The sequence below is a fragment of the Rosa chinensis genome, chromosome 4, assembly GCF_002994745.2.
Source record: "Rosa chinensis cultivar Old Blush chromosome 4, RchiOBHm-V2, whole genome shotgun sequence".
Lineage (NCBI taxonomy): Eukaryota > Viridiplantae > Streptophyta > Magnoliopsida > Rosales > Rosaceae > Rosa > Rosa chinensis.
Genome location: NC_037091.1, coordinates 51,283,307 through 51,355,395, shown reverse-complemented (window position 1 = coordinate 51,355,395; position 72,089 = coordinate 51,283,307). Strand labels below are relative to the sequence as shown.

Genomic DNA, 72,089 nt, shown 5'->3' with positions numbered 1-72,089 from the left:
TAAGGTTCTTGGTAATCATGCAGTTTTGGACCTGAATTGGAGCTTATCATGTAGCTAGGAATGGAACTGGGCATCCCTATCTTGATGTCTATACTCCCATGCATGATTTTCAGCTTAATATGTTTGCGCCGACAATCATTAGTAAAAAGATGACAAATGAGTAGATAAATACAACAGCAACATGGTACCAAGATGGATTATAATGGCAGCGAAATAGAAGTAATTCAACACATCCTCATCTCACAGCACATTTGCAAAGGTTCCTACACTCTCCTGAGTTCATAGTCCACACCAAATGAGAGGCCAGCTTGCTATTCTTTTGAGTTTTTCTATAGAAACCTCCAAATTTACTCACTTGACCTCTATGCTTTTTACACGTCTTATTAAATTTTCAAATACTAAGTTTACTCACTAAACCACACTAAACTTCCTCAAATAACCTCACTCATATAATTTGCAAACAAATTATGATCTTCAAAATAAAAAATGATTTCAATGATTTAATCACTCTATAAATCTTAACTAAATATACATTTCTTAATCAAACTTGAGTTTCAAAAATATGTCTAATCAATGAGAAAATGCCATGAACTATTATGTTTATATATATATATATATATATATTTTCTATTTTGGCTGTGCAAAAAAAAAATGAAGAAATAATTTGTTTTTATTCTCAAAAAAAAAATCATTCGTTTTTTAATGTTTATTTTTTTTTGTATTTTTTTTTCTTGAAATGGGGCTAGTGCGCCTGTTCTGTATTTTTTGTACCACATGATTAATTATTATTATTTTTTTTGTGCAAATATAATGGATTGACTTAAATTTAGGTCATAAATCATAAAATGATTTATTTTGTTTTTCCTCACCAATATGCGTTCAACATATATATCATACATTTTTATGTCACATGATCTTAATCATATTTTTAATTCTGATTAAATATATATGAATGCTTTAATGAGTATGTAGTGAAATTGGAAAATGAAAATAGATAAGTAACACAATCTAATATTATTGAATTGGAAAGTCTACATAAAATAAATGTAATATTTTTTTGGTATAATTATTGTCCTTAATAGTCATTTTATAGTAGGTTATATATGTCATTTAATAATTCATAATAGAGTGAGGTCAAGTGAGCAGATTTGGAGGTCCCAATAGAAACTCTCCTTGCTATTTTGTGTAATAGTAAAACATAATATGCATATTGAAGGGTTTAAAGTAAATCTTTTAATCGATCCAAGCAAGGGTATAACTTATACCGTTGCTTGGATCGTAGGGGTCGTCAACGGGCCGGGCCGGGCCGGGCCTTGCTATATTTTTAAATAATTGCGGGCCGGGCCTTGCGGGCTTTATTCATAAATAAATATTTAAAGACACAAGTATTTTTTTTTTTAATCAAGCTTTGGAAATTCAATGGATAATGATCAAATACAACCAAAGATAACAATCTATATAACTATATTGTACCAAAAAAAATCTATATTTATATATAGATACTAATTTGTTGATAAATAAATTTTTAAAGACACTAATTTTTTATAAATCTATATTTATACATCATACACTCCAAAGAGCTACATATAGCAATTCAAAGAAAATGAGAAACCCACCGTTGGATGAGTTTATTACAATAAATTATGAGTGTGGTAAAAAATTTAGCCAATTTCACCATATTTTTGAATCCGATCGGATTGGTCAACCGTAGTCACTTATATGTTTTATTGGTTGACCGATGGCGTGGCAACCGCGAAACATGCTTATTTTTTCACATCACGTTTGTATATATTCCATCGATGGATGTGCGTGGATATAAGATAAAAAAAAATTAATTTTAATTACAAACATATTGGACTATACCAATTTTATTCCTAAAGTTATATGACTTATACATTGCATTTAAATTGTTTAGGTTCATTCTAAAGCAACCATGAAGTGGAAAATGAATTCGGAGAAACCAACCGCTTGATGGAGGGATTGTAATGTTTTATGGTGGTTGTAGAAAATCCAGCCAATTTGGTTCACGTTTCGAATTCGATCAACTAGGTCAAACGTAGTTACTCTTATAAATCTATATTTATATATCATACACTCCAAAGAGCAACCCCTATCAATTCAAAGAAAATGGAAAAACCAACCGTTGGATAAGTTTATTACAATAAATTATGAGTGTGGTAAACAATTTAGCCAATTTCACCATATTTTCGAATCCGATCGGATTGGTCAACCGTAGTCACTTATATTTTTATTGGTTGACCGATGCCGTGACAAACGCGAAACGTGCTTATTTTTTCACATCACTTTTGTATATATTCCATCAATGGATGTGCGTGGACATAAGATAAAAAAAATTAATTTTAATTACAAACACATTGGTTTGTACCAATTTTATTCCTAAAGTTGTATGACTTATACATTGCATTTAAATTGTTTACGTTCATTTTAAAGCAACCATGAAGTAGAAAATGAATTTGGAGAAACCAACCGCTCGATGGAGAGATTGTAATGTTTTATGGTGATTGTAGAAAATCCAGCCAATTTGGTTATCGTTTCGAATTCGATCAACTAGATTAAACGTAGTTACTCATATAAATCTATATTTATATATCATACACTCCAAAGAGCAACCTATCAATTCAAAGAAAATGGAAAAACCGACTGTTGGATGAGTTTATTACAATAAATTATGAGTGTGGTAAAAAATTTAGCCAATTTCACCATATTTTCGAATCCGATCGGATTGGTCAACCGTAGTCACTTATATGTTTTATTGGTTGACCGATGCCGTGACAACTGCGAAACGTGCTTATTTTTTCACATCACGTTTGTATATATTCCATCAATGGATGTGCGTGGACATAAGATAAAAAAAATTAATTTTAATTACAAACACATTGGTCTATACCAATTTTATTCCTATAGTTGTATGACTTATACATTGCATTTAAATTGTTTACGTTCATTCTAAAGCAACCATGAAGTAGAAAATGAATTCGGAGAAACCAACCGCTCGATGGAGAGATTGTAATGTTTTATGGTGGTTGTAGAAAATCCAGCCAATTTGGTTCTCGTTTCGAATTCGATCAACTAGGTTAAACGTAGTTACTCTTATAAACCTATATTTATATATCATACACTCTAAAGAGCAACCCCTATCAATTCAAAGAAAATGGAAAAACCGACCGTTGGATGAGTTTATTACAATAGATTATGAGTGTGGTAAAAAATTTAGCCAATTTCACCATATTTTCGAATCCGATCGGATTGGTCAACCGATATGTAGGATATATATATATGCACATATTTTATATAGAAGTATAATAGTATAAGAACTTCCACACACACACACACACACACACACACACACACACACACACACACACACACATATATATATATATATATATATCTCTCTCTCTATACACACACACACACACATATATATTTATATATATATATATATATATATAAACACACACACACACACACACATATATATATATATATATATATCTCTATATATATATATATATAAACACACACACATATATGATATATTGATATATCTATATATATATATATATCTATATCTCTCTCTCTCTCTCTCTCTCTATATATATATATATATATATATATATATAAACACACACACACACATATATGATATATTGATATATATATATATATATATATATCTATATAAACACACACACAAATATATATCTATATGTGTCTATATATATATATTTATAAATAAACACACACACATATAGATATATCTATATGTATAACACACACACACACACACATATATATATATATTAATATATATATATATATATATATATAAACACACACACACACACACACACACACATATATATAATATTTTGCGGGCTTTTACGGGCCGGGCCGGGTTTTTGCGGGCCTCCATCGGCCCACCAAGGCGGGCTTTTGCAGGTTTTTGACGGGTCGGGCCGGGCCAAAAGCCCTGCGGGCCGGCGGGCCTCCATCGGCCCACTTGATCCGCGGGTTTTTTGATGAGGCCTAGGTATAAGGATAATACATGAGAAATTTTTTTATTTGGTATGGTTACATAATCAAAAAACAAAATTATGTATTTTAGTAGCATATCTTAGCATGTATGACCATTTTGGTAATTATACCCAGGCAAAACACTTTTGCCTTGCAACTTACCAAACACCTAGAAATTGCTTTTTGTTCTCACAGTACTTTTAAAAATAGTTTACCAAACACCTTAGCTGCTTCTTCTCACAGCAAGTTTGGAAGTGCTTCCTCTTACAGCAAGTTCGGAAGTGCTTCTTCTCACAGCACATCAATCTCAAACTAAGCCTAAGCTTAATTACGCGCGAGTGAAATAAAGGGAAAGAGAAATGGGCCTGGGTTGTCCACATGATGGCTGCCATCATCGTTAACCAATGTTAATTGGTTTAATTAAACCAATGCTTAATTGGTAATTAATCAATGCATAATTAAGGCATCAATAATTTTGTCTTCTTCTCAGAGGGTCTTGATTTACTCTAAATTCATGCTATTTTTTCTCAATTCCCCGCATTTTATTATTCCCTACAAAATAAATAAAATTCAATTAATTTGTAATTAATTGACTTGAGAATTAACTTGTTTCTAGTGTTTTAGATACAATTACATGCATAAAAATACGTGTAATCATAGTCCTTGCTTTGCTTAGAGACTTGGTGCGTCACCTTGCTCTGAGAAGCCTCATCTCAGGCAACAAGCAGACCTTTCTTTCAGGTTTGATTTGCTTTGAGGGTTAGTAGTCAAACTTTTAACCATTTTGGAGGAAATTTTGGAAGAAACTGAAGCAGGGGCATTCTCGTCACTTTACATAATCGGTGTCTTATATGGCGCTGACCTAGCAAGTACATAACCGACACGTCATCGAGCAACTAGAGGAAATGGACGGAATGGACCGGTTGGATTGAAAATTGTGAGTTCAGGGACTTTTGGAATGAAATTAGAAAGAGAGGGACTAAAACGAGGGTGAAGGCATACTTCAGGGACTAAACAGTAGTTTGCCCTTATCCTAATTAACAGTGTTAATTAAGGTCAAACAAGATTTCATCAATTAATGATTCTTTTTTTATACACCTTTCCTAAAATGACTAATTTTTAATGAAAGTATTCAAGTAACAACCCTAATTTGTGTTTGGCCCAAACTCTAGGTTACTTGACCTAGTGGTAATAGGGTTTAATTAGAGGGAAAACCTTACAAATAGTACCTGAACTACGGGCCACTAATAACTTTCGTACCTCAACTTCAAAAAATATCATTTTGGTACCTGGACTTTTCACCTCGACCCAAGATTCATACCTGGGAACAGTAAAACCGTTAACGGGGTTAACTTTTCAAGGGTATAGTCGTCCTTTCATGTCCTCCCTCTAACTACCACAAAACCATCTCTTTTCTCCTTTACACAACCCTTCTCTATAATCCCTCATCTCTCCTTCCTACACCCTCCTCCTCTCTCAGACTTCCGATTGTTCCCCTTTCCCCACCACCATCCCTAATGACGTCATCAGCGTCAAGGCATCGATGCTGCCGACAGGGAAGGCCGGTCTGGAGGATCTCTGTTGTCTATTCGCGAGACCAGGGCTGCGCATTTTTCGGATCTCCACCATACCCATCTCATTTGTGGGCCCATACGTGGTGGAGTTTCTCATTTCTCAGCGGAGTCGGATCTCTGGGTTTGATTTCTTCTTCAATAAAGCAGTTTCCGGGTACTCTGGATTGGAGTTGACGGCGCTGCTCAGACCCGCCATAGTTTCCATAATACGAACTTGATCGACGCCAAATTGCATGGAGACCTCAATCTTTGGCATCTTATCCAACCTGCAGACTTTGGGAGCTGGGGCATCTTCGCTTGGAGGAGCTAGTTGACCCTCTTTGATTTCATGATTGGGTTTTGTTAATTATGCAAATTCATGATTGGGATTCTGTGATTGCATATGTGTTTGATCCATTTTATGATGAATCTCAGAGATAGAAGGAAAGGAAGGCAACTCGCCGATGAGCTAGAGGGGAGGAAAATCTTCTATCCCAGAAAGAAAAAATTACAAAAATGAATTGGGGTTTCTTGTCTAGAGGAGGCTATAGATTTTGGGGAGGTTGTCTGGGGGCTTATACTGTTGCTGTGTTGATGTACAGGTTTCATAGGTTGAGTTGCTTGAAAAGTCAAAAGGATAATGGGGCGCTTTAGCCAAGAGGAATTTGGGTTTTTTGATGCCCATGAGGATATTGCATGAGTGTCTGATGCAAGTTGTGAGTACATTGAGGTGTTGGATTTTTCTTCTGCTATGAGTTTCTGGTGTTGCAAATAGTTTGAAAATTGGGGAAGAACTAATACAAATGATGAAATAGAAACATACCCAAGAATCTAAGTGAATTTTGGAACAACCATTAAAGCAAACAAATTGATGCTCATTTTCACTGAGGTATGAAGAAGAAGATGAAAAATATGGAATTGTAGAGAGACAAGAGAGAGGTTTGGAGAAAATGAACAGTGAAAGGACGACTATACCCTTGAAAAGTTAACCCCGTTAACGGTTTTACTGTTTCCAGGTATGAATCTTGGGTCGGGGTGAAAAGTCCAGGTACCAAAATGATATTTTTTAAAGTTGAGGTACGAAAGTTATTAGTGGCTTGTAGTTCAAGTACTGTTTGTGAGTTTTTCCCTTAATTAGAAGAATATAGAGATTATCTTTTCTTGTATGATTCAGTCTTTATGCATTGTAATCCTCTATATAAAGAGGCCCCTATTATCAATGAGAATAGATAGCAAATTCCTCTCAATTTCAGTTTCTCTACAACACGTTATCAGCACGACGCCCTAACCTTGAAACCCTAAATTCGTAGCCTCCAAATCACAGAAACCCCCGCAGCCCACCTTGAAGCTCTCAGTTCCAGAAATCTAGAACCGGCAGCGGCCACCACCAGAACCGGCCGGAAAACCACCGAACCAGCCCCCGGAAGTGACGAAAATCCCTTTGCCCGGTTCAAAGGCTTTATCACCGCCTCCTGCATGACTGCAACTATACTCCACTAGCAGCCTCCACCTGATCCCAGATTTCCGGAACCGGAAACTTTAATCCCGGAACCGGCCACCAGAAAAGATTGCAACAGAACAGGCAAAAAAAAAAAAAAAAAGGAGGCAGAAGTAGAGCCCAGATCAGCCATAGGCCCAGAAGCAGGCCTGAGGCCAACAGTCGCTGCCCTCGGCCTGTACAGGTCAGCCCAGAGCCTATCCACATCAGCACGGCCACGTCATCGCCCTGTCAGCACCAGTCTCAGCATCAGTAGCCAAGTCAGCAAGCCACGTCAGCTCCCCCGGTCAACGTCAGTCAACCCTCAGGTCAACGACTTTTCCGGCAAACTTCCGGCGATTTTTCTTGCAGTTTTCTGGCGACCTATTTTCGAGGTATCTTTTTCTAAAAGTTCCCGTTTTTTTTAGAGTTTTTAAATCCATTTTCTCTTCTTTTTATCGGGGACTTGCAACCTCCCTTTCTACCCCCCTTTCTTCTTCATAGGGGAGACCAAAAGCCGAACTGTGGGGGTTCATGCTCACTCCAAGCTTAGAGCTTTTGAGATCTCCAAACTTAGAGTTTGTAGAGAATTTATGATCGACCACTTACGTCATTATTTCGATCTAATCCAATACCTCTTGGAATTTAATTTCTTGGAAGCGATTACGCTCAGAAATTCCTAATTTCTTGGAAGCAATTACGCTCAGGAATCTTATATGTTTTCGTGATAGCCTTTTTATGCTCCGAAACTAACCCTTTTTCTTGTTCTCTTTCAGGATGAGTAACCTGAATAAATTGGATTTTGCTCCATTGGGAACAACTGGCTCTGGATATCAAAGGTGGGTTCATGATGTCCGCCAGCATCTCAAGGCCGATGGAATCCTGGATACGATTTTCGAGCCTAGCCAGAACGTGCTAACTGTTGAGTAAGCTCAAGCTTTGGAAGTAAATAGAGCAGCCTTAGAGGCAAATAAGGTGAAAGCCATCATCCTAATGACTCGTCATATGGATGATTCGCTCCAGTACGAGTGCATGATTGAAGAATACCCCAGAAGGCTGTGGGTCTCACTAGAAGAAAGATTTGGCAATGTCCGTGACTCCCTACTTCTTGACCTAGAAGTGAGATGGCATAGCCTCCGCTTATGTGATTTCAAGTCAATTCTTAACTACAACTCAGAAGCACTTCGCATTAAATCCTTAATGGAATTCTGTGGTAAAGAGATTAAAAATGCGATGTTGATTGAGAAGACTCTCTCCACCTTCCTCATCTCTGCATTGATGGTTGCTAAGAACTATCGAATCGATGTTACTGCAAGATGGATCACAAGGTTTCATGAGCTCATTGGAGCTATGAATGTCGCTGAAAAGCATGACAACATCCTTGTGAAGAACTATAATTCGAGATCTGTGGAAACAGAGCATATTCCGGAATCCAATTATAGTCGCGCCCCAAAGAGAAGGCGCCAAGAGCGAAACCCTTATCTTAGGGATACATTTGGATGTTCTGGTCCATATAATCGCTCTACTTGGGAAGGTAACCCCCAAAATAGGCGAATAAGGAACCGAAGAGGTCAACATGGAAAGAGAGAGGGAGGCAACGCCTCTGGCCATGTTGGTGACGCCACCAACACTAAGAGCCATCTAAATGATGCTTTCAAAGCGCCACAATCAATGGAGTTTGAGCAAAGAGATGTATGTTCTCGATGTGGAGTGTTTGATCATTGGGCACACATTTGTACAGCTCGTGAAGAACTTGTCACCGGCTATAAAGCATATTATGAAGCAAGAGAAGCTCACTATGTGGAATAAGAAGATCAAGAAGATGATCTAGAGTAAAGAGTTGAATACTACAAATCTGGCTGGGATCAATAGATCGCCAATTCTGTTTAAGTCTTTATTTTTTCAAGAGATGTAATAGGCAATTGCCATATACTTTGTAGTAAATTCCAATGATTTAGTCTTTCTTCAAAGTAGACTCACCCAAAGTAAGTGTGATGTCTAGGAAGGTTATGAGATTAGTGGTATTTAAGCGAGCCTTGCTCCGTCGACATCTCTCTACTCACCTGGTCACATTTATTTTGGAATTACCGAAAGAAGTTAGACGACTACCATTGTTTTGCATTAGCTAGCATTTGGATTAGATTCTCCTAATGGTTAAGAGACAATGATGTACTTTGTTGGCTCATGAATAAAATTTCGAGTTCTTTTCATTATGAATCCATTTTAATTATGAGCATATGACTTTGTGACTACGATGGTTGGGCCATCAGTATTGATTCAAGGACATGGAATAGTCCAAGTTCCCTTTGCCAAAAGGCACCTTGATTACTATCGCAAAACTCTCTACCCTCCAAGGGAAAATCGCACCTATGATAGCCAACGAATTACATGCGAAAACGCATGTAGAGAACGGAAATGATTTCCTTTACAATACCTCTAATAATTGCGAACAAAGGCGCATCTTAGAGAAGTTTATGTGTCTCTCTAGTGGACTCTATGTCACTATTCGAGCTATTAAATCCAATAAAGTTATGAGAGAAGATCTCTTGGATTTAGACACATATTGGCTTTGTCATGACAGGATAGGTCATCCTGATCATGATATGATGATCCGTCTACTAAAGACATCACACGGACATCTATTTTCTTGAGTGAAACGAAGCATGGATCAAAAGTTGATTCTTGGACAAAGTGTGATCGCCACCGCCGTCCACCACCAGCCTAGGGCTGGCATAGTCCTTATCCATGACGCCATGGATAGCGTACATCATGGTGATGACGCCCCAAGTGATGTTGTAATCACTAACTTGCTTCAAATGGCGTTTCAGACTCTCAGGCTTAACCAAAATCCTCATTGGTTGCTTCTAAAGCCTCTCACTAGTTTTACAAAGCCTGTTCCTTAGGAAAATTAGGACTGAGATCGTCCTATGCAAAGGATATGAAAATACTCATTCTGTTCCTACATAGAATCCATGAGGATTCTGTGAACTGATTCAACCAACCTGCGGACGTTTAAATATCTCATGATGTTGGTTGACACGCAAACACGCTGGTCACGTGTTCTGCCATTGTTCACTTGTAATGCTGCTTATGCTACACTCCTAGCACATATCATACAACAATGGGTTCACTCCCCAAATCTTCCTATTCAGTCAATTGGATTTGACTATGCTAGAGAGTTTACATCGAAAGACTTTCGATGGTTATTACAACGGGACTGATGTTGGACATCACATTCTCATGTACACACCCAAATGGTCTCGCGGAAATGACTATGATGATAGTCCGAACATTGGAAATGCACACCAATCTCCTTATATCCGCTTGGGGTGATGCAATATCGCATGCAGCTATGCTAATTCGTCTACGACCCACCGCTACTCAATCTACCTCTGCGTGACAGCTAGTGACTGGGTGTAAGTATCGTACTTACACATCTTTGAGTGTGCCATTTATGTGCCAATTGCGCCGCCATAGTGCCTTATGATGGGTCCGTACAGACGAATGAGAAACTCTGTTGGATTTGAGACTCCAACAATTGTCTGCCACTTAATACTCTTGCAAGGCGATCTCCTTACCGCTAGATTTGCGGATGTCACTTTGATGAGACAGTCTTCCAGTCGTTAGGGGGAGATAAGAACACAGATGTTCAGCAGGAACGACATGAATTGTCGTAGTCTGTCCCCACTATGTCTCATCTGGATCCCTGTTAAAGTGACGAGATCACACAAATATGCTGCAAACATGCCTGCAAGGAAGTACGTCCCTACGAGAGAACGTAGCGCCACCCTACATGGAGGTAGGCATGGCGCCAATGCCAAAGAGAGTGACACTCTGGCGTTAGAGGCCATGACCCCAACTAGGATGCGTGGGAGGCCCGTGGGTTCGAAGGATACTTTGGCACATTCCAATCCTTTGATCATCCAGACTCAAAATCCGTCTCATGAGAATCTTCTGGGTTATGGTTATCGTTGGGGGACGCCTCAACGTTAGAACCTATTCATGAGATATAGAGCTCTATGAAAATTACACTAGTGTACATGAGACGTGGGATAGAAACTCCATCATAATTGATGTAGTTGCGCATTTTGTTGCACATGAGTTTGTTGAGTCCGATGATATCGAACCACGCTCAGTTGATGAATGAATGCCAATGTAGAGAAATCTGGCCTAAATGGAAAGATACGATCCAGGTTAAGTTGGATTCTCTAACGAAGAGGAAGGTTTTTGAGCCAGTGATGCCAACACCTCCTAACATAAAACCTATTGACTAATGGGTCTTCGTTAGAAAACGTGATGAGAAAAGGAGATGGCAATCTCGCCTTATGGTGCAAGGCTTCTCACAAAACACTCTGGAATCGACTACGATGAGACATATTCTCTCGTAATGGATGTCATTGCACTCCACTACCCTGTCAATTTGGTAGTTTTCGAATAACTGATTATGCAGCTTACAAATGTGGTCACTACGTATCTCTATGGGGATCTAGATACAGAATATACATGAAGGTTCATGGTGAACTTCATTTACCTAAGTCAAGTGGACCTAGACCACGGAGTGCGTTTACAAAGAGGTTGAAACGCTCACTAAAATGACTACTTGATTGGGAAGGGATATGCCCACGCGTTTCCATAACAAGTTTCGGATTCCATCACGGTTCATGTTGGACATGATCTTCATTAGAAGCCCTTAAAGAGTTAAGGGAAACCGCTAAACACTTCAAATCCGAGTTTGAGATGAAAGATTTTGGGAGAACACGATTATGCCTCGGTTTGGAACTTGAGCATCGTGTTGATAGATGCTTAGACATTTTGACGAGGTCAAACCTTCAAGCACTCCCATGATCGTCCTTAGTCTTGATCCTGAAAAGGATCCTCTTTGTCTGAAGGATGATGACGAAGATGTGCTAGAGGCAGAAGTGTCTTACTTGAGTACAATAAGGGCATTATTGTACTTAGCTAAATGCACAAGACCGGCCAACGCGACGCCATTGGATTGGTGTAAAAGATATATTTTGGTACTTGAGATGTACAATTGATATGAGGTTGTTCTATCCCTACAGAGAGATGATGGATTCGGACCCATCACACACTAGGAACGCCGCCAACATTGGCCTGCGTCCACTATCCCCATCCCAAAACGACATAAGTGTTTTGGAAGGTTTTGCTGATGTTGGGTATCTCTCTCACCCATACAAAGGTCATTCCCAAACTGGTTAAGTGTTCACCATGGGAAAAGACCGTGATATCTTGGAGGTCTACAGAACAGACCTTAGTCGCTATATCTTCGAATAATGCAGAGATTCTTGCTCTTCACGAAGTGGTTTGTGAATGTATATGGATTGGATCCATAATTACGCACGTTTAAATAATTGTGGTTTGAAGTCTACCACAGATGAGCCTACGAGCATTTAGGATAATGCTGCATGCTTTGAGAAAATGAAGCAAAGGTTACATCAAAAGCGACAATACCAAGGATAATCAGCAACAACAGACTCTCCTCAAGATCAAAGTGAACTAGGTTCAATCTGAGGACAATATGGCAGGCTTGCTCACTAAGTTATTGCCTAAATTCCACTTTCGAGAAACATGTTTGTAGCATCGTTTGCGGAATTTATCCGAACTCCAATGACCGTTGTCATCAGGGGCAGATGCAGACATCAAGGGGAAGTGTCTACATGTATGGTCTCGAAACGTGAAGGGTGTGTTGTGCTCTTTTTCCCCTTCGACCTAGGTTATTTTTGTCCCACTGGATTTTTTTATTCGGCAAGGTTTTTAACGAGGCAACGAGAGAAGTACCGTGTTTGGGCAACACAAGGGGGAGTGTTCAAGTAAAAACCCTAATTTTTGTTTGGCCCAAACTCTAGGTTACTTGACCTAGTTGTAATGGGGTTTAATTAGAAGAATCTAGAGATTATCTTTCCTTGTATGATTCAGTCTCTATGCATTGTAATCCTCTATATAAAGAGAGCCCTATTATCAATGAGAATAGACAGCAAATTCCTCTCAATTTCAGTTTCTCTACAACAGAAAGTAAATTATTAGTCCATTAACTTTTATAAATTCTTTATATATATATATATATATATATAAATACTCTCCTAACAGTCCTTTCTACCGAATCATCTCTTTCTTCTCCAACACATTTTTATCAATTTTTCTTTTTATTTCTTCATTTCTTCTTTTTTCTCCTATACCTATGCATTTGGTGTGGCTTCTCTCACTTCTGAATTCTTTGCTCTTACTAATGTGAGTTGATTCGGTTACGGTGTTAGTCAATTTTTGTCAATGGATTTCTAGATTGGAGATTTTATTTCATTCATATGCCTTATTTGTAGGTAAATTCAAATTTCTATATATCTCTATATATAAGGTCACATTATATATATATATATATATATATATCTCTCTCTCTCTCATTTTTTTTTTCTCATGCGTTTTACCTTTTAATTTGGTATCTGTTCACTATGTACATATTTGTTGGTGATATGACCTATGTTTTTTTTCCCTCTGTTTTACATGTTTAGGCCTAAGTCTGTGTCAATCAGTATCTATTTTATTTTTCATTTATTTAGGAATAATTATTTATTTATTTTAATAATTTTGGTGGGATAAGTTATTTTTATTTCTCAAACTACAAGTGCAATCAAGAGGAATTGCAACTCCCACATTTTGTTCTGTGTTTTATTTATTTATTTTTTATTTATAATATTTTACAATTTGCCAGCTTAACCTTTATATATAAGATTTTTTTCGAATCAAACCTAAATCAGGCGGCAATATCATTCATCTCAAGCTAGAATGACCGTTGCATACGCTTCCGTTGCCGTCAGGAAGAACAAGAAGATGTGTTAATACATATTGGTAATTTGGTACATAGAAATAGGTCACTCATTGAACAATGTTCATAGAAAATAGCTTGAATGCTCATTCGGTACTACTTCGGAAGATTCACTAAAAGTGCGTAGCTCCCTAAAAAACTTAAGGAATTACTGAAACTCTCACATTGGTACATAGAAATAAGTCACTCATTGAACTATGCTCACAGAAAATAGTTTGAATCATTCTTCGTACTATTCCAGAAGCACAAAAAGTGCAAAATTCCCTAAAAAGCTTTGGGAATTATTGAAAGTAAACTAAGCTACTAACATAATGCAAGCCTAAAAACAAATACCCAGGCCCAAAAGAGAGCAGCACAAGACCCATAAGACAACTGATTACACGTATTTTTATGCATGTAATTGCATTTTAAACACTAGAATTAAGTTAATCTCCAAATCAAATATTATATTTATTTATTTTGTAGAAAATAAGTAGAGTTGCCGAAACGAGATAAAATGATGCGATATTAGAGCAAAATTGTAGATGCCGTTGACCACGGTCAAAACTAGGCAAGAAGCATAATGCAATCATGTATAGTTGTGGACATGCACTTTTTTTTTTTTATCGAGATCACACGGTTCCTCAAATGCTTCCTAGGCCCAGAGACTAATCCATGCCGGGGGATCATGTCAGAACGTTTCCTCTCCCCTGGCCACCAAGAATATGTTGAGATTTAACTAGAAAGAGAGTAAAGAAAGAAGAAATAGAAAAAGACAAAGAAAAAAAAAATGAAATGAAAGAAAGGAAGCTGCATGCACGTTGGGTTTAATTAAGCTAAGGGAATAGCTTTTAGTCTTTCTTTTACCCCAGGAGACCACCACGTGCCATCCATGACCCATTCCCTCATTAAGCTTTAAGGATTTGGGTCTGATTATGGCATTTGTTTTGTTTTGATTAGGATCTCAGCTTTAAGGATTTGGGTCTGATTATGGTATTTGTTTTGTTTTGATTAGGTTCTCAGCATATAGTAGTGATCGGGAGCTATCAGTGTTGCAAGTTCTCCACCAAAGCCTAGGGTCTAACAGGTTAAATTGGTCGGGTCTGACTACTGTAATTGGTTGAAAATATCTTGCAACGAGGACGGAATGGTGGAATTGATTAATTTAAGCAGCCAAAACCTGACCGGAACACTGCCTGCCTCAAATGGAAGCTTGAAATATTTGAAGACACTGGATGTTTCTCACAACCAGCTATGTGGACCTTCCCAGCCTTATATGATTTGCAATTGCTCAGAATTATTTGAGCCTAAAACAACTTCTCCTCTTCATTTCCTAAAGAGTTCTCAGTTCTCAGCTCATAGCCCTCAGTGACATAGATATCAGTAATAATTCATTTGCACCATGGAAAATTACTGGTCACTAGTGGGGAGCTTCAGTATTTTCATGCTTCGAATGCCAATATTAATTAGGGGAGCAATAGATGTTTTCACCGGCTTCAATTTTCCAAGGTTGGTTAGATTGAACTTGTCTGGTAACCAGCTCAATGTTGAGAATATATTTACATCCCACATGGGAAAAATGGGACATTGCCTATGAGTTTATAAGAGTTTGGGCCACTCCATCCATTGCCAATTGATTTTGGATGTGAACCCTAAATTACTTTATCATTCAATGGTGATATACCATATACCATTGAAGATTACAATATTACCATATCTAGCTACTAGGGTTGGACCTTTCCAATAACAAACAGTGTGGTCAGGTACTTGAATTTGTGAAAAAGATTCAGGTTTAGATGGAAACCTGGATCTAAAGTGGGACACTGGCCATTCCCATCACCCTGTACTCCTTGTAGTGAATAGTGATTGGTTGTTTTGGTGGGCTACTTATTAAAGTATTACAGTGATCGGGATTGTTTTCTAATATTTTATCTTAAGAAAAAACTGTAAGCTATAATATAGCTCATATATAGAATTGGACATTGTCTAGAGTTTATGTATTGATATGCAAACACACACACACACATCCTATCCAGAATGAGACCTCGCTCTGAAATTAAAGTGCGAGGTTAGAGTTTATGGTCACTTTTCGGTCTCATATCCACATCTCGACCGTTCAATTTTTAGGTATTAATGTATATATTATCTCTACAAAATTTCAGCCAAATTGATGATTTTTAAGGTATCTAACTCGCTCAAACCAATGGATGAACTTAATCTGTCCAACTTGAACCGTACTAGCTTTAAGGCAGTTATCAATGCCTTAACGACCATCAATTTGGCTGAAATTTTGTATCTATATATTAGTACCTAAAAACTGAGTGGTCGAGATGTGGATATGCGACCGAAAAGTAACCCTAAACTCTATAAGCGCACTTTAATTTTAGAGCGAGGCCTCGCTCTGAATAGGATCTGTACACACACACACACACACACACACACACACACACACATATATATATGAACATGTAATTTGATTAGAGTTTAAATCACATATACACAAGCTGTCAAATTAATTTTGTTTATGGATAAGCTTGTGTACCATTCAAATTCAAAACGAGTTGCAGTTGATAAGCAGTTAAAAGTTTGATAAAACTGTTAAGCAAAATAACAGTTTATATATAGATATAACTGTTATGAAGGGCTACTATATAAAGGTCAAACAGTCCCTTCTGAAACACGAGTTCTTTCTCAAAATTAGTCCTATTACTGAGAGAAAATCTAGGTAGATTCAGGAGAAGGCTGTCATGGACAATATAAGTGCATCAAGTAAGTTTTTATGTTTAAGTTCTTTTGTTCTTGAAATTCTGTAGATACAGGATTGATACAGCTCCTTCAATCCTAAGCATAAATTCTTCTTCTGGTTATGTATAGTAATCTTTAATTACATGTTTTGATCTAGTCTAGGTTCTTGTTAATGTGTAATGTGTTTATGATCCATATATTTGCAGTATCTATGATTCCGTATACATTATGTTTCTAACAATTGGTATCAGAGCAGCCATATATAGATCAATTACACGTTGAACAAACTAACTGTATTAGAATTTGAATTATGGGAAAATTGATTGTTTTAATCCGCATTTGGTTGTTCATATAGTTTTGATAGTACATTCATGATCACAACATCTTGATTTGAAAGTATACATTGATTTTATGAAATTTAAATATTCTTATGCATTGACTCATCAAATATATATATATATATATATATATATATCATTCATCTGTTATTATAATTTTATGATAATTGATGTATGAACATGGTGATATTATGATTGGTATGAAAACATATACATCATGTGCTGCCAAAGTGGTCTAAGTATGTATTAAATGGAGTAATTTACATCATTCTGTTGATCTTTTAGAACATATATGCTGTTAAAATGGCTTTATGTCAAGAGAGAAAAGGATATCAATGTTCTGTTACTGAAGATTGCAGGTTTTGAAACTTATAATAAATTTGTACTGTTTTCCAAAGAAATGCAGTTTCAAACATTTGGGTTTTAAATTTGGTATATATATTGAGTGAATAAACATTAATAAATCAATAGAGATCAGTACACCAAAAGGTTGTCAAAGTCTTGAAATTGATAAGTTTCATATTGCTGCATATATACATTACAATATATCACTACAACAAAACTGCATATTCATAGCACTTAATGATAGCGTTTTTTAAATAAGTGCTATAGATTGCATATATCGTGTTCTTTGATAGCGTTTGATAAATTTTAAACGCTGTTAAAAAATGGAGCGGGAGTAAGCGGGTAATGAAAACTCAAAAATAAATCATAGGCGGGCTTAATTTTAAGTGGGCGACACTTTAAATGAAAAGCAATGACTAAGACCCCAAAAGCCTCTCCTCTTCCGGTGGCCGCCCTCTCTCTTCATCCCCACCGAGCTTCTCTCTCTCTCTTAATCCTCATGGCTTCTTCAATTCACTACGATATTCGCTTCATGCTTCTTCTTCACTTGGCCACGTCATCGTTATCGTCATCATCGTCACCTTCGACGTCGTTCCGCGTCAGAGCTTTCTCCAATGATGAAGCGAAAGAGGCCGTGAAGCTTCCGGAGAAGCCGTCGATATGCACAGCCGACAAGCTCCACTACGTCTCCGTGCCCAACTCCTATTGGAGGCTCGTCCTCTGATACCGCCTTTGCCCCACGGTATTAGATTTCATATGATTTTGATTCATTTTATAAATGAGTATATCTAATTATGTATGAGTAAAATTGAGTTGTACGAAATGGGTTTGAATGTTGAAAAATTGAATAGGCCCCTCAGAGGAATCACCCATTGCTGCTATTGTCTGGGTATAGGCTGCTGCATTCCTTTCGTTGGGTATAACTGCTGCAAGGTGCTGCGTTCTTTTCTCTTCCTCTCTCAGAGTCTCAGAGATCGAAGGCTTCTACTCTTCGTCTTCAATTTGGGGTAATCAACTAAATGTAATTTTGTTATGTTTATTCAATTCAATTTGGGGAAATTTTTAGGGTTTAGAATTGATGTTGATTTCAATTTCGTGGGTTTTTATTTAAGCATTTAGCAATGGTTTCGGATGTGAGGAACTGAGGACTGAGGAACAATGGTTTCGGAATTATTGGTATAATTGTGGTGGTTTCAGATTTGTTTTTGTATAATTGTGAAATTGTCAAAGAACACTTCTTCTGGCTTAGCAGCAAGTTCTCTTATTTTATCTCTCTTTGTGTCTGTAAATGTTCTTGTTTTTCAGTTTAACCCAGAAATCAGAAACTGTTCGTCAGTTTTTTTTATTGTTTTAGGCTCAAAGCTTGTTCTCTGGTTTTCTGATATGATTGGGTGATTGTTTTGATAAATGAAATGCTTTACTTTAGTAGCTTTTTCAATGAGGTGGGTTCGTTTATTTCTGGCATGAAGGGTTATTAAGGTGGAAAGTTGGAAGCTGCTTGTTCTGGTTTTGTATTTTAGTATAAGGAATAAAATGGATTGAACCGTTGGTTATGACATTAACGCATTAAGGCTATGTTGAAATGACAGCTTTGTATGGTTGTCAGGTTGTGTACTTGTGTGGTTGTTTATATCATGCAATGGTGAAAAGTTGCAGCTTTTTAATGAGGTGGGGTTTTGGAGGGTTATTAAGCTACAGAATTGGAAACTTTTTTGATAAAGTCATAAAGGGTCCAAATTCCAGTATTAGGGATGAAATGGATTGGATCATTCATTTATGGCATGTTTAATATTGATCTTCTTTGAATTTATGCATATCAATTATCAATTGAGACGAAGCTAGTAATATTGATTTTTAAGAATTGTGCTTGTTGCTGCTTATCAAAGCTATCCACTCAAAATAAAATTTCAGGTTATGGAAGGGACATCTGAGACTCCCAATTCCACTCCCATGCATACTCTAACTAACGGTTCCAGCACTGGAACCACTCCAACACCCACACCCACTCCTACTCAGATGGTGGATCAAGGTCATCAACAAAGGAGCTGCAGCACTGACTAGTTGGTAAGATTATCCAATGAGTTTTTTTTTTCCTGGTCAGAGGCAGAGAGCTATAGCTATATTGATGATGCTGTCGAAGCCTATTTGGAGAGAATTGTCTTGCACGTTGAGATTTTTCACAATTTTTTTTTTCTATTAAGAAACTCAAGCTGCTCAGGGAAGACATTGTTGTTGACTACTATTCTTACTTGTTAATTGCTTACATTGCTGATAGACCAATATATTTCATTCTCTTGTTGCTTGTCACCTTTCTCCTAGTATTGATTTTTTTTTTTTGGGTAATTGCAGGTTTATATTTTTTATTTGGTTCTTCGAGCTGTAGACACTGTGGGTATGTATCTATTTTCTTGGGTCTTATGCTTTCTAAATGCTTTATTGTTGATTATGTTTGAAAGATTCAATTTGGCTTGTTTGAGCTTAAGATTCAATCAGCCTTGGGCATGTGCTGTTGTTTGTTGGGCGTCTTTCTTTCTCATTCACTACTCATGCATTATGAGTTACCATTTGATAATCATACAATCAACTTCGATTATGATGTCTAACACTTGATTAGAGTTTTGTCCTACTTTCAAATCTGGAATAATATTCTTTGAGTTGCTAGATAGGAAAGAGAAACTACACTATCGCTGGACTCTCATGTCCTGCATCTATTGTTTAGCTTAATCTTATCTGCCAATGTGTTGCTTATGCTTCTTTTCTTTGGTTTCTTTGAGCTTTGTTTGTTTTCTTCCTCTTGCATTGTACTTGTTGCCTATTGGCTTTGATGAAGTTTATTCATTAATCCCGAAAAAAAAAAAGTACACTATTACTAATGAGGAACCATTTGCTAGCTCCAAAGTTACCAGCACTTGACAAGAAAAAGGGACATCATGTTTTCAATGCTGCATTTGCAACCATGTCTACTTGCTCATGTTTTTGGTCATTCTCACAAAAAGTATGTCATACTCGCTTTCATTATTCTGTGCTATTTCTTTTACCAAATTTTACAATAATAAGACTTATTTTCTTATGCACAATGTTCCGTTTTGGTGATTAATGAGTTAAATGACATGCTAGACCAAGACGTAGAGCTAATTTCTACAAGGATGTACGTATTTTCTATCTCATACACCTGGGCATCCCCCATTTCTTTATTCACAAGTGGCAGGTAATATGTCACACATGCATTTAAAATCTGCATGTCATAATTCCTATTGATTATGTATTCCCTTTGCCATGGCTTTGGAAAGATCATACATTTTGCAGCATTTTGTTAGCCAGACAAGAAAATAACTTATTTGTAAGCTTACCATGATAAATTTTTCTCTTGCAGGATGAATAGATTAATACTTAATAGGACATGCTAAGTCGGAAGCTATAGACAAGCTCTTTGAAGTACACTAGCATAGCTGTGGTTTGCAAATGAGTCAAGAGACTTATGAATGAGAAAATTTATCTCCAAATTGTGACTAAAATATGTAAGTTTCATCAACTTACTTGTGCTCCTGTAGACCGCTTGAGCTTTGAAATAGTTGCTCAGAGATAATGCAAGTGTTGATGCTGCTTTGGAGAAGTAATAGATATAGTTTCTGGATGTTTTGGAGAAGTAATAGGTTTGTAGGGTTTGTAATACTAGCACACAAGTACATAACCTTGTTAGTTGACAATGTATTACTTGTGCAATTTTGCAATATATTACAAACATTACTTGTATTTATGCTTGTTCTTGTATTACTTTTGCGAGCAGCTAAAAGATGAAGGAACATATTGTTACATTCCTGAAATGCTATAAGAAAATGTATACTAGCATTATGAAATGCTATTAAATAGTATATAAGAACATTTGAGAAACGCTATATTCTATAGAATCAGCAATTTATAAACGTTATTGAATGAGTAAAGATAGCATTTCATATATGCTATTGAAGCATAAACAATAGCATTTTGTAAAGGGAAAAATTCACCAACGGTGTCTGGACACTTAGGGGACTTTCAGAATGATACCTGAACTTACAAAGTTATCAATGTGATATCTGGACTCATTTTTTCGTATCAACGTCGTACCTATAACCAATTTCCGTCACGGGACCATTAAATTTTACACGTGCAATGCACGTGAGTCACTTAATGAAGACAAAATGACCGATTTACCCTCAATTTTTTTTTCTTTTATTTTCTTTCTTTATTTCTTTATTTCTTATTCTTCTTCTTCTTTTTTGGTTTCTTCTTCCCCAGATTCAAATCATCACCGCTGCGTCTCAATCCAGAGAAGAAGAGGAACCAACCGACAGACACACCTCGAGCAACGAACCCTAAGAGGGCCCCACAATGGACACTGGAGCGGCGGGAGTGGGTCTCGCAGCGTCGTCGTAGTCGGCGGAGGACCCGTCGTCTCGGAGGATCGCCGCTCGACGCCGTCCAGGCCTGGAGCTTCGGCGTGTCTCACCGATACCAGCACCTGCTCGACAAAACGACGCCGCACGTCCTCCACCACCGCTAGCTCGCAACCCCAGCCTCCTGACCCGCGGATCCGATGAGTTCCGCCCCATCGTTCGACGCCTCACCGAGTTTAAATTCTGGTAATTTCAAATTCTAATCGGAAAAAAGTTTTGAATTTTATGAACTTGTGGTTGAGGATTTGGTTTCTAGAGATGCACTGCATGTGTTCAATGAAATGCCGGTTAGAGGATTTGGTTTCAAGATGAATGCATTGAATTTAGGTTTGAATTTGTTTGTTTGTTTGGAAGGTACTCAATTACAAAGGCGTTTTGCATTGCTTTCGTGATGATTTTTTTTTTTCTGAGTGAAGCTTTCGTGATGATTTGAATATGGGGAAGAAGAAACCAAAAAAGAAGAAGAAGAAGAAGAAATAAAGAAAGAAAGAAAAGAAAAGAAAAGAAATGGTCCCGTGACGGAAATTGGTCGTAGGTACAACGTTGATACAAAAAAATGAGTCCAGGTATCACATTGATAACTTTGTAAGTTCAGGTATCATTTTGAAAGTCCCCTAAGTGTCCAGACACAGTTGGCGAATTTTTCCCTTTTGTAAATGCTATTGAATTATAGATGATAGCGCTTCATAAACGCCATTGATGTAATTTTTTAATAGCGTTTTCTGAAATGCTATGAAAAGCCCTGAACCTATTATAGTTGGGGCAGATATAGCATTTACTAAAACGCTATGATATCCTACCATAGCGTTTTTCGAATGCTATGAATGAAAGTTTATGGTGTAGTGTATATTTTTGGGACAATAAGTTTATTCTGGTATTAATTTACACTAGATTAATCTGTTTGATCATTTCACATGCAGCTATGCACTTTCCAATGAGTATCAATTAGAATGACCTTCTGAATGACTCAAACTTTAAGAAATGGAAAGGAGACATAGAACTGAATATGGGGATATTCCATGTGCTGAAGTAAGATCCACCAATAGCATTAACTAAGAGTTCTAGCATAGATGTTTGGAAGAAACATGACAAGAGGTACAAGCATAACAAGATGACATTGATCATGATCAAGAAGAGCATGCCTGAGAAAGTGAAGGGCAGTATACCTGATTTAGAACTAGCCAAGGTGTTCTTTAATTCTATTGCAGAAATTCAAAGATTCTGACAAAGCTGAAGTTCAAAACCTGGTGAGATCCCTTGCAAGAATGAAATTCACTGGCAAGACTAGTGTTAGAGAGTACATAATGAGACGTTCAGATATTGTTGCAAGACTCAGAGCACTAAATATGACAATTGATAATTCATTCCTTGTGTACATGCTTCTGGACTCACTGCCAAATGAGTATTCTCAACTGGAGACACTATATAAGACTAAGAAGGAGAAATGGAGTATTAATGAGATAATTTCACTATGTGTGGAAGTTGAAGATGAAATGCACAATCAAGGAGCAGAAATGGTTGTGAATCTAATGACTAAAACCAAGTTCAAGAAGAAATATGGGAACAACAAGAATTTCAAACCTGTCACCTCTGTAAGTACCTCCAAAACTCTTATGCAATCTAATCATGATAAAATGAAGTACAAACTTACAGGTGGCATTAAGTATTTCTTTTGCAAGAAAACTGGCCACTTTAAGAAAGAAAGATTGAGAAGATTCCAAAGCTTGGTTGGAAAAGAAAGGTAGAATTATGTCAAAATCTGTTTTCAATTTTGAGTCAATTGTTTTGTTCATGACAATTCCTGGTGGTTTGATGATATTGGTTCGCCTATTCATATTGTCAATTCATTACAGGGATTATCAAAGATTTCAATTCCAAGAAAGAATGAGACAAGGGTGTATATTGGAAATGGTCAAAGGGTGGCTGTGAAGGCTGTAGGAATTGTCAAACTCAAGTTTAGGAATAATTATGTTTTAGTGTCGAATAATGTGTACTGTATTACTAGCATCAATAGGAATTTGATTTCTGGTTCACAATTTGTAGCAGACAATGGTTTTAGATTTTCAAGTAATAATAAAGTTATTGTTTTAGGGAATCAGAAATTGAGAGATAATCGTTGTGTATTCTCATTGATAATAGGGGCCTCTTTATATAGAGGATTATAATGCATAGAGTTAGAATCATACAAGGAAAGAGAATCTCTAGATTCTTCTAATTGTATTACCACTAGGTCAAGTAACCTAGAGTTTGGATTAAACACAAATAGAGATATCCTTAAACACTCCCCCTTGTGTTGTACAAACGCGGTGCTTCTCTCGTTGCCTCAATAAAAACCTTGTCGAGTAACAAAAACCCAGTGGGACAAAAATAACCTCGGTCGAAGGGGAAAAAGAGCACAACACATCCTTCACGATTAGAGACGAACATGTAGACATCTCCCCCCTGATGTCTGTGCCTCCCCCTGATGACTACGATAATGAGAGTTCAGATAATTTCCGCAAGCCAATTCTTGCTACATGTTTCTCGAACTTGGATTTGGGCAATGACTTAGTAAACAAGTCTGCCTCATTGTCCTCAGATTGAACCTAAATCACTTTGATCTTGAGGAACTTCTGTTGTTGCTGATTATGCTTGGTGTTATCGCTTTTGATGTAGCCTTGCCTCATTTGTTCAAAACAAGCAGCATTATCCTAAATGTTCGTAGGCTCATCTGTGGTAGACTTCAAACCACAATTGTTCGAACATGCGTAATTATGGATCCAATCCATATACATTCACGAACCACTTCGGGAAGAGCAATGATATCTGCATTGTTCGAAGATATAGCGACTAAGGTCTATTCTGTAGACCTCCAAGATGTCACAGTCATTTCCTATGGTGAACACTTGACCGGATTGGGAATGACCTTTGTGTGGGTCAGAGAGATACCCAACATCAGCAAAACCTTCCAAAACACATGTCGTTTTGGGATGGGGATAGTGGACGCAGGCCAGTGTTGGCGGCGTACCTGGTGTGTGATGGATCCGAATCCATCATCTCTTTGTAGGGATAGAATAAACCCATATCAATCGAATATCTCGAGTACTGAAGGATATCTTTTACACCAATCTAATGGCGTTGCGTTGGCGCAGAGCTATATCTAGCTAACAAATTCATTGTAAACGAGATGTCCGGTCTTGTGTAGTTAGCTAAGTACAATAATGCGCCTATTGTACTCAAGTAAGGCACCTCTGCCTCTAGCACATCTTCATTATCATCCTTCGAATGAAGAGGATCCCTTTCAGGATCAAGACTACGAACAATCAAAGGGGTGCTTGAAAGTTTGACCTTGTCAAATGCCTAAGCATCTATCAACACGATGCTCAAGTTCCAAACCGAGACATAATCGTGTTCTCCCAAAATCCTTCATCTCAAACTTGGATTTCAAGTGTTCAGCTGTTTCCCTGAACTCTTTAAGGGCTTCTAATAGAGATCATGTCCAACATGAACCGCGATAGAATCCGAAACTTGTCATAGAAACGCGTGGGCATATCCCTTCCTAATCAAGTAGTCACTTTAGTGAGCGTTTCAACCTTATTGTAATTGCGCTCTGTGGTCTAGAGCCTCTTGACTTGGGTAAATGAAGTTCACCATGAACCTTCATGTATATTTCGTATCTAGATCCCCATAGAGATACATAGTGACCACATTTGTAAGCTGCATGTTCAATTATTCGGAAACTACCAAACTGACAAGGTAGCGGAGTGCAATGACATCCATTAAGAGAGAATATGTCTCATCGTAGTCGATTCCAGGGCGTTTTGTGAGAAGCCTTGCGCCATAAGGCGAGATTACCATCTCTTTTTCTCATCACGCTTACTAACGAAGACCCATTAGTCAATAGGTTTTATGTCAGGAGGTGTTAACATCTCTAGCTCGAAAACCTTCCTCTTCGTTAGAGAATCCATCTTAACCTGGATCACATCTTTCCATTTAGGCCAAATCTCTCTACGTTGGCATTCATTCATCAACGGAGCGTGGTTCGATATCATCTGACTCAACAAACCCATGTGCAACAAAGTGCGTGACTACATCATCAATTATGATGGAGTTTCTATCCCACGTCTCATGTACACTAGTGTAAGTTTCATAGAGCTCTATATTCTCAGGAATAGGTTTTGACGTTGAGGCGTCCCCCAACGATAACCATAACCTGAAAGATTCTCATGAGACGGATTTTGAGTGTCGATGATTCAAGGATTGGTTTGTGCCAATGTATCCTTCGAACCCACGGGCCTCCCACGCATCCTAGCTGGGGCCATGGCCTATAACGCCAGAGTGCCACTCTCTTTGGCATTGGTGCCATGCCTACCTCCGTGTAGGGTGGCGCTACGTGCTCTCGTAGGGACGTCCTTCCTTGCAGGCATGTTTGCAGCATATTTGTGTGATCTCGTCACTGTAATAGGGATCAAGATGAGACATAGTGGGGACAGACCACAATAATTCTTGTCGTTCCTGTTGAACATCTGTGTTCTTATCTCCCCCGAACGATGGGAAGACTGTTTCATCAAAGTGACATCAGTAAATCTAGCGGTAAGGAGATCGCCTTGCAAGGGCATAAAGTGGCGAACGATTGTTGGAGTCTCAAATCCAACTGAGTTGTCCGTTCGTCTGTAAGGACCTATCATAGTGTGCTATGGCGGCGCAATGGACACATAAATGGCTCACTCAAATGTACGTAAGTACAAAATATGTGTACCCAGTCACTAGCTGTAACGCAGGGGTACATTGAGTGGCGGTATGTTGTAGACGAATTAGCATAGCTGCATGCGATATTGCATCACCTCAAGCGGATATAAGGAAAGTGGTGCGCATTACCAATGTCCAGACTATCATCGTAGTCGTTTCCGCGAGACCAATTGGGTGTAGGGAATATGATGCCCAATATCAGTCCCAATGCAATAACCATCAAAAGTCTTCGATGCAAACTCTCCATCATAGTCAAATCCATTTGACGGAATATGATGATTTGGGGAGTGAGCCCGTTGTCATATGATATGTGCTAGGAGTGTAGCATAAGCAGCAATACAAGTGGAAAATGGCACGACACGTGACCAGCGTGTTTGCATGTCAACCAACATCATGAGATATTTAAACGTCCGCAGGTTGGTTGAATCCGTCCATAGAATCCCCATCGATTTGATGTAAGAACAGAATGAGTATTTTCATATCCTTTGCGTAGGAGGGTCACAGTCCTAAGTTCCCGAAGGAACTGGCTTCGCAAAATGAGCGAGAGCCTTTAGAAGCAACCAATGAGATTTTTGGTTGGGCATGAGCGAAGGAACTCATCTCCGTTCTCTACATGCGTTTTCGCATGGAATCAGTTGGCTATTCATAGGGCAATTTGCCCTAAGAGCGTAGAAAAGCTCGTAATTAAAAAAGAGTCATAAAGAAGAGAACTCAACTTTTATTAATAAGCCAAACAGAATTACATCATCGTTTCTTTTAACCAAAGAAAATCTAATCCAATAAACTAGTTAATGCAAAACAATGGTAGTCGTCTAACTTCTTTCGGTAATTCCAATGTAAATGTGACCAGGTAAGTAGAGAGATGTCGGTGGAGCAAAGCTCGCTTAAGTACCACTTATCTCAAAACCTTTCTAGACATCACTTTTACATTGAGTACGCCTGCTTTGAAGAAAGACTAATATCATTGGCATCTACTACAAAAGTAATATGGCAATCGCCTACATCTCTTGGAAAAATAAAAAGACTTAATCAAAATCGCCAGTTTCTGGGTCTTGATCCTTATAGTCTTCCACCCTTAGATCGAGATCGCCATCTTGATCTTCTTGTTCCATGTAATTTGCTTCCCTTGCTTCACGATACGTCTTGTATGCGTTTGCAACATTCTGGGGTGCTGTACATGCTTTGGCCCAATGTTCAGTTGATCCACATTGAAAACAAACATCATTATGGTTAGGCTCCCTTGATCGAGGCACCATTGGGGCGCGATTTGGACGACCTATGCTCTTGGTGGCGTTACCACTATGGTCGGAGGCTCCGCCTCTCTCTCTTCACACGTTGACCTCCACGATTCCGTGCACGCCTCTCTTGGCGATTTCCTTCCTCTTTAGGGCGAACATATGGACCAGAATGTTCAGAATTGTCCCTACTCTTAGGGTTTCGCTCCTTGCGTCCTCCATTGGGGGCGCGACTATAGTTAGACTCTGGAATAGGCTTCGTTCCCACGGGTCTAGCATTATATTTCTTCACAAGAATATTGTCGTGCTTTTCAGCTACGTTCATGGCGCCAATGAGCTCATGAAATCTTGTGATACGTCCTGCATTTACATTAATCCGATAATTCTTTGAAATCATCAGTGCAGAGACGGGGAAGGTAGAGAGAGTTTTCTCGATCAACATCGTATCAGTTATGGCTTGGCCACAAAACTCCATCAGAGACTTGATACGAAGAGCTTCAGAGTTATAATCAAGCACAGACTTGAAATCACAAAAGCGGAGGCTATGCCATCTCACTTCTAAATCAGGAAGCAGGGAGTCACGAACGTTGCCAAATCGCTGCTCAAGTTCTACCCATAGCTTTCTTGGGTCTTCCTCATTGAGGTATTCATTTTGGAGCGCGTCATTCATGTGCCTTATCATGAGAATTATGGCTTTAGCTTGTTTTGCTTCAAAAGCAGTAGCTTGCTCAATGGAGAGCACGTTCTGACTAGGCTCTTGGATGGCTTCCAGAAGTCCATCAGCCTTAAGATGTTGGCACACATCTCGGACCCACCTATGGTATCCTGCGCCAGTTGTCTCTAGTGGAACAAAGTTCAGCTTGTTCAGGTAACTCATCCTGAAAAACAACACAAGATTAGGGTTAGTTTCGGAGCGAAAAAGGCTACCACGAAAAACTATTAAATTTCTGAGCGTAGTCTCTTCCAAGAAATTAGGGATTCTTCTGAGTGTAGTCGCTTCCAAGAAAATCCGATTCCAAGAGGGGTTTTGGATTAGATCGAAACAATGATGTATGTGGTCGATCGTTTTCTTCTTAACAAACTCTAAGTTTGGAGGACTCTACAAGCTCCACGCTTGGAGTGAGCACGAACCCCCACAGTTCGGCTTTTGGTCTCCCCTATAAAGAAGAAAGGGGGGTAGAAGAAGGGATGTTGGAAGTCCCCGAGAAAAAAGAAGAAATTAAAAAAAAAACTTCAAAAAATGGGAACTTTTAGAAAAAAATTACCTTAAAAAGTGGCCGGAAAACTTGACCGAAAAGTTGGCAGGAAAAAAAAGTGGCCGGAAAAGTCGTCGGGAAGTGTTGACAGGCCGCTGACCGGTGTTGACTGACCGTTGACCGGGGTTGCTGACGTGGCAGTCCGGATGATGAGGTGGCAGCTGACTGTGTGGACGCTGACGTGGCAAACCACTGGGCTGCTGGGCTTACTTCCGTGTTCTGGGCCTCTAGGTCTGATTGCTTTTGGGCCGAAAACAGGGCTGGATCAGCTGGGCCGCGCTGCAGTTTGACTGGGTTGGGCTTGACTGGAGGAAATCTGGCAGATACAGACCGGCAAGGAAACGTCAGGTGATCTACTGGAGGGTTCGGGGTCTTACCGACCGGTTCCAGGAAAATTTCCACCGGTTCCTGGATCCTGGGGTGGTGTGGCAACTTCTGACAAAAGGTGGGAGTGATCGGTGGACGGGAAGGATGCGAAATCAGGCAGAAGATCGACGGATTCTTCTTGGGGGTCGGTTTGGTCACTTCCGGCAGGTTCTGGAGTCCTGGAGGTGAGAGCTTCAAGGTGGGCGGCGGAGGTTTCTAGGATTTGAAGGCTACGAATTTAGGGTTTCAGGGTTAGAACTTCGTGCTGATAACGTGTTTTAGGGAATCAGAAATTGAGAGATAATCGCTGTGTATTCTCATTGATAATAGGGGCCTCTTTATATAGAGGATTACAATGCATAGAGTTAGAATCATACAAGAAAAGAGAATCTCTAGATTCTTCTAATTGAACCCTATTACCACTAGGTCAAGTAACCTAGAGTTTGGATTAAACACAAATAGAGATATCCTTAAACAGTTATGAATTTCTATTATGATTCAAAGTGTTTTGGTGATGCCAATCTAGTGAATGGCTACTTGTGTGCTAACTGTAAGAATGTATTATCTGAGGATGACAGCAAGCAAATCTTTCTTTTAAGCAAATCAAGTTCAAAAAGAAAATTGTGTGACTCATCATCTTTTATGTGGCATAAAAGACTTGACCACATTTCAAAACAAAGATTGACTGAACTTGTAAAACAAAAAACCTGCCTTAGACTTTATAGATTTTGAAACTTGTGTTGATTGCTCGAAAGGTAAGATGACAAATGCTCAGAAAACAGGTTCAAAGAGAAGTAAACAAATACTTGATTTAATTCACACAGATATTTGTGGCCCTTTTTCCAATAAACACAATCTGTGAAAATTGTTATTTCATCACTTTTATTGATGATTTTTCAAGATACTGTTATATTTACTTGTTTCAGAAAAGTCACAAGTTTTGGAATTTTTTAAAATCTGTAAGGCTGAGGTTGAAAAACAAACTAGAAAATCCATTAAGGTTATCATATCAGATAGGAGAGGTGAGTATTTTGGCAGGTATACAGAACAAGGACAGCATAAGGATCCTTTTGCATTGTATTTGCAGGAATGTGGAATAGTGGCTCAATACACTACTCTATATAATCCACAACAAAATGGAGTGTCAGAAAGAAGAAATAGAACCTTGATCAATATGGTGAGAAGCATGATTGTGAGATCTGCATTACCAAAATTTCTATGAGGAGAAGCCTTGAAAACAGCAAATTGTATTTGCAACAGAACTCCAAGCAAGACTGTTGCAAAAACTTCTTTTGAATTGTGGTGTGGTTACAAACCCAATTTAAACCATTTCCATGTGTGCGGTTGCAATGTAGAGGTCAGAATTGCCCTTTTTTTAATTATCTCAACTTCCAACTAATCACCCTTAAACATAGCCCAAATCTTCTATGAAAAGCCACCTGTCCATCCGTTCTGTGATACAACCATTGATCGGAACATTTCTCAAAACAAGCAGGGCCAGTAGGATATCTTCCTCAACCCTTCTTAACCTGAGTTTTCAATATTTTTTTGATAATTTTCTTCTGCTGATGAATATATATAAATTTATTTCAGTAAAATTGACTCGCAGTTACCTATATAGGTAGCTAATTGCATGATCAGGACTATACCTGTGATATATGTCGTCGGCTGCTTTCTGTTAATATTGGCCTTCTGGACGCTGACGTTTTGCAAGATAAACGTCACTTGGCTCAAGTCAAGAACGATCCGATACAGGGAAAAAGCATTGAGGATCTTGCTAAGCATGATGATGATGCTTCGATCACAAACAGCCATGATGAAGATGATGATGCTCCGATCATGACAAACAACCATGATGATGATGAAGATGGTCCTGACTATACGGACCGTAGATTTAGACCCCATTATATCAACCCCTCTAAGCATGATTAGAGGAAGGCTGATATATAGCCCTCATGAATCAAGGACGTTGTGTGTACGTTAATATCTTGTACTTTAAGTAATTATTAATAAAGTCGAGTTCATTTGGCCAAATATCCAAAGTATCAGAGCTTTCTCTGCGTTTCTTTTCCTTCCTTCTTCTTCCTCCTTTAGATTCATACCTAGAATTCTAGCAGAAGCAATACGTAATAGAATTGTTATTTATTTTCTCATGTTCACAATAAACTGAGGTGAGTCATGATGCAATCTCATTACTCAGTCTAAAAGTATCCAAAAGGTTGCCGTTAATTAGACTCTATGACGAGTGATGAGTTCAATTTAGAATTCAAGCTGCAATTGATACCAGCTTTTGTTTCATGGTTATCTCAGCTGGTGAGTGAGGTCTGCACGCCAATTACCAATCTGCAACAAGGTGAGAGCTGCTAGCTGAAAAAAGTTGTTTATGGTTTGATAATACACGGAACAAGAGCGCACTTGCTCGTTTGTTACAGGCTGCAAGGTTGTTACCTAGAGGAAAATATAAATACCTCCTTTTGCTTCTCTGTAAAACCTTCAGCTTCCATTCTTAGATCTAAAGAGTAATTCTCTAAATTGTTCATTGATTTCTTTGAGTTCTGCTCTTAAACAATCTTATGACAACTATGGGAACTACACATTCAGCTCGTGCATGCCATACAGATACAAATACCACAAACTAATCATGGCTTGGACAAAGGCTCTCTAGTCTCTACTCTCTTAAATAAGGAAACGTTAAGTTCATAGTATTAAACTACTAATTACTGAAGAGGCACCTTGAATCTTCATGTGTGGCTGTTGATCGACTGTTCATACACTTTGTATTCTCATCCATTGTTAGCAGGAACCCTAAACAAACTGATCAAGTTTCTTTACAGTTGAATCAACGAATCAACTTGTCATACCTTGCAAGTTCAGCTGGGGTACTTGTATAGCGGTCGATGTTGTGATACCTGAAATTCATTATCAAATATACCCTGATTATTGATGGTAATATTCATAATCCACTTCTTTAGTGGCCTTAATTAGCCTCTCCATCATTAACAGATCGGGTGCCATAGCGTTCTGAATGTGATACCACCATTTCGTAGGTGCTCTCTGATCTACCAGTTCTAGTTCTCGATCTCAGGAATCTTAATTTTCTTCAATAGAAACAATATTTCATAATGGGTCTCTGAATTCACATTAAAAATTATCCAAGTTGACAGTATTAAACCTTATAAATTTGCTGGTGTTATTAGTGCAACAAGACTGGAAAAGATCTTCACTTTATTGCATCACCTTTACCCACACAATCTTTATCTATCCCAAACGGAAATGGAAATAATGCACTATAAATTATTATATTATTGAATATCAACCCTAAATTGTCAAATTAGCTTAATATCATGATTACTTATCTGGTGGACAACAATATTTGTGTTACCCCCACTTCTTCTTGCCTTTCTATAGTGCTTATCAACTGCTCTCATGAACAAAATAACACCTCCCAACTCTCTGAAACATTAAAACAAAAAAATTTAAAAAAAAAGCTCACTCAAACAGTGTCCAAATTAGGTTTATATATTTATGGAAACCTCTTCAGCCTTCTCGCACTCGAAGATATATATTTTTCTCTTAGCAAAAACGTGGTAAACACTTTCTTCAATCTTTGATTTTTCCAAATTCATTTTGTACTTAATATTCTGGTTAATTGTATGTGGTTCAAATTACAGGTTTATGAACTAAGATCATGAAGACTACCTTAACACTTGTGGTGTTCGTTGCCTTTGTCTTGGTTTTTGCATCTCTGCAATCAAATGCTAAACGGCTGACTTTGAAAGACAACCACCGTAAGCTCAGCGATGATCGGCGCCAAAGCGAAACAAATGCTGTCCCAACGGCTGGCGTTGGCGCCAAAGATGCCAAAGACGTTGTGGCCGATCAAAGTGATGAAGATGATGTGAACCCGACTTATCAACACTATGGAGGTACTGGTTCGAATCCAGACTCATCAACCGACAGTCACCGTTATTATTCTGTGGATGACCGTACCGGTCACCAAGATTCGAGCTCGAACGATGGTGGACGGAAGCCCAAGCACTGAGATTAACTACTTCCAATCAAAGAATATGGATCAGCTGGCTAGCTCATGTAATAATAGATAAATTCGATGTGGCTATATATAGGTTGGTTTCATAAATAATTAAGTAGAACTAGCGTTTGGCAAATATGTTAGCACCTGAGTTCGGTTTCACTATTGCGCGCTTGTTTAATCTAGTGTGATGGGGTGTGGCTCCTTAGGCCTAGCATGTGTTATGCTTGTGTAATATATATAGCTTGCAATAAGGTAATCGAAACCAATAGAATGCATGCATGGCTAGTTTGGCATGTTCTCTGCCTGTACTTTCGTTACAGTATACAAATTAAGAAACTACAGAGAGGCATCTAATTTTTTTTTTTTTTTTGGACAAAAGTATTTGGACTTGGGGGAGACAGCCTACCAGCCCACAAACATTATAAACCACCCGTGGCCAGTAAGAACCCAACTAACATTTGAGTCCATCTAATTGAAAGTCAATGAAAGTTCCTAGTTTTATCTATTTTGTGTGTCTACTGGACAGAACCAGAAATTCAATTGAAAATGTAAATATATCGATATTTTAGCCTCATTTAATCCATCGCAAGCAATATTTCTTGAACATACAATTTGCTTAATGAGAATTTGTTTGATTCTGGCCATGAATGCTTCGCCTCATTGATTTTGGAAAAAAAATGTTCTAGAAATTTTGGAGCCGCAGACTATATATATATATATATATATATATATATATATATATATATATATTTTTTTTTTTTTTTTTTTTTTATCAGGGCAGACTACGATTTTGAATATTATGATTTTTTTTTCTTTTTCTTACCCTTATAGGAAATGTCTTCCCAACTCGCTTAATAGATTTTCATGCAAAAACTCATGAAGAGCCAATTTGTCTAAAGAAATAAGGGAGGTGAACTTGATTTTCTATTAGATAGTTCTTTTATTTATTTATTTTTATCATTTATTACTTTATATATTTGTTGGATCCTAAAGATTTTATAGAAATATAATAATCCTATGCATTTAATGATTTTATTATTTTAGTACACTGTCTCAAGTTAAGATTGGAAAAAATTATTATTTAACTGAAATTATTAATTCATTAAACATTTATTTATTGAGGCTTTGTTGAAATACCTAGCTATATCCAGGAAGACAAATGTGCTGACATCACATGTGGTTGAGTTGGTAAGAGTTTTTAGGTGTGGAACCCCCATATACTTGGTGCTGACGTTGATCGGAGTTTAAATCTCAATCTATTTTTTGTGGTCAGGGGGAGGAAATATTTTGACATGACCCCAGGCACGGATTAATTTCTAAGCCTACAAAGCCTTTGAGATATGATCTTGATCGATATATAAAAAATAAAAAAAAATATTGGTATTATTATTGCACAAGACTGAAAAATTTGAAAAAAAAAATTACTTTATTGTAGTTTATATCACTTTACTCACCCAATTTTTTTTTTTTAAATAGAGATGGTGTGGTTGCCCTCAAGCCTTGATTAATGAAATTAAATAATACTTTTTTTTTTGGGGGGGGGGGGGGGGGGGGGGGAGACGTAAAGGCTAAACCCCATATTACAACAAGTATCAAGAGGACCTCCTAAAATAATAATAGGAGTCTCCACTAAGTCTATGTATTCTAACAAGCACTAATTAGAAAAGTGGACGACTAGTTACTTCATTTGCTTTAACAAAGTGGTAACATAACGGAAATATTACTCTCAGAGGCGGAGCCAGAAACTTAAGATCACTGGGGCACAAAAATAATAAAATAATATTAAAACATAAAAAATCTTAGAAAATAACAAGAAATTTGTGATTAATTAAGAGGCGATACATGTTGCAACTATGCTTTTCTATTTTACAAGAGTTTTCCACATCACTAAAAAGTATCAACTAGTGTCGGAGTTAGAACTTCATCATAGGTGAGAAATATTGTAATCTAAAAATAAGATTAATTTAAAATAAGAATATTGTTAAAATTATGTCAAGTTTATAATAGCAAGCCACATAAAAAAAATAGTAATATTAATAATAATTAGTGCTGCAGGAGAGCATTAAACCATGGAAAAAATTAAAACAAAAATGACTGATGGTTGCTAGAATCGAACCCTGGACCTTCATGTAGCAAAACCGTGAACAACCCACTACACTATGCTGGCTATTTGTTATTTTGGTAACTTAATTATTTATATAGTGAAAAGTTGACTGGGTCTATGGACCCAGTGTGCCCCAATGTGGCTCCGCCACTGATTATTCTATTATGAAGAAACATAATTACAATTTACAAATAGCACAGCTTTCCCATTATCACTACTAGAAATATGGCTTATGGGGACAGCCATTATTTCATGGCCATTGTTGTTATTAGGGACGGATTACTGTGCCTATTGGTCTTTGGCCACAGATTGGATGTCCGAGATGATTTGTACCGACTCCAAATGGATTTTAACGAACTAGCCACCGCACAAACTGTCCGTCGCTCCTAAGGTACACAGCCCCTAACAATTTCACGCGCTGTACTGTTTACTTGTGACAATGAACAATGGTCACTATTATATTTATATTATTATAACATTGCCTGCTCAACTCCTCACACGCTTGGTTCTTTTGCTACTACTCTTTTTTCATCTGTGGCCAATTGGTACCAAATTACCAAAAAAAAAGTACTATTGGGAAATACACAAAAATTACCATTTATGGTTGAAGATATTCCATTCTGGTTTTACCCATGGATCCCATCCAAGTTGTTTTATGGTAACAAAATTGATTCCTGGTAATTCTTGCTGGGATAAAATTCTCAAAGATAGCCAGTTTTTATAGTTCAAATCAAATGCCAAGTATGAATTCAAACATATATCTGCAAACTAAAATAATTCCAACACCTCTGCAACAACATAAACTGAATTAGAGCTCATTCTCATTCCACTATATATCAACTCCATGCTAAGAGTTCTTGCACACTTTACAACTTCCAGATATCTAACACTGGATCTAAAAAATGTGATTACAACTTCCATCTACCAAAAGCGATCCCATTCTATATAGGTTACAAGAAAGCAATGACCAAGTACATCTCATGAAATGACTATCCTTCGTAAGCATGGCCAGGAGAACAAATTGTACAGACAATTACCAAGTAAAACATATTAGCACTGCTCAAGTTTAATCTTCAGAGTGGATGAACCAAATAATGAATTAACAATTCCATCAGCAAAGCACTGAGGCATATGAATAATTTTGAACATCAAGAGCGTTTCCAAATGTGTAAATACCTGGTAGAGATCACCTATCTGAATGTGTAGGATCAAATCTCTTCAGTTTAGGGACTTAAGAGTTGTCAAACGTGTCAAATTGTTTCTGCTTGAATCATCCAACTGCATTTTCAGATACATAGCATTAGTGTTGTAATATGAAAAAGCTAACATGAATATCTACTAATAGATAAAGCTCTTCAACATTATAAAATTCAGATGGTTTGTGAATGGAGTCATGCAATTTAACAAGCAGATAATATGTGAGTATCTTTAACGATAAACAATGGCTTAATAATAAGCACAGTCTCCTAAGATTGTGTTCTAACAGCTGCTCTGTACCTTGAATTAAGTGGCCAACTTCAAGAGCCTAAAACCTGTATGGTCCAAAAACATTGACATTACTAGGAAACAACAATTGGTCAGTAATACATAATGAAAGAAACTAGCTTTGTGATTACTGCTGCAACAGAAGGAATGTCCACAAAATCATGGTAGGAGTATCTTTTATCAGAGGGGCATGTGAGGAGTGCTCTAGTGCCAACAAAGAATTTATTCCTCCAAGTTATGAAGGTTAACAGAAACAGACAGGAGAAATCAATAGGCGTCCACAAATTAGAAAAGTAGAGATATGGATATCAAGATTTAGTTCTTGCCTTAGAATTGATTTTGAGAAGCACATTGGTAAGGTAGTGATGATAAATCTTGGAAGGAAAAATGTATTGTGGCTCAATCCTGAAAACAGTACTTGAGACACTTTTTTTTTTTTTCCAAGGCCATGTAGAATATCACAAAGTGATTATATGATCATAGCAAGGGATAGGTGGGATGCCGCTGTAAATAACAATACCGTACCATAAATATAAGAATCTTTCCTCTCTGGTAAAACGCAAAGAATGAAGTCAGGTGGACTTGGAAGCTTAGTTTGAGTTTTTTTTCAAACATCTTTTCAACTCTTATATAGGGCTTTGTCTTTTAGACTGTGGTTCTTCCTCAAGCAACGTAAAGGGGCGCTCAATAAGCTGCACAGAAGAAGTTAGAGTTCTTTAGTGGACTACCCTGAAACCTCAAAGACACAACCTTGAATGTAAATTAAAGAAATACTTGAGTGATAGCTCAACGTCAAGAAAAAACATCAATTTACATGTACTCAGCCTACCTTCACAACAACAGATAAGAGAAAAAAAATTGAGCAACAAAATAAGATTTCTTTTCAGTGCATACGAATCAGCGATTAGAATAAAGAAAACCCCAAATTAGAGTTGCATGCAAAAGCACCCAATAAAACACTAAAGCATTGCGTAGTTGTAAACCAATCAGCTATAATATAGAAATGAAAGCTCATGTGGCCTAAACCCTCTTCTTCTTATTAACCTTGAGTGAAACAACAAAAATGATGGGTAAAGAAATTGAGAGAGTATAATCCCTTTCCGAAAGTTTGCAATTGGACCAGAAAATTGAGAACCTGAAAGAACTGAGATCCCTACCTGGATCATCACAAGGAGGAGTGCAATCCAAAATACCCAGTTAATTCTTGAAACCCTAGCGACCTCGCATTTGGGCTACTTTTCGTCGGATCTAATTAATAAACATTTAGAGGGGAGATTAGACAAGATATGAACCTTAAGAAAATGAAGCGGCCATGCATGAGACAGGAGATCGGCTATCGCGCGCTCATCGCCCTCACCTTTGACGGAGGTATCCATGGCAGTGAGAGGGAGGAGATCATGAAAACTCAAAAATGAAAGAGAGAGGAACAAAAAGAGGATGAAAACTATTATTATATTTGGATGTACCGGTTTGGCGACGGACATATATTGTTTTATCTTTTCTTTTCTTTTTTAGCAAAATGGATGGATAATTGTACTGTGGGGCTGGCGCGTGATTTTGTCATGGCTTTGCCACGGAAAACTGGTTTTCTCCTTTTACTATTGCTCATAATTTCATCTTTTGCGACGGAATTTACTTTTCACTGTGGCTAATACATGTCCAGGGGTCAGCTAGACCTTAACCGTCGCAAATTTTGACCCTGTGTACAAATATAGGGACGGAGCATTAAATTTTCACTGTTAGGCTGTGGCCATAGGCCACATTTCTAGTAGTGTATGTTGCCTCACGGATATCCGGCGACACTCCATTTCATCCTGCCACTAGGAGGTTGCGTCTATTTGATCAAAATGACTCACCGCTTCGCGGCCAGACAAGGCACACCAAGTGTGCATACTGGGACCAAGTCCACGTCGCCCTATCATATAGAGAAATGAAAATGAAAATGAGTAATGCACCATTAATTATTAAATTATTATCAACAATAATGCAAATCCTTTAGTGGTAAAATTAGCTTAATATCATGATTACTTATCTGGTAGGCAACAACATTTGTGTTGTTCCCACTTCTCCTTGCTTTTCCGTAGTGCTCATCAACTCATGAAGAACATAACACCCTCCATCTCTCCAAAACAGTGTCCAAGTTAGGTTTATATATTTATGGCAACCTCTTTAGTCTTCTTGCACTCAATCAAAGATATTTATCTCTTTGCCGATATTAATTGTATATACTTTTTTTAACTTCAAAGTTATTAAGCTCATTTTTTACTTCAATTTTTTTATTTTTATAATACATGGTTCAAATTTCAGGTTTGTGGACTAAGAACATGAGGACTACCTTATCACTTCTGGTGTTCATTGCCTTTGTCTTGGTTTTTGCATCTCTGCAAGCTGATGCGAAAAGGCCGACATTGAAAGACAACCACCGTAAGCTGACTGATGATCGGCAACACAGTGAAACAAATGTTGTCCCAACGGCTGGCGTTGGCCCTAAAGACACCAAGGCTGTTGTGACCGATCAATGCAAGGGCTCAAGGGACACAAAAATGAATACCGGAGGCTGTAGTGGTACTAGTACAGGGTGAAGAACAATGATGATGAAGGTGCGAACCCAAGTTATGGAAATTACGGAGGTACCGGTTCGAAATCTGAGTCATCAACAGAAACTCACCGTTATTATTCTGGTGAATGCAAGCCCTGTTTGACACGAAAATCCTGTGTGGTACAAACTGTCTCTTTTGAGTGCGCGAGCGTGCCAGCACCGTGGGGTGCAGTCGTCGGGGAGTCCCTTGACCTGACTTCTTGATCAAGCGTTGTGGATGAGGAGAGCACCAACCTCGATACAAGGCTCTTTTCTCTGCCTTCCGGAAAAGGACTTCTTGCCTTACGGGTAAGGGCTTTGGTTGTGGTCTCTTGCGTTCACCGAATCGATACTCAACGTTGTAGGTTGAGCAGAGCAATCACTAGGAAGTTGGAGAAAGCACAGGGTTTTGCTAAAGCGTGACTTTAGCTTCGCTGGGTTGCGAGGGCGTTACCCTTGCTTCGCTGATAGTATCGGTGGCAATAGCACTAACAGTCGGCTCTTGGAGAGACTAGGACTGGAAGCACGGTTGCCGGGTTGGTTTGGTGGAGCTGACAGTCGGCTCTCGAGGAGACTGGGACTGGAACGTGGTCACCGGTAAGAGAGGTTGCTCCGGGGAGGCTTTGATAATCGTAGAGATTAATTGGAGAGAGTTATCCCTTTGCTGTGTCGTCTTTAGCCTCTATATATAGGTTGCTCGTAGATTTTCCTTCCAAATAGGAATGAAATACTATATTTTAGGCCACAGTTATTGGCCTTGAATCAAATCAAAACTCTTAATAGTTTTAATATCTATGATAAGCAATTAAAAGATTAACTCTGTCGTAGCAATCTTTTAGGCAAGGTTAATTACCTTTTTAGAGACCTGGATATAATCTTCCTCTTAGCAACGTAATTGCCTCAAGGACTGATTCTTGAATATTGCCTTCACGAGCACTACGTAGCTCGCGGCATGCAATCATGTATAATTAATGGTTCCTTCCATTTTATTGGCAGCAAAGAGTGATGATGGCCCACCAAACTAATCCTTCCTTAATTGTCTCACCATGCATGATATATATGTGAATATGTTAGCCACGTATTGACTTCTTCCTGTTGAGGATAATTATACCCTCCCTTATATGTTGCATGTCCAGCACACTTCTTAATTGCATGGGAGATCTTTGATTGCTTGCTTAATATATGTACTTGAAGAATGATAGCATTCCTCAGTTGATTAAAGCCACAAGAATCCTAACCAAAGGCATGCACTTAACCATGATTCCAACCTTAATGCGATCTCTTTTGCTAAATATACTTCGTCTTCTTAGCCAAGTAAACCACCATTAATTATCAAATATCTTGATAATTACTACTAAATCAATAAGATCACGATTTGCCTTAATATTACTTGGTCTCTAAGTAGGCTTTATTTAGCCTCAAAACAATATTTTCCGAGCTTATCGCAAATATATGGCTTGGGCCACAGATATTGGCCGGGTCTTCTTCGAGTCCCCCTTGTCGGGAAAAAATGTAATTTTGGGTTCAAACAAGCCCAAGCACTAAGATTGGGAACTTTCGATTAAGGGCCAGGATTGATGGTTCGAGCTAGCTTGCTTATGTAAAAGTGTAAATACATAATCTGGTGTTGCTCTATATAGATTGATTTTCATAAATAAAGTGGAACAATGTTGGCAATATGCTAACGAGCTAGTAGCCGAAACATGCGCGCACCCGTCTGTGTATGGCACAAGCATTTGATTTCACTATGTATTGCTGCGCTTGTTTACTGTGATTGCTCTTTGGCTGGTTAGGCCTTGTGTCTTGTATCTATTCTGTGCTGTCAGGTTCTAGGATTTTAGAAAAGCTCGAAGAATCATGAACAAGGTTGAAGAAGAAGATGAAACAAAGAGATCGAAGAATGATAACTCGTTTCTTTGATGATTCATGCTTACTGAGATTAAACCAGGCAGTTTCATAAAAAAAAAAAACGTACACAGGCAAGACCAAAATTTTCAATTGAACAATATTATATCTAGACAAAAATACAGATTCTCTAGCTTCTACCCTTATTTGAATGTTTGTATCTATGTATTCTTATTATTAACTTATTTTCACTTGTATTTGTCGAAGGTTAATAAAAAACAAAGTATCCACGTACAATCATCATCTACAAGTTTAAAAATTTCTTGTTTCTAAAAATTAAGTGAACATTTTGCCCTAAACCAACTAGGTTTGATACAAATTCTCATTATGCTTCCTAATTGTGAATATGTAAAAAATAATTTCTCATGATAGAATATATATAATAGGAAAATGATTATCGGCTTAACTGGAGACATAGACCTTACCACGTCGAAAAGCAAAATCCAATGCAGGAGAACATGAGACAAGCAATCTAAGATCTAGGGAAACTTCATATCCAAGCAATCCCTCTAAGAACATGAGTTTTAGTGCTTACCTTAAACTTATACTGTACCCAAAAAAAAAAAATCTCATATCGTCGGGGTTTGATAAAAACTAAAAAATAGTGATATCTTTTACTGAAAATACCCATACATACATCTGAAAACATCGGCCATGAAGTGAAAGCACTAGCCGCTTCTGTAGTGAAGTCAATCACATTAGTTTTAATGCTGTAACATTGGACACTATCGAAGTATCAATAATATCACCATGGGTGATTTCTAAGTTTGGCGCAGTATTAACTCCTTCTCCACTCAGGAATCTGGCCACTGTTGGGAATCATATGGTGAATGGGATTGAATGCTTATGAGTTATGACATCAGACCAAACCTTCCCATGATATAATTCAGATATGAACAAAATGAAGTTAATTAACCAGAGTTTAGTAAACACTAAATATTATCTACCATTTACTTGGCTAATACAAGTAGATTAATTAAGGACCTCTGCTCCACTATCCCTCTTAGTGGCCACATCGATTTTGTGCGAGGCTCTTAATTCTAGCTCTTATACAAGGCGAACTCTTCATTCTACTAAGTATATTTAGAGATGAAACTTCTATCTCCAGCTGTTTTAGCTTTAGAAATAAGTTACACAACACTTTGTAATTTCTTTCAATATCATTGAAAACCCTCAACAAACTCCAGTTTTTTGGGGTTATCTGTTAAGGGTATACGAAATTATAAGAACAACACAGAAGTGAAGATTTAAATATTCGAATAGCAGTCAATATTGTGTTGCCCATTATTCATCATCAAGAAATTAAAGTCAACAATGAAATAATTAAATACCCTAATTATTAATCCGTAATCATGATTACTTCTTTGGACTTTGGTGGTGTTGTATATCCTCTCGACAGACATGGTGCCACAGCCTTCTGAATGTGATACCACCACTTTCATATATGCATGATCTGTTCTAATTATAGTGCTCAGAGCTGGTCCTAATTATCTGAGTCTCCAATTCCCTATAAAATGCAAACTTTGGAATCCCTTCTGTCGTATAGTTGTTTCTTCAGACACTGGACATTTCTCGAAACCTGCACGGTTTGTTATATCCTGAAGAACCCTAGATCTTAGATTGCGATATTTTTGCTGATAATTGTATTTTAATTTCTTGATTAATAGCAAATAATGTTATTCATTAATATTGATTTACTTACATGTACTTGTGATATGTGCAGATTCATTACGTACCATCATGAGGACCATACTTGTCATATGCGCTATTGGCTTTGTGTTGATGGTGTCATCTCTGCAAGCCGATGCTAAACGGTTTATTTTGAATGACCGTCACTTGGTTCAAGTTAAGAATGAGCCAACTCTTACTAGTGGCGGTGCAAAAGATCAGTCTCAGTCTCAGCCCCGGACCACAAACAAGGGTAGCAGCAACAGCGATGCTAAATATGATGATCTTGCCGACGATGATGCAAACGAGACTTATGGTAAGCATGGACATGGCTCTTCCGAAGGTGACTCTCACCGTTATTTTACCGACGATACATTCAGGCCCCATTAATTATCCACTGATCTGGAGCCTTAATTCATAAATCAAGGTCGTGGTGCAATATGTAAAATATATATAGCTTGTATCTGAAGTGTTTAATGAAGTGGACCTCAATAGCATGTAGCCAGATATCCAAATGATCTCAGAGGGCGCATGTTTGATTTCACCAGAATCTAATATCTGCTTTTTACTATGTATGTGTGTTTGAATTGTACCGTTTATGCTCATCTATTGATCACATCGTGTATCATATAATAAAAACGCTATGACTACATGCATGGCTAGTGTGCTTACCATTGTGTTTATGACAACTATGGATACAATATACATAACATTGCAAAGTTTGAGAAGATTGTTGAACTATTAGCTAGAGAAATTAACCAAACTAAATTTGAGCTTTTCATCCATAGTAAAGAAAATCTTAACTCCGACTCACTTACTTGGTATACTTTGACATCTAATTTTATCCAATGCATGTATATGCCAAAGCTTTGTGAAAATTTTGTTGTTGTTGTTTTTCTTTTTTGGAACAAGTTGTGAATACTTTGCTGATGAACCCAACAAGTTTTTAACCTTTATGTGTTTGATAATTATAGTTTTAAAAACAATTGTGTACCGAACAATTGAGGAAATATGAGACCTATCCTTGTAATTTTTGAATTCCTATTTTACATTGCTCTAAATTTTATGAGGTATGGTCCTTAATAATTTCTATAACACTGACTCTTTTAACTACTGAAAGTACTGATATCAATCAGTAGTACGTATATTTGCATGAACGTCTGTATTCAGCTGAAATAACAACTGAATAGAAACTGAAAGAACTAATAATGCCTTTACTAAATGAAGTATCACTGATCCCTTGAAACTAAGAGTATTAGAAGTACATGCCCCAAATTTCTCAACTTATTAATGAATCATGCAAGTTTGTTTTCCTGTCAAAAAAATGAATCATGCAACTGGCCACGTTGCAAACATGGAATCGAAGTTGGCCAACTTCGATATTTTGAATGTTTATGGTGTTAATCAAAACCTTCCCAAGATAAATCTAAGCATGAACAAACACGCAGTTATATATAATATATAAATAAACAAATACTGTTTAGAAGAAGGAACCCTAAACTGTAACACTTGGTTTACATATGTATACAATATACCCTAAACCCTATAACGTAATCTCCTGCACTATCCCCAATATAGCTAGTCCCATGTTGGGTTTATACAAGGACATGCAAAGGCTGTCCAGTATACTGTTCATACAGGCCTCCCTTAATTGTTTAGTAATGTCTGAAGAAGCAATGATGGGTGTGTTTGTTACAGGGATTGGATGAAATTAGACATCCTTATCTAGTGTAACACAAGTTAGCCCGTGTTTGATAACAATAGCGGGACTCTCTTAAATGAGACTCTAGAATCCCAAAAACAGGTCAACACCTTCTTCTAGAGTGTCGCCGGCCAAAAACCATCGGACTGTGGAAGCCAAAATCTCACTCTTCTACTCTTTGCTCTAGCTTCATGATTTTTTCTCACTTTGCTACTCGTTCAATTCGGTCCTTCCATCTCTTCTTCAGGTTCAATTTCTCTCTATCAACCCATCATCATTATTTCACTGATGAGTGAAAGCACTAAACTTTGATTCATTTGCGATAAGTCGTTGAGTTTTGGGGGGTTGGGAAAGACTCAATTGATATTTGGTTGTTGGCTGCAAGAATTGAAGAGTTTGAGACAGACTCAATTAAGTTCCAGGTCTGGGAGAGAGTTTTACAGTCATTTGTGTTTTTTGATTTACTTGCTTTTGCTTCATTTATGAGATTCAGAATTGTGTGTTGTGAATTGTAAGGATTGTGCATATAGACATCATAGAAAAACATTAGAGGATGTTTAACTTCCGAAAGCCTAAACGATAGGCTATGTCAAACTTCCAAAGTTCCTACTATGGTTCTGTTGGCTAAGTTGGTATATCCTTAATGGTGGAAAGTTAGTAAGTCAATACCACCGTTTCATACTTGCAAAGTTCAACAGTGAAAATAATTAAAAACCCTAAACGATAGGCTATTTTATACTTCCACAGTATAAAATGCGATCTTTGAGTTCTTCATCTTATAGATGCTGCTTCAGATCCATTAAATATTTCTAGAATTGCAGGGTATTCTATATCCTCCACAACCGTGAATGATCTTATTAGTTTCAATATTTTCTTAGTTTGGATCTTTCATTAGTATTGACTTACTAACTTTTACAGTTTACTCGTCATATATACGTCTAGATTGATTACCATCATGAGGACCATACTTACCATATGCTTCGTTGGCTTTGTATTGATGGTGGCTTTGTTAAGATGAAGGTTAATGATGAGAGCAAAGGTGAAAGCAAGGGTGAGGATGGTTGCACATCATCTCTTGAAGCTGGTCTCTGTGGAAATATAGCATTATAGCTAGTACGAATTCTGTGCTTAACAGCCCGAGCAACACTGTTGCACGTGGTCTTGGTGAGCTTAACCGCATCACAACCATCTCTGTCACATCAGAAGCATGACTCAGCGTCTCTTTGACCAAAGTTGGTGAGTTGCATGAGAATTCAATCCTGACCGCTCCATGTCATCCACATGTCATGATCTCGTTAGCTGATCAGAAGAATCCATATTACTTAGTTTGTTACTTCTGTTTACTTGCCTAGTATAAATAGCTAGCATCGGTTTTCATTGTGCAGTTGAGATCATTTTGTAAAAAGTTACTCAGTATCAAATATCATTTGCTTCTCTCTTTTCTCTCTATGAGCTTCGTCTTCCTTAGGTTAGGGTTTTATCTTTTCGCCATTGTTGCTGAGCTCCAAGCTTATATGATAATATACATGAATTTTAGCAGGCTTCTCTACAAGCCGACGGTAAACCGTTTGTTTTGCACGACCGTCACTTGGCTCAAGTTACAAATTATCCATATATGGATGAAGCCCCGGAGGTTCTTGCTAGTGGTGATGCAAAAGATTAGTCTCAGTCCCAGTCCCAGACCACTGATAACATTTATGGCTTATTGAAATCGAAACACAAAGAAACAAGAAGAAGAAAAACGAAGAAGAGTGGAGAGGAATTTAAGATTACATTGTTACCGACTTGAATTCTACAGAGAAAGAAACAGCCTATTTATAGGCAACAAATGCAAATTACAATACTACCCTTTTCATATTTCTAACACCCCCCCTCAACCATATGCTTGGGTACCAAGCATGATGGTTGGAACCCATGATATACTAGAACTGGTTCTTCTTCAATGCTTGCATAACCTGATGTTAATATAAAGTGTCAATTCTGCTTTGTTACTAGCTCAACATATTCAATAGCAGCTAAGTCATCCCAGCAATGGTATCCCAATAAGCTTCAATCAGAATGTAAGTCAACTCCCTGTGATCTGGTATAACAATAGTATGCACAACAGTAATAGTAATGGATTAGATGACAATTACACCAAGTTGGGAAGTAAGATTTGTAGCAAAGCAGGTCAATGCAAGCATCCACATCCCCTGACAAATTAGCTTCCATTTACATGTCAAACACCAAAAGAACTCTTGTGCTTGACAGCTTCACCAGAGGTCATTATCATTCTTCTACGAAGAGTGTCAATTGGGTAGGAAGCAAGACCAGCACCATTGATGACGACCCATCCAAAAGAAAAGCTAGCAAAGAAACTATCCTGCAAACCTCCCGTTAGGACCACAAGCTTGAGTGAATCATACAGTCCAAAGTACAAACCACAGTAAACAAGATACCAACAAATGATGTATTGAATCCACTGTATAGACCAACAATACCATCAGATTTCAATGTCTTCTTGTAGACATCAATCAGATCATTGGAATTGTCTTTCTCCTCCCTTCTTTGCAGCCTTAGACCCATCAGCCAATTGGGTACGGGCATAGTCCAAAGAGTAGACAAAGAAAAGAGAAGAAGCACCAGCTGCACCTCCTGAGGCCAAGTTACTAGCAAACTACTTCAAATAACCAAGTTATATATTATGAAGCAGAGACACCTTTTTCACCTCTTGCAAGCCATAGACAAACAAAGCAGATATTCAAGTTATTCACTACATCTATTGTCTTCTAGAATGAAAACCAAGAGTAGAACAACCACATTGCTGAAGGCAGTGAACACTGTAATCTTCATCTTCCAAGCCTGGTGCATTATCAAATCCAAGTTACACATGTGTTTGGAATGCATGTAAAAAGGTTCATCATGGTTATATGTTTATCTATCCTCTTCTCCAGTTAAATGAAACCCCTTAGATGCAGATTTTAATAGCAATGCATTTGGCAATTGGTCTTTATCGCCTTAGCTCGCCTTAGCTTCAGAACTCAAATGGTACTTTAGCTAATGAAGATAAGACAAGCAAACAACAAACCCACAACTCTTCAACATGGCTCTATTCACATAAAATAATCTTGCCTCCAACACTTCTGCATTACCCCAACATATATTACATGAACTTGTAAGCCGGTGCACAATAATGTTTCCATCCACATCCCAATTTGCTTTTTTTGACTCACTGCGATATTTTTCTTTTAGAAGAACAAGACATCTCCAAAGTTTTGTTATACAGAGAACAAGCAACTCCAAAAGTTATGTTATACTTCAAAGGTTATGTTATATGGAGGACTGGACATCTCCAAAGTTATGTTATACATCACAAAGGTTTTTGTTTAATTTGTTTTATGATCAGTAAGACAACACAATGAGTGGCTGGAAAACACTAAACAACAGCAATCAACCTTATGGTCACCAAAAGAGTCACCCCTAAGCAGTATAGTGCGGCAATAATGCAGACAGATGAATGAATCCATAATCATCAAGATCATATGTCAGAATAACACATCCTTATACCACCAAATGACAATTGAAGAATTTTCAAGTCAGGGCTATCAATGTATAGAAACTCATGCATATATAGCAACTGTTTGACAAAATGCACAAACTAGGAATTGGACTCCAGGCTAATGAACCAGAATAGCAAAGCTCCAATATCCATAACCATATTCTAGAGATTAGTGACGCATACCAGATGCTCGACGAAATGCTCCATAACAAGATGAGAAAATATGTGTTACCGAGTGAATAACCAAAGCAACCTTGATTCAACCAAGTGACGAAGGCAACACCTCAGTGCTCGATGAGTGAAGGAAGCAATTATGAAACCCTTGACTGAGCAAACTGGAGCAAATCACAGCAACCGAAACACATCGAAATCATAGATAACGGATGATGAGATCATGATCAAGCTTTGAGTGAGAGTCCATGGCCAAGGCTTCAAGATTCAGGTGAAAATGAATTTTTGGGAGTTAGGGTTTGAAAATGGGAATACACAGAATTGAAATCTAATGAAATTGATAAAAGCGGAAGCTAGAGGAAAAACGAAAGCACCTATACGGATGAAATAGTCCACAGGATCAAGAGTTGTAGCTCTCAAGAGCCGTAGCTCTGATGCCATGATAAAATTTATGGCTTATTGAAATCGAAACACAAAGAAACAAGAAGAAGAGAGTGGAGAAGAATTTAAGACTACATTGTTACCGACTTGAATTCTACAGAGAAAGAAACAGCCTATTTATAGGCAACAAATGCAAATTCCAATACTACCCTTTTCATATTTCTAACAACCACAAGCAAGCAGCAACAGTGATACTAAGCATGATGATCATGATAAAGATGATATGAACGAGAGATATGGTAAGTACGGACATGGCTCTTTTGAAAGTAACGGTCACAGTGGATATGGACCCGAATACAGACCAGATAAAGATGGCGCGCATTGTTAATTATCTACTTATCCTAAAGCCTTCATGAGTCAATGACGTTGTGTAATATGTATAAGGGTTAATTTTATAGACAACTACAAAGGACTCCCAGACAACACTTTATTTAACACAAAAGTCCACAACCTTTCTCCTTATATAATTAAGGACATACCCTATTCCTTTTTACCCTTTCACAATTTTTTACAGTATCAGCCAATATTTTCCGCTAAAAAGTCTTCACACAGTATCAGCCTAAGGACTAGCCTTCAACATGCCACAATTTCACCTAACGACTTCCTGTCGAAGCGGCTACTAACAGGGCGGAATCACTGCTGCCTTAGTATGATAAAGGGTTCAGTTTTTAAAACAAAAAACATAACAACTGCTACTGCTACAAACTGCTACTACTACTTTCAAATGCTGAAATAACAAAATATTTTTGTGACAGAGTAATGGGCACAAGCTGAATTTATTTATTCAAACATAAATACAGATACAGAACTCAGAGCCTCACTCTTGGGCAAACAGCTAGAAGCTGTTTTAGCTACTCATAACTGATTACAAGTACTTACTTGGAATAAGATGCACACTGCATCAAAAGACTTATAGAAAACCAGCTACTGCTGCTACTATGGCTGTCTTACTTCTTGAGAGAATATGATTATGCTCAATTTTTCTTGATCTAGAACTGATATGCAAATTTTCGAATGCCTTACAACTGAAGCTAAAGCTCCTTATATAGGGAGCGGAACTCAAACTAGAATTCAAAACATAAAAATGTACAGGACAACTCCGTGATTATCTGCTTTCTTGAGTGCTCCTGCTGGTGGAGGTCGGACAGGAAAAAGCATATACTTTACTTGAAATGTTTTTCACCTATCTTTTGAAAAGCAAAAGCAACTTTTGGGAAAAGTCCAAAAAATGCTTTCTACACCTGCTGCTTCACATGTTCTCGTCTGTTTCTGAGTTGTGGCAAAGGACAAACGAGTTGTTATCTGCCTGGGCCATACGAGTAATTGTTGCATTATCTTTGACATTTGTATCAACATACATCTTGTAGTGGTTGCCTGTTTCAAGCTTTTCAACCCACTGTAAGCATGCCAGTGTCGAATTTATCTCCTTTCTTGTGAGAGATAGGAAAAGGTCACTACTGACGACGTAAGGATGATCGTAAACAGTGATAATTGTCTTTTCTCCTGCTGCTAGGAAGGTATTCTTTGTATCTTCAGAGATGATCTTCTTGATATATTCTATAGACATGGCCTTCATCCATGGAATGCTTGAATTTGGCTGGCCATTGTATCCAACACAGGCAGGCTGAAGATATCTTCTTTGAATGATTCTCACATAATGATATGGAGAAATGTACTCAACTTCACCATTTGTCTTCTTTATCCATTCTGGTGGAGTGGATCTGAACTTCAGTCTCAGCATACAGTCATTTTTTCTGACATTTTTGACTGTGTTTACAATGATAAGGGGCAGTCCCTTGAGATCATCATTTATTTTAGTCCATAAATTATGGACAAAACCATTTTCAACAAGCCAAAGCTTGTATTCTTGAGGATGTTCACTCTGAACATTGACCAGGTATCTTCCAATATAAGGTCCAGCAATAATGAAGAGGGTTGGAGGAATACATGCCTTAGAATTGTGGCTTCCGATCAGATTGTGGAATTCAAACCAATCTGATTCTGTTAATGCTATGATGGGAATTCTAGCACTTTCTGGATCTTCGAGATAGTGAATTTTTTCACTTCGACCAGCACTCTGCTGAATTTCTGCATTTTGTGGTCTAGCATTTTCATAGAGTTCTTCAGCTAAGGCAAACAGAGCTGGGAACATGAAACCACCGTTTCTTTCTTGAAAGGCAAATAAGAGGTTATCAAGGATTGTCTTCTGGTGGTAAGCTAGTCTCCTGCCAGTTCTGAACACAGGAGTATCAAACGTTTGCAGTTCATAATTAAAAACATTTATTACTCCAGTTGGAGTAGGTATGCTTTTTGGCAAAGCAACAGCCTTCAACGGTCTTGATGAGCCTTTAACGTCTGCCGTTTGAGACGGGCTAGCCAATCTTTTACCCTGGGATTGATCAGTTGTGGCTAGTCCTTTAGGACCTAGCAGGAATCTTTTGAGGATTTTTTCTTTGGGTTCCTCAGCAGGTTCGTGTTCTTTCCCAGTTCTTTTGCTTCTGGGGTTGCGACCTTCGTCGTCATCTTTTCGGCTAAACATCGCTAGTTCTCTGGTTAAGGCGTCTAGAAAATAGTTATTGTTTCCTGCAATTAATTTAACAATATAATCGTATTGGTTAAGAAACAATTGCCAGTTGGCTAATCTTCCTCTATCAGCAGTTTTATCAAGTTTAAAATTTTTGAAATTCTTTACTCTAGCACAATCGGTGCGGATAGTAAAGGGTTTTCCAAGAAAAGCTGGAGAATTTAAAATTGTTTTCTTGACAGCCAAAATTTCTTTTTCCCCTGTGGGATAATTCAGTTATGCAGGGATGAACTTGCCACTACAAAATTTACAGATCTTTTCAATGTTAGTTTCAGGAGTTTTTGCCAGGACAACACCAGACGAGTAATTATCACTCGCATATGTCTGGAGGATAATTTCATCATTTTCCTCTGGCTGTTGTAGAGGAGGGAGATTTTTGCAGAGGTTTTTTATCTGCTTCACAATTTTTTCATCATTTGTGGTGAAGTTCCATTTTCTCTTGGAACTGGTTTTAGGAGATAACATTGCTGTTAGTCCTGAGATTTTGGGAATGAAATCTCTCCCATAGTTTATGACTCCTAAGAATCTCTCTAGACTCTTAGCATAAGGAATTCTATCTGGGAACTTCCAGATTTTCTCAAGGATGTGAGGTTGGAGTTTTATTACTCTATTCTTGATGTTTATTCCTAGGAAATCAACTTCATCGAGGATAAAGAAGATTTTCTTTTCTCCTAGGATAATTCCGTGCTGAACTATCAGCTTTACAACCTCATGGAGCTGTTTCATGTGTTCTTCTCTGTTTTTGGAGAAGACCAGGATGTCATCAATGTAGACGACGCAGAATTCAGCCACATGCGTGAAGATGTTGTCCATCTTTCTTTGAAAGATTGAGGGGGCTTGTTTTAGACCAAAAGGCATTACTAACCATTCGTAATGGCCTTGTGGTGTTCCGAATACAGTGAGAGGAATACCCTCAGCATGCATTTTGACTTGCCAAAAACCCGACTTAATTTGCATCGAATTTTGAAAAAACTTTAGCTCCTTTGAGCTGGTTAATCAATACTCTTACTTGAGCAATTTGATAACCGTCTTTGACAATCTTCTTGTTGACATCTCTGTAGTCAATCACCATTCTAGCTTTTCCTCTGAGGTTTTATGCATGATTACTCACACAGAATGCAGGAGCATGATGAGGGCTAGTGGAAGGTTGAATTAATCTCTTGTTCAAGAGATCTTCAATATATTATCTGAATTCTTTTTGATCTTCCTCTTTGTATTGAGGAATAGCCTTGACATGACAGATGACATTCATATCATGTAATCTTAATTCACAGACCATTGGGTCTTTTTCCCAAAACTTCTGAGGATCTACGTCGATGTTCTGCTCGAGTAGTTTCTTGATTTTGTCAAGAATGGGAATTTTCTGAGACTCAAGCTTATTCTGAAAGTGCTTAAGGTTATGCTCATGAATGAAACTAGCTTCTTCATCTGCGCTAGTTGTTTCTTCTTCTTCTTCATCTTCTGAAGATGATTCTTCAACAAGTAGTTCTTGTTGTTGTTTGATTTGGAGGATGGTTTCAAATTTGGGTTTATAGGGGGTAAGATCACCACTATTCTGTTGCGATCTCTGATATTGTGTAGTAAAGTTTGGACCTACTACACTTTTGGCCTGGGTAAGCCGGTCTGCCCAGTACACCCTGTCTCCTTTTCTGAAGCCTATCGCTTCTTCATCTTGGATGAATCTTTGTTGGAGAATAAAATCATTTCCCAACAAGAAATCAGATCCTTGGCCTTCTGATTGCCAAAGAGTGTTGATAATAAATGTTCCTCCACCAATGGTGATATGAACATTTTTAGCTACCTTGTTCATGGTTAGGTGGCTTCCATCACACTGGACACCAGTAGCTATTCTTTTCTTATCTTCTTTCCAGAGTTTTTCTGGAATTGCAAATCTCTTTGCAACTATAAATCCTGATCCATTATCCACAAGGACATGTAGATTATATTTTTTGTGATTAGGGAATTTGAGTCCGATCTCTATGTAGTTCCTGTATCTACTAGTAGAGACAACTTTCGCTTGTTGAAGCTCATTTTCTTGAGCTTGTTCTTGAGGTATGAATGGTTTACATTCTTCTGGAACAGTTTCTGGTATTTCAACCAGTTCTATAGTTGTATCGAGTTTTTCTTCCTCGATTTTTTCTTCCTTTATTTTTGAGGAAGAGGATTCCATAGCTTCTTGGAACATCTTTTCTATTTCTTTCTCTTTTTTCTCAGTGAAATATTCTTCATATTCTTGTTCTACCAATTGGCTGACAAGGCCATTTTTGGTCTTTCTTCTTGCTTTAGTTATGAAGCATTCTTTGTGATAAGTCTTTTTTGACCTTTCACAGAACATAGGAAGTCCATTCTTTTCGTGACATAAGCAGTAGTCACAAACGATGTACCAGGGTTCACCTGGTAAGAAGACGTTATTGCTTCCGTCTTACTTTCTTCCTAGTTTTTGACATGTAGAATATTCATCTGTCTAGATTCTAAGTACTCTTCTTCAGAATCTATTTCAGAATCAGATGAGTATTCATTTTCAGACCAGGCAGAGTATACTGACCTGTCATCATCTTCATCATCAGAATAGGCTATTTCGTAGCCCTTCATATTTGCTGTTTCTACTATAGGCTCGTTTGTTTCAAATAGAGCTTCAGTAGATCTTTTACCCTTTTCTGGGCATTCATTGACATAGTACCCTTCAGCTTTACATAACCAGCATCTGCAAGCTTTCTTGCCTGGTTGAGTATTCTGAGGGTTAACTCAGTGATTCTTCTTTTTCTTGAAGAATTTCTTTTTAGGATCTTCATCCTGTTGTTTCTTGAAGTTGGAACTTTTCTTAAATTTCCAATCTTTTTTCTTTTTACTCCTTTTGAATTTTTTCGAATAATATTTTTCTTTTCTTTTTCTATGGAATTTTGTTTCATGACATCCCCAGTTGGTTGGCATGTCTAATATTCCATAACAGAAATTTTCAACTCCTTTGAGTTGTTTCTTGGCCATCTTAGCTCTAAGATTGGCTTTGCATTGTTCTTTTAGTAATTGCCTGATTCTGTCGGCAATTCCTCCAACTGAAAATCTTTCAATTGGTTTTTCAGCTATGATTTCTCTCACAGCTGTTCTCCATGGTTCAGGGAGTTTCCTGTGCAACAGGTTGACTAGATCAGTATTTTCTAGTTCGCCAATTGTACAGTAATATTCTTGAAATTCATTCAAGTATTCTTCAAAATATCTCATGTCACAGATTTTGAGAGCATAGATATTTGATTTGGCCGTTTCTTTAGCCTTCTCACTCAAATTTGAGAGATCTCCACAGAACTGATCATACACGGGTACTGCAAAATCATAAGGAGATTTTGAATTTTTGATTTCTTCTAGCCAGTCTTTCCCTCTGGCAGTTTCTTTGAAAGAGAAGTAGTACTTCTTTGCTACTCCAGTGAGAGTAGTTTCATAGTACACCTGAAGATTTGGTGCTTCAAAGTTTCCAAGGGTTAGAGCAGAAGCCATCATCAGGCTATCAGTCAAGAGTTTTTCTCTTGTCTAGAGTTTTGTCTAGATTTAGCCAGATACCATGAGTAGAAATTAGTCTTCTGGGTATATTGTCCTCTGGGACAAATCTTTGAGAATTTCTTTCTCCATTTTTACCTGTAGGGGCTTTCTGTAAAGGGAGTTTTATTTTTCCCTTTTCTCTTATGATGACTGTTTTGGAGTTTTCTCCTTCTTCCATTTCGATATCTTGATAGGGAAGGAGTTTTCTTTCCTTTCCTGGTTTGAAATTCTTCATTTCTTCGATTAGTTTTTCTATTCGTTCAGGCTCCTCGGAGGATTCTACTTCAGCATAGAGATCATAGAGCTTTTGTACTCTAAGCATATTTACTGGTCTGTTTAGATCAGTTTCCAATTCCTCTTCGGTGATGGACTCTGATGGTTCTTCAGAGTGTTTAGTACCACTAACACTAGCTTCTCTAGTGCTGTAGCTTCTTCTGAGAAGATTGTTGTTTATCCTGACATTTTAAGGACAAACGTCACTTTTTCTGTGATCGTCGAATTTTAGACTGATATCTCCAGTCTTTCTGCTTTCATATATTGCCGCTTTGGCATTTTTTGCTGGTTTTTTCGGACCAGAAAATTTCCATTCAATAGGAAAAGTTACTTCATTCCAAGTAACCTTGTGAATCTGTTGTGAATGGTTCTTCTGGCTGGTGAGGAAACCAGTGGTAAGACCTGGGATATTTGATATCCTGATTTTAGGTTCTACCGTGGTACTCATCAATTTATAGTATATTCTGTATACTATAGCCAGTTCTTGCATATCTTTTTTTATTGATATGCCATCTGTCTTGACTCTCAGTCTTAGACAGTGAGCTGCATCTTTCAAGCTGGATGCGAAATTTGGGAAGCAGTTGAAATAAGCCACTTGATTGCATAAAGATGCTTCAAGGGTTCCCAACAGACTAGCTTGAAAATCTGTCAGTCTATTGTCTTGGATGACACATAGAACTTAACAGTTTATGCCTTCTCGAGCCAAGAGTTTTATGCCTACTTGGACTGCTCCAATATGCATAAATTGATAATTTTTTGTTCTTGCTCGGGCAACTTCTGCAGGAGTGATCATTAATAGATCAGTTTCTCTTGTTGTGGAAGGGGTTGTAAATTCCAATAATTTGAAGTGGTGGCTATCCAACACATCAAATTTTCCCCTTTTATAGATTTGTTTAAAATCTAATTTTGGAATTGCGGAATTTTTTACCTCCTGTTCAATTTCGTTGAATTCGAATTCTTCAGCATTGAGGAGTTGTACTCCTTTCTTTTTCCTGAAGATGCTCATCATTTTGACATTTCTTTTTTCTTTCTGGTCTTCATACCGAATACTAGTTTGACTAGTAGAAGGTCCAAGAAAAATCATGTTTGGAACAGGATTCTTCTCAGGTTTTTCTAATGGTTTGAATCCACTAACTTTCTTTGGTTTTATTGTAGGCACTTTCTTGTCCTTCAGTATATTTTTCATAGAATCCAGCGTTTTTTGCTGTTCATTGATTTTTCTACTAACACTTGTTAGTTTTTCTTCTTCCGTTTTTGGAAGTTCTTTGATATAATCTTTTTTTTTTCCAATTTTTCTAATTGGTAGATTATAGCAGGTAGTTTTTCTAGATGATCTTGACATCTAGATAATTCTTTCAGCAAGATCTGATATTTCTCATCAAAGGATTTCAGTATAAAATTCAACTTCATTAATATTAAATCAGACATTGTCCCTATTCGGGGATTCCCCTTTTGAGCTATTTTACAAGTTCTGATACCAGTGAATTACGGATCTAACCAATGCTCAAATAATCAAGAGGTTTTTGTTCCTCTCTAAGCATACACAAGAGATTTTCAATATCTTGCTCAACTTTATAAATTCTTGTCTGGGTATGGAATATGATATCCCAATAGCAAGGAGTTTCTCTTTTAACACTATTTCTAAAGTCTTTTAATTTTCTCAACTTTTCTCTTTATTTCTTCAATTCCTTGCTAGTATTTTTACAGATAACATTTAACTCAAGTCTGTCAACGATTGGAATTATGAATAGTAAAAATAACTATTTACCTTCGAGTATAGAGGATGGATTTATACTTGTAATATGTCAAACAAACAAATTCAAAAGTATGGGCCCACTACGCTCCGTCAATTTTATTTTTACTGAAGGAAGAGATAAATGCTAAAGGAAAGTAAAAGACTCACTAAAGACAAAATGTCCTTAAGTGTAAACTTTTGTCCTTAAATGTGTAAAACCAAATGTTGAGGAGTTATTTGTGTTTTGAAATCTTAATAGGGGGGTATATGTAGTTTGCTATTAATTTTATCAATCTTTAGGGTCGATCAAATTTTTCATTAACAGAAGTTATCAAACTTACCAAAGAATCAAGTACCAGATCAGAGTTAAATAGCAGTACGTCATTAGTGTGATACCCGCAATTGATTATTAAATAATTAAGTTTAACAGTGAAATTAATTAAAATTATTGTAATCATAATTACTTCTTTGATGCTTAGAGCATCTCCAACGGTGGTGTCAAAATCCACCGTGGAGCTCCAACGGAAACAAAAGGCAGAACTCAGCCTCTTCAACCCATTCTTCAAATCCACCATGGATGACAATTCTTGGTTTCATCTGTCAAATTTGACAGACTCAGGTCATTTGTCATTTTATTTTTTTATTGTTTCTCCCCTTCTCCTCTATCGTTCTTCTCACTTTCGTGCTACCCAGATCTGACTATTCATGATCTTTCTTGTCTTTCTATTTCTTCTACAATACCCAAATCTTCATACCCAAACCTTCAAAAATTATTGATATCAAACGAAAAATTAAATTTTCATTCAGATTTGGGGAAAAAGAGAAGAAGAGAGTTAGAGTTTGGAGTTAGAAAGTAAAACTGAATAATTGGATTCAAGCAGCTCCGATCAGATCAAATCCCCAGCAATCAGATCATAGTAGTGTCGCCATGGTCAATCACAGTGTTGAGGTTGCGATTGTGTTTGCCATGTTGGAATCTGGGCTACTTGTGGTTGCTTGGATCTGTTCAAATTTGTTAAAATGGTTGCTTTTCTAATCGCCCAGAAAAGCTAGAAGCAGGGGACGAGAAACAGAAGAGAAGAAGATGGAGAGAGAGAGAAATAGTGTAATTGTGTTTTAATAGAATACATTATAATAATAATAAAATATTTATTTATTTTAACCTATGAGTTGGAGTGAAAAATTGTCAAAATTGACAATTCCTTGTCAGCTGTTAAATTTGAACTTACCTCAAAATTTTTGACCTCTCCGTTGGAGATGGTCTTAAGCCTATCGATTGACATGTATGGTGCCGGCCACAGCGTTCTGAATGTGGTCGGTGATCCCACCATTTCACCCATGCTCTATCAGATCCCACCATTTCATACATGACCCATGTAGACTATGACAATAATCGTAGTCAACGTCAAGGTCAAGGTCAAGGTCAAGGTCGAACATCTGAGTCAACAAACTCAACTAGTCTTTGCCAGATGTCCAAAGGTGATTGGTGACCAAGAAATGGATGTTAGAGAAATTGGTTAAGTCTAACAAAAGGTTGTTAAGTATGGCTTATGCCTTAAGCAAGTAGTTACGGTTAGCTCTATATAAATCAATGTAATGAAAGCTCTGTAATGGATCCCAGTACAACTCTTAATGAGAAATACCATCATCTTCTTCCTCTAGCTTTATGCTCTCAATTTCTCTTTCTCAAATCCCTAGATCTTTGATTTCAGCAGATCCCACATGTTATACTTCTAAAACTCTAAAATGTTATACTTCCAAAACTGTAAAAGCTAGTGTATGTAATACTTACAAAGTCCTAAATTAACCTGAGTCAATTTGGAACACAGTCTATATTATTTACTATTTAACTGGCTAATGTAGATTCTCTCCACTTGATCCATACCATTCCATTTGCCCATATATGGGCGCAACTTTCCTTCTACGTACAGTTCTACTGCAAACAGACCTTTTATCTCTAGCTATTTTTAGGGTTATCTCTTAAGCGTTTATGAAATTCTAAGAACAATGCGTACAGAAATAATCAAATCTGGTATAGTAATAAGAACTGGAGCAGTCAATATTGTGATACCCATCATTCATTATCAAGTAATTAAGTCAAGAACGAAATTAATTATGTACCCTAATTATGAGTCCGTAGTCAAATTTACTTCTTTGGTGGCCTTGTCTCCTCTCGACAGACATGGTGCCACAGCATTCTGAATGTGATACCACACCTTCACTTCTTTGGTGGCCTTAATTGTATCCTCTAGTCAGACTAGTGCCACAGCATTTTGAATGTGATACCACCACCTTCACATGTGCTGCTCTAATGAAATAGTGCATCTCAGTTGCCTATAAATTGCGACCTTTCCGTTCTTCAGATTATAAATTCTGCTTCAGATATTAAAAGGTTCTAAAAGTGCAGGGTATTATTCTATACTTCCACAACCCTAATTGATCTTAGTTTCAAGCTTATCTTGGTTTTGATATTTTTGTTCATATTGGCTTGTGTTGATAATAGCAATAGCAATTACTTTCATTAATATTGACTTACTTAATTACCTTTGCTTTCCATACGTGTAGATTGATTACCATCATCAGGACCATACTTACCATATGCGTCGTTAGCTTTGTGTTGATGGTGGCATCTCTACAAGCCGATGGTAAACGGTTTGTTTTGCCCGATCGTCACTTGGCTCAATTTACAAATGATCCAAAATATGGATCAAGCCCCTGAGGTTCTTGCTAGTGGTGATGAAAAAGATCAGTCTCAGTCTCAATCTCAGTCTCATTCCACAAGCAAGGGTAGCAGCAACGGCGATGCTAAGCATGATGAACATCATGAAGATGATATGAACGAGAGTTATGGTAAGTACGGACATGTCTCTTTTGAAAGTAACGGTCACGGTGGATATGAACCCCAATGCAAACCACATAACGATAGGGCGCATTGTTAATTATCTATTGATCCTAAAGCCTTTAATATGTATATTATGTTCAGCTTGTACGTAGGGGAACTCAAAAGCATTTGGCCAGAGTATCCAAAATTAATTATAAGGCACATATTCGTTTTCCCAGAATCTTGATAATTAGATGGTAATCAGCTTATAGTCTTTTACTATATATGTGTTTGAACTGTACACTGCTAGAAATCTGGCTATAGGACACCATCCATATATTATCTGTGTGAGTTAGCTACAATTGACACTGTTTATCACATTAGCCACTATGCAGCCATCCTTTCGATAATTTGATGTCAGTGGTCTTTACTCCAGTTTCTAAATGTAACATAATACACAAATTCATACAACGGTGTCTCGATTTCAAACAAAGGGAAAAGCTGTCAAAATCTACTCCGGGCCCACTATATTGTCAACTACTCTTCTCTCTTTCACACTATTCCAAAACTGTGGCAAAACTTGTTGGGTTGTTTCTGAAAATAAGCACCAAATTGTTTGGTGCCAACTTAGCTATAGGCTACTTTATTAAACAGATTATATAAATAAATAAAAAACACCCATTCAATAAAACAAAATATTATTATAATGAAAAGAATATACATCCATTTAGAGATAAATATCAGCAGAGTCAAAATGATATCAATATATACTTTTATTTAAGTGTATATACATCATAACATAACACGTACTCCAGAGTCCGAATCTATCTAAATAACCAAAACTTCTTAAATTAATACGTAAACTGTTAACAATATAAGCCTAAATTTCTGTTTTTAATTAGCTGATAATTAGTTGAGTATGCTAATTATGTTTATGCATGGTTAATCAGTTAGTGGCCTACAACTGTTATCCACGTGGCCTCCTCATATTGTCTCATGCCTTAGTATAAATATAGTAGTCCTCTCTCATCTTGCGTTGTAACAGAATAGCCTCATATATAGAATTTCTATTTTTCTCTCTCAAATATTCAAGTTCTCTAGCTCAGCTTTCATGTCATCAAGAGCCAGGTTCGTTTGGGGCTGACCTTCGGCGTCGTTTTCTGGCGGGGATTCTAGTCACCACTCCTCACATACAGTCTATTTTACAGTCACTTTTCAGATAAATTCATTCTAGATCTGAGTTTTCCTTTGTGAAGGTTGTGAAGTTTGATTACGAAGCTTGAGATATGTGACTTTGATACTTGTATAAGTCTTTGCGTACTCATTTATTGCTATTTTTCAGGAATTGAAGAAATTTGAAACCCTAATTCGATGATGAAGTATGCTCTAGCTCTATGTGTATGATTATTCACTGAGATTTCTGCATAGTAATTTTGATTCTCATAAGATCTAGCAAGTTTGTGAAAGAAATTAACTATGACTACCTCTGGTTCATCTTCTTCCACCACTACTCAAAACACTACTCACACCACTGTTTACTTGCCTAATATTCTACTAGATGAAAGTAATTACCCTACCTGGTTGTTTCGAATAGAGTCATTTCTTCGAGGTCAAAATCTCTTTGGTTTTGTGGATGGAACAACTCCTTGTCCACCACAATTGTTGTTGCCTCTTATGGAGTCACTAGTGTTACCTCTATGGAATACTTTATATGGAAAACTCAGGATCAAAGCATCATCAACTTGATAGGTCAAACTCTTATCCCTGTAGCTATGACTTATGCAGTAGGGAGTGAGTCTGCAAAACAAATGTGGGAGAACTTGAAGCTAAAGTTTGCTGCTCCTAATAGGCAGAATATATTGCAGTTGAAATCTAATCTTCAAAATTTAAGAAAGGGTAGTGATGACATAGAAACTTATCCGGAAAAAGTGAAAATTGCTAGAGATGCACTTGAAACAGTTGGAGTATTCATTAATGATGAGGATATTGTAGTCACAATCCTTAGAGGTCTTCCAGTTGAATTTGCAGCTATCAAAATAGTGATTTGAGCTCAATTTGTCAGCTGCTCTCTTGGGGAACTTAATACTCTACTCAAGGCTGCAAAAGTTGACATAGAGAATGAAAATCAGTGCTCCATTCCTCTTACTGCAATGTTGGCCAAAAACAGCTCTCTAGCCTCTTCTTCACTTGGAATTGGAAGCAGTTCTGCATCAACTTCACTCAATGTTCATACACCCACAATGCCTTCTTCAGTTGCAGCTCCTATCATATCCACCCACAATGCTATTAGACTAATCAGCCTCTAGTTCAAAGCCTGATTCACAGCTCACCATCTAGCTCTAATGTTCTTGCACCTCAAGGCTATGCTTCTCAAGCTGTTGCTATTCCATTTGTTGCTCCAGTGGTTCCACCTGGATTTACCCCTCAAGCAGTCACATCTGTTCTTCCTATTCCAACTCAACATTCCTATGTTCCTATACCTGCTTTGCTATATGATTTTCCATCTATTAATCCTTAAGTTCTGAATGACAATTCTTATGGGATGACTGGTTTCTTTGCTGGAAGAGGTCAGACAAGATTTAACAATGGTAGTGGTTTTAGGCTTCCTTCTGGTGGTCAAGTTGGTAACCAAGTTGGAAATGCTAACAATTAGAATGGTGTTTCTGAAAGGAAAAATAGGTACATTAGAGAATCTGCTGTTACACTAATGCAAAGTGCCTATTTACCAGCCCAATTTTGGTAGCATGCTTGTGCCATAGCAACTTTCCTCATAAACAGAATGCCAACCCCTACTCTTAACAAGCAATCTCCTTTTGAGAAGCTCTATAACATAGTTCCATATCTTGATCTTCTCAGAGTCTTTGGTTGTACTTGTTACCCTCTTCTTTCACCCTCAAGTCATAACAAATTACAACCTAAAACAATGAGGTGTGTGTTCCTGGGCTTTGCTGCTAGCTACAAGAGGTATATTTGCTGTAGTCCAGCCACAAGGAAATATATTATCTCTAGGCATGTGTTCTTTGAAGAGAATTGTTTTCCATATGCATAAACCTCAGTACACAAGGGACATGTTCAACCTTCTTCTCAGCAATCAAATGAAACTCATGGACAGACAATGGGGTATACGCCATGCTTTACTCATGCTCAGTCCACTTTGCCCACACATTTGTCCCACACATCAACAACTATTCCGGGTCAGTCTTCTGACTGTCTCTTAGTTGATAATACAAGCAATCTACAATCTGACAACAATGTTGTAGCTTCATATGATGGTGCACATGAATCTAGTTCTGCTCCACCTACTGAGGACACTCAATTGTGTCAATTTATTGACAATGATCCTGTGCTAGTTACATCTCATGCAAACTCGTGTTCCTCATCTCTTAGTCCTACCGTTCCTGCTTTTGATCCCAATTCAAACACAGCTATTCACTTTGCAGAAGATAATGGCGAGTTAACAGTTCACTCTTAACTAGGAGGAGGGTCTATTTCTGTCACTCTTAACTGCTCTCCATCCAGGCCTACACATCAAATATCAGATGCTAATATTTTGCATCCAATTTCTGGCCTATCTACCTTGATAGAGAATGATCATCCTATGCTAACCAGAAGCAAAAAAGGAATTTTGTAAATTGACCTTACCAAGAGTTGGCAGGGATTTATTGTAAATAAATTACACCTAAACTTGAAACAAATTATTAAAACTACATAATACATATAGTAAGCCCACCAACATAGGCCCAATGACTGAAAAGAGGCCCACCATCCATGCCAAGTCCACGATCTATGCCAGGCCCACGATCCATGGTACCCAAGGCTGTCAACCTTTTCCTGTCGGAAAGACGGCACAGCAACCACCGAATCACCCCGTAATTGAAACTCGGCCAGAACTAGATGCCGGAACCCGCCACTGTTGAACTTTGCTGCCGTCGAATAACATGGACGTCCAAGCGGTCCCTCTACCATATGCGTGCATATGTGAAGCACCACCACCGCTGGGACTGGATTGTAGATTGTTGCACCACCACAGCCGGAATTGGAGTGCGGCCCAGAATGCCGTCACCCTTCCCTAGGCTTCCACGAATGCGGTGGAATGCAGATCCAACCTTTGAAAGTCAAAATCGGCAGTTGTAAATGGTCCCGAAGAATACCGCAAGTCCTCCCTCATTCCTCCGAACTCGCCTTGGACCTTCACTGGTGAACTGAGATTCTATACCTATTCGTCTGACGACGACGTCACGAAGACGTGTAGCCGGACGGAACATGGGAACACAACGGTTCGACGCCTCTTCAAAACTAAAACTGTTTTTCGTCTTCTCCGATAAACGCAGAGCCAAAGCCTCCAACAGTGTTATTTGATGATGGTTTTGTTCCACTACTTTTTTAAGTTTTGATACTCTAAAAAATGTCAAAATTATTAATGACAAGCACTTTCGAGACTCTCCTTCAATGATAAGCACTTTCGAGACTCTCCTTCAACTTGACATTCTCTAAGACCTTTAGTAATCCTTCTTATACCGCTAACCTTTCAACTAGAAGGACAAATTTTTTATATTTTTAATTGATTTTATATCTTATAAAGTTGTGTATAATTAAACTTATATTCATCATAGAGGGAAAACATAATGGTACAAGAATCCTACAAGGAATAGCACAATGAGCTAATGAAGTAGAGTCAATATATATGATTTCCATATTAGATTACTAGAGAACAATAAGATAACTAGACATGCATCTCCATTACTTTGATGCTCTCTATTCTCATAAATCTTAATTCATGTACAAAACAAATCCAGGTGCATTTCCCACACAAATAAAAACCGACAAACAAATCCAAGCAAACGCACCGTCCATATCGTACGGTGGGCGACACTCTAAACTTTCCCCTCACCCCTTCTATAAATAACTAACAACATCCCCCCTCTCTGAGGCCCTCCCCAATTTCTCGTCCTCTCTTCAAACCCAGAAGAGAGAGAGAGAGAGAGAGAGAGAGAGACATAGATTAGATGGGACGCATCTCCAGTTTGTGTGTGAATCAAACCCCATCCAATCCTGGCCGTCCGTCTTCATGACGTCACTGCCGGTCCCTCCAATGGTGTTAGATTCACGCACAAACTCGCGATCCGTCTCCTCTGTAACACTTTATCCCAACTCTGCTTTTTTTTTTAACAACTTTCCGGAGGAAAAAAAAAAAGATCAACTTTTTGTTTTTTTTGGCGCCAATTCGATTCTGTTTTCCCTCTCAATCTATTTGTTTCGGTTAACAGCAGAGGAAAACAAAGTAGGGAGTAGAAAGGAGAAAGCTTTGAAGGGAAAATTTGGTAATCGGATCGGATGGACGCGAGAGACGGAGACGGGTCAACGGAGGAATACGAGACGTTGATTCAGACGACCGACGTCGAGCTTCTGAAGAGGGCGTGGCGGCAAGAGAAGGCGGCCCCGGAGATTTTGAAATTCGAGACTGATTTGATTGCCAGGCTCACTGGACAGATCGAATTGGTGGTGGGTTTCCCTTCAATTTTTAATAAGAACCCTAACTTTGTTGTTTGGTTCATCTAAAGATTCAATCTTGCTGGAAATTTCTGATACAATTTGAATGGTTTTATGTTTTATTTATTTATTTGGTTTTGGGGCTCAATTAGGTTGAACTGGATTCTGGGTGAATTGATGTGACACATTTTTGCTAGTTTAATGAGAAATTGGTGTGCATTTCAGTTCTTTTTAGTTATGGATTTCAAGTAGGTTGAATTGGATTTTGGGTGATTTCAATTCTTACAAAGTACATGAATTTTGGGTACTCTTTGTGGTTGTGTTATTGTTTGACCCCAATTGGGTATGTATAATTTACAGGAAGAAAATGTGGAGCAAGATGCTCAATCTGGTATTGATCCACTTACTGTATCACTCTACCAGATGGATTTGGACAGGTCTCAGTTCTTGTTGAGATCTTATCTTCGAATTCGGCTGCAGAAGGTGGGTACCTGCTCTCTTCTTGTGTTTTGATGTGTTTCTTATTGCATTTGAAAGCAATTCTTCACTTTTGTGCGGATTTCTTGGTATTAGAGAAACAATAGCACTCACCCCATGCTTGATATCATTTGATAAAAATGAAGTGGCCTAGAGAATTCTGGCTGTGATAGTGTGATGTAAATGAATAAGCAGTAGTAATCGCATAAATGCTACCAAAAACATCTTCTATAGGTTTAGATGTTTATCATTCTTGTTATTTGTTTTTGAGTAACTTTCTTTTGCAGATTGAGAAATACATCTTTCACATCTTAGCTACTGCTGAACTCTACAACCGTCTCTCTAAACAGGAGAAGGCATTTGCAAAAACGTGAGGACTCTAGCTGCTTTATTAGTTTGTATTCTTTTGGCTAAAGCTCATGGTTGAGGTTCATTATGGTTTGGTGTCTCTGTGGTAACAGGTGTCTTGTTGATTTGGAGAAGCATCTTGAAGAGAGTGTTCTGTCGAAATTGCCTAGTAACTATCAGTCTATATTCAAGCAATCCATGATCAGTGAAGAGAATGACATGGGTACTCATATTATCTTCTTTCCAGATTTCATGCATCTCTGTGTTTTCCGTTTTGCATGTGTGTGTGTTTTTTGATATTTATCAACTTCGTTTTCCAAAAATATTGTGGCCAGTGCTCTAGTCAATGCTTAGATTCATTTTACTCTGAGATATCTGGTTCTGTGGCAGCTTTTCTTAGACTTTACCTTACAGACTTAGATTTATGATCAGTTCAGGATAGCCATGTTACTGCAGTTCCAACTTTTTAGGTAACTATAATAATCAAATTAGTGGTGGAGATTGTGCCAAGGAAAAATCTGCTGTATTTGATACTTTGCATTAGCATGAGGTGAGGGAAACCAGTTACAAGCTACTGTGTGGGACAAGATATTTGTACTAAATCCTTGTTTGACCTGTTCATTAAACCATACCTAAAGTGCTTTTATTTCAATGCTTTTGGTTTGTATTTAATAACTTTATCAGAGGAACAATGCAAGAGTTGTTTGAACACTTTGTATGCCCAACTCATTTTATTTTTTCTTTTTTGAAATAGCCCAACTCATTTAATAAAATTGAGTTTATATTCTCTTGGCATCTGGAATATATAGACTTTTCTTTAAAGTCACTCCCAGTGCTGAACTAGCACCATACACCTCACTGAAGAACAGCTATAACTTTTTTCTTTTTGTATGGTATATAGTTGAAATTTTTACAGTTTGGACTTCTGGATTTGATATGTTCTCTATATCGTTGGCTTACAGTGGCAAAACCCCAATTAGACACATTTGTTGTATGCAAAACCAATTACTATCTTGGACATATCCAGCTCGAGGACAATGAAGATGGACCATCAGATGACAGGCAAGTGATAATTCATGAACATATACATTCATATTGGAACATGTTATTTCTTTTCTTGCACTTACTGGTTTTAATTTCCTTATGACAGGGCGAACCAGAGACCATTGGAGGAACCTTTCGAGATGGAGCCTGATGTTTTATACTTTGTGCGTTACAAAGCAATAAAGAGATTCGTAGAGGAAGGGAGGATTGATTTATTCTGAGCACCTAAGGGGTATAGAGCTTTGTGCCCTCGTTAAAATATGATCTTACAGTATCTTCAGTTTTCCACCTTATTGCTTTGCAGGTTTGTTCTGAAACTAGCGATTTGTAATCCATGGAAGTGTGCTTCTGAGCAATATTCTTGTAGTTGTATTTAACATTGAGAATGTTAAAATTTGAAATCCTCAAAATATGATGCCATGGCATATATATCATTTGTGGGCGTTCATGATTCATCCTGGCTTTGCTAGTTTGATAAAATAATGGTTAAGCAGGCATGTATTGCACCCTTAATTGTAGCTCTTAATACTCCATTCTATGCCAAATTGTTCACAGTTTTTATTTTTACATTATATATCTGATGTCTTACCTGTTTCGAAGATAACATCCATATAAATAATGGTGAACTAGTTAATATTAAACTATTGATACTGCCTGATGCATACTCCTAAATACAATACTTCTTAAAGCCAGTACCATGTCTCAGTCAAATGAGAAAGAAATCCTTAATGCTTACAGCTTAAATTATTCTGTTAACAGTAGCTTAAAGCTAATCAGTTTCGGAAAATGTGAACCACCATGGTGTTTTCTTTCACAAGCTCAAAGATGCAAATATCATCTTCTTGGAGTTGGTTGTCATTTCTAAAGGAAGACCACCCTCCAGACAACATCACTGTATCAGTGCATGGGAGAAGCGTCACTGTGAATTTTCCCTTTGCAGTCACCAGGAAAAGTTCATCATATTTGCTTGAAGAAAATATCTCCCTATAGAAATGTGTGGGAATTGCCTGCATCAGTGACAGCCAATAAACAGATATGAGAGAGAGAGAGAGAGAGAGAGAGAGAGAAGCTGAAAAATTTTAACACCAGCAATGAACCAGAGTATGATATACCTAAGCTAAGTTCCCACTAAGATGTTGCAGCAGTTCTATTTGCAGCTTAAGGTTTATACTAAAGAAAATCAAATACGGAATATAAGAGGCCTGCTTACTTACCACCATCTTCGATCCTGCAAGAACTTTTGCAAAGTAAGGAAATTTGGATTTGAAAGCTGCAGCAGCTGCATAACTTGGAAGGTGCTCGCCTGCAGTTTCAGGTACAAAATAAAGCATAGCAGAGATGAGTTATGGGTTTTGGTAGTAAAATGTTTTTAAAAAATTTAAACCCAACAGCTTAAGCTATTAGCTATCACATCAACAATGTCTATGAACCCAACAGTGTTTTAATGCCTAAATTAATTACCTTTGGATTTAAGCACATGAGCAGCTTCCACAGCCAAGTCATATCGATGATCACCTGCAGCTTCACATACATACATACATTAGCAGAGACATGATTTAATCCCATTAGCGAAATGTTTTTAACATCACGTCACACTGGAGTATGTACCTGTAGGTGGTCTTGCCAAAGGCCCTTTAGGATTGTCTGGAAAGGTGGGTGCTTTATGTGTTCTGAGGTCGGTGATATTCACTCTCTCAACACAATTTTTGTCAAAAATATTAATGATGAAATGCATATTTTTGTCATACCTAAACACTAAGAACTCGGAATCACCTAGGGAGTTATCTCTTAAAAACTCCTGCCAGCCATCCTTCAAATATATATCCCTTCCTGTTATGATTACTTTAACAGTCCAGGAAGTATCTGATGAATTCTTCAATTTCAAGGTTGCCCTCTTAATGGATTCATGTAATATATGCTTCCGAAATGCAGGTGGGATTCTCTTCATAATTAACAAAAAGATAAAGAAGTCACTTTCATCATCAATAAGCAAAACCAACAAACAAAAATAATAGCGCCTCAATGTGTTTTGATTCTATCATTTCACCCCAGATTTCTTTATAGTCAACAGACAATATGCTGTACATATTACTGAAAAAATCAAATGCCAAGTACCTCCATGACATGCTAGAAATTAAGCATGCTTACAACATCAAGCTTCAAGCATAGGAAAAAATAGGAAGTTGTATACGAAACAAGAGAAAATCCATTTTAAGCAAGTATTTTTCACCCATAAAACATTAGCAAAAGCCTGTAATTGACCTCAGCTGCAGTTAATTTGTAGGGATTTCTGGCAGTGTGTCCTAAATCCTAATCTAATATGTTTTTGCACAACACCCAAAACAGAGAGATCAAGACACACATATATGTACATAAATGATCTGGTGATATCCCTATTTGCAGAGAAACGGCAATAACATTCAAACCAAAATTCATGAAAATGAAGAGATCTACGGCTTGAAATTACTTACCAAATGCTCAGTGTTGAATCCAGGCCTTATGATCTTGAAGAAGGTAGGCCCCTTCTCCTCCTCAACACTACCATCATGAAATGGAAGAGATGTGCAAGCTCTTCTCGCCATTGTTTCTTCCAACTAGCTAGCTAGTGCTTCTCTGAAATGGGGCAGCAAATAAATGGCTCAAAGACTCAAACTTTCACTCAACTGTATTCAAACTTGCACAAAGTAAAGAGGGAGCAATACACTATAAAGGCTGAGTACTACTCTCTTGGGCCAAATCAACGGTCCAGATTGCAACAAATGCAGAGCAAGAAGCAATGAATGTGGGTTGTAAAGAAAAACTGTATAACGCCATTTTCAGCCAAACAAGCTCTTCAGAGATATCAGAAGAGTAGTAAAGAACAAGCTGAGCTCATCAGCATCGTCAGAGCTTCTGTAATGAAGAAAATGAAGCAGATAATAGAGAAATGGTCCCCATTGTTAGCCTTTCTTGTTGAAGAGTAAAGACTAAAGCTTGGTTCAAACTGCCACTACATGCTTGATAGAAGTCCCAGAGGAGGAGATGATGGATATTTGTTTGTTGGAGAATTGTTTATGTGGCAACTTGGGGTCCAATTAAGCAAAGTCGGAGTGTTTACATTGGAGAATTATAATCATATATATATATATATATATATAACCAGATATTTTTATCTCTTCAAAGTATTTTACCGACTCTATTATGAGATGATGATGCCTCTTTAACGTTAATATCCCAAATTTTACTTGCTCATATTACTCTCAAGAATGAAATGCCGATGACAACTTGTTTTCATAGGCTACAAATGGCTTAGATTGTATGCACAGGTAAGTGATAGATTAAAAGACCATAACAATTGAATTTTATGAGTAACATAATTTCCTTTGGTCTGAAACTAGGAAACTAGCTAATGGCTATAGATTATGAGGGCAGCAAAACCCATTGTTTAGCAATTCACTCATTCAAAAATAGGTATACTGAGCACAATGGAAAATGTATACAAAATGAATCGTAGGAAGTTTGTACATCAGTTATTCATCTGCTAGTTCATAGAGATACTGGTATGAGATCTCCTACTCATCTTCTGGAGAATGGAAAACCCTTCTAGCCACTTCCATCAAGTTGTCCAAGAGACAGAAGATGTGCCATGTATTGCTGCAAACATATCAGTAAAAATGCCAAAGTTAAAGAGCAACGTAAGAGCAAACTCTTTCTATTTGACCTAATAAAACAATGTTTAATTCTAAACTCCATGGAATTTTTAGAGTAAATTTGAGGAATAATATGAAATTGATTTGACAAAAATCATCACTATTGTGGAGGAAGAGGCTTAAGAAGCATATAAAGGGACAGGAACATATGAATAGTTAAACAAAGAGCACATAAACTTGTAACCTATATGAATGCTTAAGCAATTTTTTCATGAATAATGAATCATGAGAGGTAACATTTCTGAAATGCTGATGCAGATAGTTACATACGAACATGAATTCAAAATAGCAAGTATCATTACCAAAGAACCAAACATTTCAAACCATTTAATTGGAAAACTGGACGAATGCTTTAGTGAAGTATAGAATAACTTACGGCATGGTAAGCATAAGGCCCTTTCCCTTGGCGCTCAAAGTGTTTAGCCATGATGCAGTACTCGATAGGACCCCATTCTTCGGTTTCAAAACAATTACCAAGGGCAGCTTTATACAACTGGAGACAAAACCAAAGATTCAAGTATCACATCCAACACTAACCCAATACCAATCAAATCAAACACATTTAAACCCAAAAAAAGTAACAATCACAGTAGTCACAAACCTTAGCTTGGTCCGTCAAGAGCTCAGTTCCAGCCGGGTAAGACGCATAGAATTGGTCACCTCTGGAAAACCCAGCTCTAGTTCTGCAAAACCCAGATGGAGATTGTTAAGTATTGTCACTTTTATACGTGTTAAGGCTTCAAAATGACTTACGTGTTGCTTGTGTAAGCGTAGCTCAAGACCGCTGTGAAGCAGTAGAACCCAGTATATGACACGATTCTCCGAAACTTCTGAATCTTGAGAATGTCAAGGAAGCCATTGTAGAGCCTCATCATAGTTGGGGACTACAAAATTTGAACCAGAAAGCAAAAACCGGTGAAGCAATGTTCAGCTAGACGTTTCGTCGAACAGCTGGCGTGCGTTCAACAATGCTGGGTGCCTAATGATTATTGTGGAACACTGAAAGATGTTGGAGAGGAAACCCTTAAACTGGTGTTTGGGTGGGTCAGATTTACAATAAACTGGAACACTGAAACGGGCGGGAATCGATCGGCACAGCCCGCGTGGTTATCAAGAACTGGGAAACCGCTACCTGGGC

The 72,089-nt window shown here is 37.7% G+C and overlaps 3 protein-coding genes and 3 long non-coding RNA genes across 13 annotated transcripts in view; 3 read left to right on the top strand and 3 right to left on the bottom strand.

Moving 5' to 3' along the window:
- Positions 1 to 17,948: 17,948 nt before the first annotated feature.
- Positions 17,949 to 19,356, top strand: LOC121052667. The gene is made up of 3 exons (XR_005809757.1): positions 17,949 to 18,058; positions 18,168 to 18,323; positions 19,228 to 19,356. It is a non-coding gene; the product is annotated as an uncharacterized LOC121052667 (long non-coding RNA).
- Positions 19,357 to 32,764: 13,408 nt separating this feature from the next.
- LOC112200359 lies at positions 32,765 to 33,660 on the top strand. The gene is made up of 2 exons (XR_002936291.2): positions 32,765 to 32,921; positions 33,006 to 33,660. It is a non-coding gene; the product is annotated as an uncharacterized LOC112200359 (long non-coding RNA).
- A 2,751-nt stretch (positions 33,661 to 36,411) lies between these two features.
- On the bottom strand, positions 36,412 to 38,471 carry LOC121052514. The gene is made up of 4 exons (XR_005809293.1): positions 38,249 to 38,471; positions 37,482 to 37,648; positions 36,969 to 37,003; positions 36,412 to 36,749 (listed from the first exon to the last, which is right to left on the bottom strand). It is a non-coding gene; the product is annotated as an uncharacterized LOC121052514 (long non-coding RNA).
- A 26,368-nt stretch (positions 38,472 to 64,839) lies between these two features.
- LOC112198528 (DNA replication complex GINS protein SLD5) lies at positions 64,840 to 67,717 on the top strand. Of its 2 annotated transcripts, XM_040518934.1 has the most exons (7): positions 64,840 to 65,037; positions 65,171 to 65,405; positions 65,754 to 65,876; positions 66,158 to 66,240; positions 66,332 to 66,441; positions 67,181 to 67,280; positions 67,369 to 67,717. In XM_040518934.1, the coding sequence occupies exons 2-7, from the start codon at positions 65,238 to 65,240 to the stop codon at positions 67,481 to 67,483; spliced, it is 699 nt and encodes a 232-aa protein (XP_040374868.1). In that variant the 5' UTR covers positions 64,840 to 65,037; positions 65,171 to 65,237; the 3' UTR covers positions 67,484 to 67,717. The 2 variants fall into 2 exon arrangements, with proteins under 2 accessions (XP_040374868.1, XP_024195440.1); XM_024339672.2 differs by having other exon boundaries at positions 64,840 to 65,405.
- Positions 67,718 to 67,878: 161 nt separating this feature from the next.
- LOC112198527 (B3 domain-containing protein Os01g0723500) lies at positions 67,879 to 70,890 on the bottom strand. Of its 6 annotated transcripts, none has more exons than XM_040518932.1 (7): positions 69,965 to 70,118; positions 69,734 to 69,875; positions 69,011 to 69,204; positions 68,871 to 68,932; positions 68,724 to 68,783; positions 68,477 to 68,565; positions 67,879 to 68,269 (listed from the first exon to the last, which is right to left on the bottom strand). In XM_040518932.1, exons 2-7 carry the CDS (start codon positions 69,842 to 69,844, stop codon positions 68,036 to 68,038), a joined length of 750 nt encoding a protein of 249 aa, XP_040374866.1. In that variant the 5' UTR covers positions 69,845 to 69,875; positions 69,965 to 70,118; the 3' UTR covers positions 67,879 to 68,035. The 6 variants fall into 6 exon arrangements, with proteins under 6 accessions (XP_040374866.1, XP_040374867.1, XP_040374865.1 ...); XM_040518933.1 differs by having other exon boundaries at positions 68,724 to 68,777; XM_040518931.1 differs by lacking the exon at positions 69,965 to 70,118 and adding an exon at positions 70,767 to 70,890 and having other exon boundaries at positions 68,871 to 69,204.
- Positions 70,637 to 72,089, bottom strand: part of LOC112198529 — a 1,689-nt gene continuing 236 nt past the window's right edge. For both annotated transcript variants that reach the window (XM_040518935.1, XM_024339673.2), the window contains 4 exons: positions 71,705 to 72,089; positions 71,553 to 71,634; positions 71,328 to 71,444; positions 70,637 to 70,895 (listed from right to left, as the gene is read on the bottom strand). The exon at positions 71,705 to 72,089 is cut by the window's right edge. In XM_040518935.1, the coding sequence (XP_040374869.1) occupies positions 70,845 to 70,895; positions 71,328 to 71,444; positions 71,553 to 71,634; positions 71,705 to 71,826 (372 nt within the window). In that variant the 5' untranslated portion in view covers positions 71,827 to 72,089 and the 3' untranslated portion in view covers positions 70,637 to 70,844. The remainder of the gene's footprint in view (positions 70,896 to 71,327; positions 71,445 to 71,552; positions 71,635 to 71,704) is intronic.

Bases quoted from the DNA above. Each gene is read 5' to 3' on its own strand.
- LOC112198528 (XM_040518934.1), top strand. From the start codon at position 65,238: ATGGACGCGAGAGACGGAGACGGGTCAACGGAGGAATACGAGACGTTG. The intron at 65,406-65,753 runs GTGGGTTTCCCT...TATAATTTACAG, and splicing joins CTGGACAGATCGAATTGGTG to GAAGAAAATGTGGAGCAAGA. The intron at 65,877-66,157 runs GTGGGTACCTGC...TTTCTTTTGCAG, and splicing joins TTCGAATTCGGCTGCAGAAG to ATTGAGAAATACATCTTTCA.
- LOC112198527 (XM_040518931.1), bottom strand. From the start codon at position 69,844: ATGGCGAGAAGAGCTTGCACATCTCTTCCATTTCATGATGGTAGTGTT. The intron at 68,784-68,870 runs GTACATACTCCA...ATGTATGTGAAG, and splicing joins TTTGGCAAGACCACCTACAG to CTGCAGGTGATCATCGATAT. The intron at 68,566-68,723 runs GTAATTAATTTA...CTGAAACTGCAG, and splicing joins TCATGTGCTTAAATCCAAAG to GCGAGCACCTTCCAAGTTAT.